The 65,303-nt window shown below is 38.5% G+C and overlaps 3 protein-coding genes across 9 annotated transcripts in view; 1 reads left to right on the forward strand and 2 right to left on the reverse strand.

The window, feature by feature from the left end:
• Window positions 1-2,712, reverse strand: part of LOC123370924 — an 18,932-nt gene extending 16,220 nt beyond the window's left edge. For 5 of the 6 annotated variants that reach the window (XM_045017847.1, XR_006579637.1, XR_006579636.1 and 2 more), the window contains exons 1-2: window positions 1,175-2,712; window positions 1-52 (exon numbers count right to left, since the gene is read on the reverse strand). The exon at window positions 1-52 is cut by the window's left edge and continues 103 nt beyond it. In XM_045017847.1, coding sequence (XP_044873782.1) covers window positions 1-26 — 26 coding nt within the window. In that variant the 5' untranslated portion in view covers window positions 27-52; window positions 1,175-2,712. Of the gene's footprint in view, window positions 53-1,032 lie in introns of all 6 variants that reach the window. The other variant, XR_006579634.1, reaches the window with a different exon arrangement.
• A 2,701-nt stretch (window positions 2,713-5,413) lies between these two features.
• Window positions 5,414-17,321, reverse strand: RWDD4 (RWD domain containing 4). Of its 2 annotated transcripts, none has more exons than XM_045017848.1 (8): window positions 17,145-17,321; window positions 15,963-16,043; window positions 13,831-13,940; window positions 13,582-13,726; window positions 8,837-8,954; window positions 8,334-8,383; window positions 8,179-8,181; window positions 5,414-6,972 (listed from the first exon to the last, which is right to left on the reverse strand). In XM_045017848.1, exons 1-8 carry the CDS (start codon window positions 17,166-17,168, stop codon window positions 6,940-6,942), a joined length of 564 nt encoding a protein of 187 aa, XP_044873783.1. In that variant the 5' UTR covers window positions 17,169-17,321; the 3' UTR covers window positions 5,414-6,939. The 2 variants fall into 2 exon arrangements, with proteins under 2 accessions (XP_044873783.1, XP_044873784.1); XM_045017849.1 differs by lacking the exon at window positions 17,145-17,321 and adding an exon at window positions 16,631-16,862.
• A 210-nt stretch (window positions 17,322-17,531) lies between these two features.
• Window positions 17,532-56,423, forward strand: TRAPPC11 (trafficking protein particle complex subunit 11). Its single transcript, XM_045017845.1, has 30 exons — window positions 17,532-17,628; window positions 18,782-19,005; window positions 19,908-20,077; window positions 20,506-20,576; window positions 22,292-22,406; window positions 23,781-23,880; window positions 24,895-24,968; window positions 26,427-26,523; window positions 27,960-28,093; window positions 28,959-29,106; window positions 33,166-33,259; window positions 34,855-34,934; window positions 35,027-35,105; window positions 35,196-35,250; window positions 37,990-38,135; window positions 39,326-39,387; window positions 39,483-39,615; window positions 40,337-40,467; window positions 41,067-41,222; window positions 41,690-41,877; window positions 42,694-42,842; window positions 44,252-44,373; window positions 46,069-46,188; window positions 46,461-46,526; window positions 46,634-46,790; window positions 51,181-51,292; window positions 51,911-52,002; window positions 52,552-52,685; window positions 53,657-53,824; window positions 55,460-56,423. Exons 2-30 carry the CDS (start codon window positions 18,802-18,804, stop codon window positions 55,502-55,504), a joined length of 3,402 nt encoding a protein of 1,133 aa, XP_044873780.1. The 5' UTR covers window positions 17,532-17,628; window positions 18,782-18,801; the 3' UTR covers window positions 55,505-56,423.
• The last annotated feature ends 8,880 nt before the right edge of the window (window positions 56,424-65,303 follow it).

The following is a 65,303-nucleotide window of genomic DNA, read 5'->3' on the forward strand; positions in this document are numbered from 1 at the left end:
GTATAAATTCTCGGAATAGACTCCATATGCTGAACTGTCCTTCAGCCAGTATCTTTCAATGAGAAGTAAAGAGGTCACATGAATTCATTAACCTATTAGAATCTGTGTCAATATTTACAAAACATGCACATTAATTACAAATATTTAGTCACGTGTTTTGGGATATATGTGACAACTTGCAGTGTGTGTGTTTGTTTGTTGGAAAAATATTTTTTTAAAAGTGCATTTAGTATTTGTAAAATGTGTTAACAGGCTTACTCAATGTGGTACTTGCCCTGAGGAACTACATTCAACCCAATCCTGTAAACAACCTCATTCACTAAATGATCCTAGTTCGTTTGCCTAGCACCATCCATCCCGAGCACTGTATGAGGCAGGAATCCTTGTGGTGGGGAAAAGTATGTGATCATATAGTTAGAGTATCACAGTGTACGTGCACAAGAGGGCAACCTTCATTCTGGCATTTCCTCACTTTTGAGTGATTGACTTTGCAACCTTAGAACTAGATTATAATTTTTTTTTGGTATGTGAGATTATATGGGCTATTATAAGGAAAGCTATAGGATGGGTGGGAAGATGCAAACAAAACCATGGTGTATATCAGTAGTTTAGCTAAAAACTTGTAATACTCGTGACAATATTCATTGGAGGGGAAAAAAAAAGTAAAGCTGATGCTACAACATCTTGAAGCAGCTACAGAGGCCATGTACTTAGCCCATTGATGAAAATCTGATGTGTTATAATAGCAAAGGGGAACACCTTTTCCAGGTCAAGGGACCAACAATCTTCCAATTAGTAGAGATCAAACAGCTCCCTATGCTAGAGATTGTATCTCACTAGATGAAAATGTTTTTTACATTCTTATTTTCCTTACAAGAAATGATAAAATGTATTACTGACACAAAGATACTTATTTCATTTAAACTTGAGTCTACATAAGATGTATCATAGAGTTTGTCTCTCAATGATACCATAAGAGATACTTGGATTATGAGAAAAATATCTATTCTGAATGATACTCTGTAAACTCACCGTGAAAGTAATGTTGAACTCTATTTCTGGTAATTATCAGTGACAGAGGCTGCAGACAATTATGCCCTCAGACACCTGCACAACCCTATTAGTCTCCAATAAAGTGATGCAGTTATAATTTGGCCTGCTGTCTCTGCCATACCTTCTAATGCTGTGACCTTATCGGCTCTCACAACCCAGGCAGCTTGGGATCCAACCCAGATGAGAGAGAGAGAGATCCAAATGTCAGAAATCTGGGGAATGGGACAAATTTATGTATCAAGCACTTGAAATCACACATGCTGCCAACATGCATGTTGATACTATGGTGATGTGCAGCACCAGCATATAACCTCTAAGGTATATGGGGATTGGAGGAAGCCCTTTGAGTTTTACAAAGACCGTCTGAGCCAAACAGTGATTGGATTTAGACTGTCATGTCACCTGTTTTGGGGTCATTCCTCACTCACTCTGGGCACTGGTACACAGTGGATGCAGTCTGTTGTTTCTGTCATCTTCATTAAATCTCTTAACGTGCTTACCAGTGCCTCAGCCAAAATAAATACTCCCTAGAGCTGTTCTTATGGGGCTTATGGAGCATGTTGGTGAGTGTGAGAGACTCAATTTTCAAACTGAAAAACTGACAGCTAGGACAGTCTATTTTGGTGCAGTCAGGGAAGCTAGCACAGGAGCATTTATAATGGTGGGACAAGCAGTGTAAAGAGTCCCTGTGTAGCCATGTAACACCCAGACCTCCCTTCACCACAAATCCTCTCCCATTTCAAAATAAATCTGGACCCATGATATACAGAAAAGGAATATGTTAAAATGATAGGAAACAGTATCTATGCTTCAATCTTTTGTCCCATCCCAACATCATTGAATTTTCAGCTCTGTAGCTGGAGGCCCAGCTTTTAAGATTCTGGAGCAATGCAGATTGATTGTCCTCGTTCCTTCTGAGTTTTGTGCTATATTGTGCATTGGTCTTTTGCTCATTTTCTACTCTAATCTCCTCTCATGCTCCCTTCTTCCATCCCTAATTCTCACCCTTATAATATTTAGTTAACCTTTATACATTACATGCTGTACAAACATTTCCTCCTCCACTCTCTCTGCTGCTCCTATTCTCACACTCATTTGGTTTCAGGCCTGGTCTACACTTGACATTTAGATTGACATAGTTACATGGCTCAGAGGTGTACAAATCTCACACCCCTTAGTGCTGTAGCTATGCCAAACTCACTCCCACTGCAGACACAGCTAGGTTGAGAAAAGAATGGTTCTGTTGACCTAGTGACCATGACTGGGAGGAAGTATCTATGCTATGGTACTGCACTGGTGTAGCTGTGCCCCTGTAGTGCAGTGATAGCCCCAGTCCTTTCCTCAGCAGGCTTCCTATTGTTTCCTCTGTCTCTCCAAATGCTAATGTGAGAAGCCTGGGCACAATCACTGCCTGACCGTGGTGGTGATGCAGCTGAGTTCCTACAGGCTTGCCTCCAACACTACTACTGCCTGAAATCAGAGTAAGTCTCTGTGAATTTGACTACTGGGGGGTGGGAGGGGAGTAGTAACACGTGACAGGTCTTCCGGTGATAGCAATACAGTTTCTGCAAGGCATACATGCACTTAGTCATGCTGCTGTCCGTGTTTTCCCAATTCTGCTTTGTTGCAGCTAGTGCATCCTGGCTATAGAGTTCACAAAAACCCAGGACAAAACATTGCTTGTATAACTGACAAGAACATCCAGGCAGATCCTGACAAAGTGGATGTTCTGGGTTTGTTAAGACACAATCACCCCAAAGCAAAGGATATACATGAGCTGTGTTGCTGCCTGCTGCCATGGAGAGGCTGGGAAGTGCACTACCTAGCAACGTGGCAAGGGATGAAGGGAAAGGAACGTAGCAGAGAAGGGGAAAAAATGTGACCTGATGCTGAGATGTTTTGTTTGTTTTTCTAGATAGAGAATGAAGTAAGTTTTAATGCATACAACTCTGTTCAAATTTTAGTGTGCCTCAGCTAAAATACCTTCACATAGTACTCGGGGATAAATGGAATTATTCTAAAAGTTTACCATGGACAAAGGTGGCTCACCAACAAGCTACTAAAATAGCAATGCATTTTAGTGTTCAGAAAACAATTTGTATTTGAAGTATTTTTTCTCTAACATATAGTACTAAAAAAAACAACAAAAAAAACCCAACCCCAACCCTTCCATCCAAGAGAATGAATCTATCAAATTTCTGCTCTTCAAAGCATTGTAAAATTAAGAGGAGGAATCAGAATTTGGTTTAAGGTGTGGCTGTGGCATTACATATCTTGCCTAAAAGAGTAAAAACAACTATCCTGCATAGTTTCTATTAAGGAAAGAGTACTGGTAAAAGATATGTATGAGGGCCTAAGTAAGTGCTGTTTATAGTCCATACTTTACTAAGTTCTAAAGACTTTTTAATATTGCTTTCCACTGTGCTCCGCTAGAACATCAAGATGTCTGTATGATAAAGAACTACATAAATCCACTCTTTCCTCTTCATTCCATCTGATAAAACCCTCATCTGAGCTTTTGATCATTCTGCACATTGGATATTGCAACTTCTTTTCTCTGGCATTCCTCACTCATCCTCCTCTTTCACTCTACCCAAAAAAAAAAAAAAACACTCCAACTTTACCAGATATTATGGCCCTATACTCAAGAAACCATTACCCCAGCAAATTCACAGGTTGCATGACCACCCTATTCCTAAATGCTTCTGGTTTACCAAATGTCTTAAAGGTACTCTTCCTTCAACACGGTTTTAGTTCAGCTGCCAGTAGCAGAGATCCCTTACGTTCAATGAATGTCTTTCCAGCATGAGGTACTGGAGCTTCTTTTTCAGTTGTAAGAGTTTAGCTCTTGTATAATATCAAATGCATTTTCCTTCCCTCTCCCTCCAAGCCCCATGATAAACCATTTTCTATTAGAACAAATAACATTACTTTTCCAGCTCCCCAAGAAACCAGCAAGTGTACAGGGCTGAATTGTTCCTTATCCAGACTATTGTCTTGGAGACAAGCTTGCTACATCTACTAAATTAGTAGAAAGAGAACAGAGCTGGAAGATAGGTTGTTTTGCAGTCACTGATCTCCTTGGGGTATGAAGTGCCAGGATAACTTCAGAACAGCCCATGCCCTAGAAGCCAGCCCAGGCAGCTGCTGATCAAGCAGTTCAGGAGCCACATGCTGTACTACATTTACTTGCCTTTCTGTGCAGCAATAGGAAAGGAGGAGGCAGGAGGTGGTTCCTGTTTGTTACCCCCCCCACACACACACACTAACAACTGATCTATTCAGATAAATTGTCATGGTTACTAAATTCATACACCAAGGAAAACAATAGAGTGCTCAGGAGCTTTTGAATAGAAATACTAAATCCCTTCTGAACCTGGGAGAGATTAAAGTGTTTTTTTTTCCTCCTCTGAAATAGACCAGCCCACCAAAGGGACTTTCTCCTAAGGTGTTATTGCCTTCCTGGTGTTCTTGATTTCTTATACAAAAGTACTTTTAGTTTAAGAAGCCAACCAATATATTTGCAGCCATAAGTATTTAGTTTGTCAAACATTTGCTTTCTCCAGATGTTAATCTTATCTAGTCTATTTTAATTTTTGATAATTGTGGTTCTAAGCTGAAAAACCACATTTGCTGATGATTAAAATTCCATCAGAACTAATGGGTTGGTGGTTCCTTTATTAAAAGAACCTGCACATTCAAATCCTGTTCACTTTTGGTTTGCACTGACCTATACATCATTCCAATACAAAGTGCAACACCTTAAATCATTATTTGAACAGGGACTTGTCAGATCCCACTGTTTTATAGGTCTCCTGGACCTCTCTTGTTTGTTGGAATTTGCAACTGCATTCATGTTTGCAGTTTCAGCCCTCTAGTGGTATATCAATAACCTATACTGTCCAATAGTCAAACAAGCCTATTGGCTGAAAATGTAAAGTTAATTTACGCTACTGTCTTTGCGGGGGATCTCTCTAGTACTTGGCTGCTCAGAGGCATGACTCAGCCCAAGTCTCCTAGAGGCACTCAGTCTGCATCCTTAACACTAAATGTTGTGATTATTACATGCAACAGGGTGCACTTTTTAAATGAACTGTGGTTGCTGCATGCACACTTTAAGCATGACATGCAGCTCAGCAAATGTGTATCTGATTGCTACACTCCCAAAAGTGTGACAGACTGAGTCCCAAATAAGGGAACTGCAACAATTATCCTAAAAAGTATACAATGCATATACTGAAGAAAAAAGGATTCTCTTGACAACTTTAAGAATCTTTCTTCATAATGGGAGGTATTTGATGCAAACCTAAATATACAAATATATGCACAATAGGCATTATGCAAGAGGCCTCACACCATGGCAGATAAATAGGCATTTATTAAGATCAAAATCTCAAATATTAAATGACATTAAGGCATTTAATATTCAGTTACCGTTTATACAGTAAAGAGGATTGTTTTTGATACAAGACGACAAACCTGTACAAAAAATGTTTTCCAGCATGGGAGAGTGGTTATTTTTTTTTCCAGTGTCCTGTAATTCATACAATAAAATCCTCATGGTAAACCACTGATTATCCAATGGAAAAAGCCACCAAATCATAACATTCAGAAATTCACTATCAGTAGGACAGCTCCACGCAAAAACCCTGACCTCCTCTAAAAATATACATGAGGAGGACTACAACACACACACACTGGGCTGAATTGACAATACATACTGGTATTGTAACCATTTGTTCTTTCACTCTGAATTTGTCTGGACTAGGGTGTGTGGTCCTTTTTGCACTAGCATTTACAAGTGTCACATGTTGCTATTTTCTCTACCCTTATCTAGCTGAAACTTTGAGCTAGTTAGTCAAAATCACAGAGCAAGAAACTTACTCTGATTTCAGGCAATAGTGTTACTGGCAAGCCTATAGAAACTCAGCTGCATCACCACCACAAGCAGGCTGTTTAACTCGAGTTAAAACAGGACCAAAAGCTTCAGGCTTTGTCTACACTAGCACTTCTGCTGGTAAAACTTTTGTTGGTCGGGGTGTGGAAAAACAAACCAACCCCTGACCAGCATAAGTTTCATCAACAAAAGTGCCGGTGTGGACAGCGCTATGTCTGTGGGAGACTCTCCAGCCAACATAGCTATCACTGCTCATTGGGGGTGGTTTAATTATGCCAGCAGGAGAGCTCTCTCCCATCGTCAGAGTGGCTACACTGGAGACCTTACAGCAACATAGCAGCAGTGGTCCAGGTGTCCCGCTGTAAGGTCAGTAGTGTAGACAGAGCTCTCCCCTGGCAACAAAGAGCAGCTACATTGCGCTGTTGTAAGGTGTGCAATGCAGACCTAGCCTAGACCTAGACAAATCATTCGATTATAATTGTGTTGTGTTCCCTTTCTGCATTTGTAGAGGAACAAATCAAGAAAGCTTTGTTTAAAGGGAGTTTATTTTAAAAGAACTATGCTGTCAAGTGATTAATCACTTTTAATATTTTTATTCCATTGGAATGAGAACTTCAGGAAATGGTCACAATATCAGAGGATTCACTAACAATTTTACTATATTCTTTCTACAGAGTAAAACAATATAAATTAACACAGCATATTTCACTATTCTTTTCAGCATTCGACAGTTAGAAACCAAATAGGCTTTCTAAAAGTTCAATATAAAAATGTCACACTTATCTTCCCTTTAAGGCAAATTTTTGTTTGTGAAGAAAAATGTCATACCAGAATAATCTCTGGATAAATGTCTGTGCTCAGGTTTAATAGTTAGGAAATTGTCCTTTTATAAAACGTTCCACTCTGACTAGAGGAAAAAGCTATTAAGAGAAAGATGTTGACCCAATTGCACTGTATTAAAAGGTGAAGTTTCCTTGTATGAAAGTCCATTATTCATCATCTTTAGAACCCGTTTTGCTTAACTATAAAAGACAAAGAAAAAATGTTCAGACATTGCATTTATTAGGAACTATATTTCTATTTTACACTACATACAGGCATATTAGGCTGAGTTTGTACTAACAACTGAACGCATCAAAAATTCAAGACTCAAAACTAATCTTATAGCTTATACATTTGACTCATTGTCCTCTGAATTTAAGACTCTGCTTTCCCATATTTTTATGAACTATTTTACATCCAAAACATATTCTACAGTTAATCTCAGAACCAGTTTAAACTTCGTTAAAAACATTAGCTGAAGTTGTTTCCATTTAATAAGAAAAGGCTGATACCAGTCCACAAACATTTTGGAAAGTCAAACAGATGCAGTTCTTAAAAGTATCCCACACATTTCTGCAACAATTGTCATGAGTGGATTATTTAGAGTTTAAAAACCTTGACAGTACCCATTTGCTGCAGTTTCAACACTATGCTTGGAGGTATGCTGACAACAGGTTATACCAATTTTCAAATATGTTTTGTTATAAAGTAGAACTTGTTAAAAATAGCAATGTTAATTTATATTCCAGTGGCAGAAGTAATGGGGTGGAAATGGCAAATGGAGGAACTAACAGACTAGTATTGTCTGTTTCCTTGTACTCCCCATTCTGTCTGTATCCATCTGTCTCTTGTCTTACAGTTAGTCCCTACCCCAAAGAGCTTACAATCTATCTTTTTATCTTTGGTACATCCCCTCACACAGTGGGATCCTGATCCTAGGTGCTACAGTAGTACAAATCAATAATTAATAGTGGGATGGGGAAAGAGTACTTTGTGGGGAGACTAAGGCAGAGGTGCAGGCATGCAGGAGACAATGTGGGGCTGCTGCTCAGGAGAAACACAATTGAAGTAGCTCCTTGCTTCTACTTATCCAGGGCCCTGTAAATCCTGGCTGCATCCCTATTAGTTGCCCATGTGAAGACAGCATATTGTGGAATTCACAGCTAAATTACATACTGAAAGTTCTCGCCTCAAAACTTCATTTGAAATGCTCAAAAGATACATTCCTCCTTTAAACTCAAGTTTTAAGACAGTTAATGCTTTCACATTGGATATATCTTAATTTCAGAAGAAATGTGTATTTTTAAAGCCTTGTAAGGGATTATCCTTAGGCTCTATAGAGAAATGGGTAACCACAGTCAGATTTTTTTTTTCCAAAATGATTTCCAAAACTTGAAAATACTTACATGCTGGATGTATACAGAAATTAATCAGACCACAGTCAAATCCAAATGTTGTTAGGAAGAAAAGCAAAAAGACAGATTAAATATAATTTATCATTGTTTTTCTGCAGATATAATGTTCTTATGCAATAGTTTCACAGCTGTAACAGTCATGTTACCTTAATTACATCCACCCAGTTCCATCCTCGAGGAAGCTCCCCTTTGTGATCTATAGAAGAAGCAGGGTTTATTTTCAGCTCTCAGACAACAGCAGCTAGACTCTAGCAAGATGTCATATCTTTAAAAGTTGAACTCTCATATTACTGATCTGGCCAACACAATATCCAACAAGCGAATGCATGGAAAGCAAGGAACTCACAGTACTAACTTGAGGCAGGTGTAGTGTGCAACGCTGTACAAACTTCCCCATTCAGGAAATAAGCAGACTTAACTGCCATATCACTGCTATGTCAGTCAGTTTCTGCTTCAGGCTGTTGTCACTGGTGAAAAATTGTTTAGCTTTATGAACAAAGCAAGTGAAGACTGGGATGAGACCCAATTCATTCTCACTCGTGATCCAAGGTGTATCTGAATCTGTCTTTGAAGGTACAAAACTATCCTGAATACACTGCACCATTTTCCTCAAGTGTGGAAAAGGAGGAGTAGACTATATTGCACAAACCTGTTTTGTCTGCTAGCTTTCGTTTCTGGGTTTTGGACAACTGCTCCTTTTTGTCTCTTTTCTTACTTGATGGGACTATTTCATGAGTTCCAATTGAGATGTTATTGCCTACAGATGTCTGAGGAAAAAAAGTATAATTTAAATGTCTCTCCAACAGTGACTGAACTGGCAATTGATATCTAGGTATCACCCTGATGGGTAAACTACAAATAATGTTTGATTATGTCTGATTTCCTATTGAGGCATCCCAAATATTTTAATTACATTAGTACTGAAAGATGCCTGTGTTTTATCACACAACCACCATAATGACAGTTCTCAGCAGTTAGTTTAAAAGCAGTAATAATATTTCTAATGTGCTTGCAACAGGTTAGATCACAGAACTCCCCTTGGGAGCTGCCAACTGATGTGTCAAGACTACCTCTGCCCCTGCTTTCCCTGCCAGCTTGGGACCCCAGCACCCTGTCTTGCTGAGCCAGACATGCCTGTCTGCTCCAACACAGTGTTAGAGGGTGCACAGCTGTTTCCCCCCCCTTCCAGGTATTAATACATACTCTGGGTTAATTAATAAGTAAAAAGTGATTTTATTAAATACAGAAAGTAGGATTTAAGTGGTTCCAAGTAGTAACGGACAGGACAAAGTGAATTACCAAGTAAAATAAAATAAAACACGCAAATCTAAACCTAATACAGTAATACAACTGAATACAGGTAAAAATCTCACCCTTAAAGATGTTTCAATAAGTTTCTTTTCTCAGACTGGACACCTTCCTATACTGGGCACAATCCTTTCCCTCAGTACAGCTCTTGTTCCAGCTCAGGTAGTAGCTAGGGGATTCCTCATGATGGCTGCCCCTTTGTTCTGTTCCACCCACTTATATATCTTTTGCATAAGGTGGGAATCCTTTGTCCCTCTGGGTTCCCACCCCTCCTCACTGGAAAAGCACTAGATTAAAGATGGATTCCAGTTCAGGTGACATGATCACATGTCACTGTAAGACCCCAAGCCTTCATTCCTCCCAGACTGACTCACAGGAAGGCTTGCCTGCAAACAGAGCCATCCACAATCAATTGTCCTGGTTGATGGGAGCCATCAAGATTCCAAGCCACCATTAATTGCCCACCTTTTGCATAATTACAATAGGCCCTTAGAGTTGTATTTCATATTTTTAGTTTTAGATACAAGTGATACATTTATAGAAACAGGATGAACACACTCAGTGGATTATAAGCTTTGTAATGATACCTTACAAGAGACCTTTTGCATGAACCATATTCCAGTTACATTATATTCACTCATTAGCATATTTTTATAAAATCATACAGAGTGCAATGTCCCAGTGCTTACATTGGTAGCTTGAATAATTACTTCCATAACCCCTGCAATTGCATATGTCCTGACTATTGCTTAGTGGGGATAGAAGTGGTTCCCTGTCAGTGTTGCCAGTACAACTAACCAGTTTAAAAGATCAGTGAAATGAGTTGGAAGTGTGGCTCGGACTCCCTACATGCTCATACAATTCTTTATTCACAGCGCAAATATACAATGCCACAAGGACTATTTATAATGCTGCTTGTACAGTAGAGCCAAAATGGAAAGGCTGAGAGAGTCCACAGAAGGAACCTGTGTGATTCTAGCATTGTACAATCATACTGTCTTTCAATCATTTCCACGGAAGGTTTCAGTAATGTGTCTGAGCAAAACACTGTCACTTTAAGCAGAGTTAAAATTCCAGTTTCAAAGTCAAACATTAACCAATTCTGCAAAAAACTAACTTTTTTCAACTAACTTTGTAAATTTATTTTCAAACCAAGGGCAGGTCTACACTTAAACTGCATTGGCACAAAAAAAAAAAAACAGGAGTACTTGTGGCACCTTAAAGACTAACAAATTTATTTTAGCTCACGAAAGCTCATGCTAAAATAAATTTGTTAGTCTTTAAGGTGCCACAAGTACTCCTGTTTTGTTTTGTTTTTTTTTTTTTTGCGGATACAGACTAACACGGCTGCTACTCTGAAACCTGCATTGGCACAGTTACACTGAAGCAGCACTTTAATGAAGATGCTCTATGGTGACAGGAGAGAGCTCTTCCATCTGCATAGTCAATCCACCTTCCCTAGAGGTGATAGCTGTGTTGATGGGAGAAGCTCTTTCTCTGACACAGCACTGTCTACCCGGGAGGTTAGGTCGGTATAACTGTCACTCGGAGTGTGGATTTTTCATACTCTTGAGACTTTTAGTAATACCAATGTAAGGCTTTGTCTACACTGGCATCCTGTTGAGTGACAAAAGTTGTAACAATGAAAAGCACCGGTGTGGACAGCACTTCATCGGTGGGAGCTGCACTCCCGGCAATGAAGCTACCACCTCTCGTTGGAGGTGGTTTTAATTTTGTTGGTGACTAAACAATGCACCTTACAATGCTGCGGCTGCAATGGCACAGCCACGCCGTTGTAAGGTGAGCTCGTCTACACTATCAGCTGGATCGATGGGAAGCGATCAATCCAGCAGGGGTCGATTTATCATGTCTAGTTTAGACGTGATAAATCAACCGTTGATCGCTCTAGCATCGACTCCGGTACTCCACCTCCATGAGAGGCACAAGGGGAATCAATGGGAAGACACCGCATCTAAGTATGTCATCATCAACCAGCAGGGTGGCACAGACGCAGACATTAAAGTAAGGATTGGTAAGGCAAGAGCAGCCTTCTTACAGCTCAAGAACATCTGGAGCTCCAGAGAGCTATCTTTGGCAATAAAAATTCGACTGTTCAACTCCAGCGTGAAATCAGTCCTACTGTATGGAGCTGAAACCTGGAGGATAACCAAAACAACCATCAGGAAGATCCAGACCTTCATTAATAGCTGCCTCAGAAGGATTCTCCAGATCCGCTGGCCAGACACCATCAGTAACATCCACCTCTTGGAGAGGACCCGTCAACTCCCAGCAGAGGAAGAAATCAGAAGGAGAAGGTGGGGCTGGATAGGACATACGCTACGTAAGCAGCCAATTATCACCACCAGACAGGCACTGCGGTGGAACCCCCAAGGCAAGCGGAAAAGAGGCCGTCCAAGAAACACCTGGCGACGTGACCTTCAGGCTGATAGCAAAAAAATGGGTTATACCTGGAACCAGCTAGAGCGAATGGCCCAGGATAGAGGACTCTGGAGATCTGTGGTTGGTGGCCCATACCCCGATTGGGGTGACGGGCATGAGTGAGTGAAGTTGCTTAACTTAGCTCAATCCCCACCCCTGTAGTGTAGACCAGCCCTTAGTCTGTAGTGTAGACTTTAGAGTGTGTGAACTCTGTTAAATTCAAGGCTCTTTTGAGATGCCTGAAAACAAAGGCCCTTTATTTGTTTTCAAAAGAGTACATTTACTGCTCATTAAGAAGGAAACTAACACACAAAAAAACCCTCAGGTACAGTACACCTTTAAGGTCAAAAGCACCATTTAGTTCTCATACCCATTTGATCCTTGGCCTCTTTAGTAAGGTGGATTAAAAGATCTGAATTACTTCCAGAAGGTGGTAGTTGTATTTCCAGTATTGACACTTGTCCTATAGGAACCAGCATGAGATCACCAATTTGCTATCTTCTGGCCACTACTAAAGTATGTGGATTTAAATCTAGTCATCTAATAGCTAAGGTTCAATATTTTATAACCAATACCATTAGCAACTCGTCCCAGTCTCAAATCTTTCCTACCTACATTTGGCTTCTTGCTTTTCCAGGCCCTCTAGAGGGAAAAACTACATCAACAGGGGCCCGAGCCTAGAGGCTTCTCTAATACAAAAGAGAATAATTGCGAGCATGGAAAAATTTGAATAGGAGGCTGGATAATATAAAGATAAAGCTTCAAATTTTCCTGGCTCAAGTGGAAGCTCAGGAGTTCTCAGGAGTCAGAATTATCTTGTCATAAGTGTTCTAACCTAGTTCTGAACAAAATTATAGATGAAGCAGATGAAAATTGGTGCATACGTGCTTTCTAGAAACAGACTGTCAAGTTTCCCACTCCAGGTGAAATACTGCTTTAACAGATCGGGTTAGAAGTGAAGGTCTCCACTCAAGCCAGCTTGATGGAATCACTTTGAGGGAGAGTTAATGTGCTTGGCATGTGCTTCATGTTCTAGACTACTGAGCCATTTAAAGTAGAATCAAGAAGCGTCATCTAACAAAATTTAATATTTTTATTTCCATCAGCTAAATAATTTCTACATTGATTGTAATGGATTGGTTGCTTCTGCTATTCCTTCCCTCACTCTTCTTGTCAAATATTTAACTGTTCAGACCTCCCAGACCACAAGCATAGCTCATCCATTCTAGAGACTTTCTTCACACTGCAAGTCAAAACCCACATTGGCTCTCAATAACTCTGTCTTGCACTAGTTCTGTAGTCACCATTGGATATCAGTTGGCTGTGTTAGATTAGGGAGTGTTCCTAATTACTGCTTCTCTCTCATTTCTCTTCCAGAAACTTTTTGGTAAGGTGGCTGAATACCAAATAAACATCCAGGTTACAACCACAGAGCAGTGCTACACTTCCTTTCATCTGCTTTTTTCTAGCCACTATCTTAGTGACATAGCATAGTGGCTTGCACCTCACAGACATGCAACAGAAGTTTTCTGTAGCAATGTGAGATGTTTAAATGTAGAGTAACTAAACATTCTATTCCTTTTTTTTGTATTAAAAAAAGTTAATTTATAAAACTAAAATAGATCAAAATGCAAGTTATACGCTTACCACAATATGAACAGGTTGATTTTCCATGAACAATTCTTTATTATCTTTGGCATATTCAAAAAGTGTGTATGTCATGGCAGTTCCAAGATTAACTTCAACTTCTTCCATTAATTTATCCAATATACTTTGTTTTATAGCTAAAGATCTAGAAGAGACCATAAAATCCAATTACAGGCACAAAAGAATTCAAGAATATTGTAAGAGAAAGACCACATGTAAAACAAAAGTAGTAGTAACTGAAATACTTACATGGTGTTGTTGAAGAAAGCATTCATGGATATGTTTGGAGCTGTCTGCGGGTATGTTTCTGGCCATGAAATTTCTATTAGGAAGGCTTTGGGATCGCCATTTTCACCTATCTGAAAGGAGATGAAACACTTTAAAATGGGAATCCTCAGTCTGTTATCAAACCTTAGAGACAAGGTAGGTGAGGTAATATTTTTTATTGCACCAACTTCTGTTGATAAGAGAGAAGCTTTCAACTTACACAGAAGCTCTTCCTCTCAGAACTGAGAGCTTCTGTGTAGGTCAAAAACATCTCTGATAACAGTAGCTCATCTTAATTAATTAGCCTCTTGGATTTGGTAGGGGAACTCCCACCTTTTCATGTTGTGTGTTTGTCCTCACTATATGTTCCATTCTATGCATCTGATGAAGCGGGCTGTAGCCCACAAAAGCTTATGCTCAAATAAATTTTAGTCTCTAAGCTGCCACAACTAATCCTGTTCTTTTTGCGGATACAGACTAACACGGCTGCTACTCTAAAACCTGTCATTACTGATACAGTCATTTTAAATTTAGATATACAATAGTATAACCTATACTCAAACTTTTTACAAAACTCAATAGATATGTTTAAAATTTCTATAAAAAGTCTTGTGCAAATGTAAACATTTTCTGTCAGTGTTTGCAATCCAAACATTCTACATCAAACTTGTTTTCTCATCATTGTCTAATCTAAATACAAACCAAGCAGCATAATGCTGGAAAAAAACCCATGTTTTAGTGACCTTTGATGTCATAAGTAATGGGTATGATTTTTAAGACTTATTAAATTGCAGTAATTGTCTCTATGGATGGGAGTCAATAAAGACAAACTAACAAGTCAGCTCATAAAAATTGTTCACCTAAGCCCATCATACCCAGGGAAAGCCTTGTCCACATGAAAAGTTTGCATCTAAAGGTGTCGTCATAAACAGATTTAATTAAATCTGCATAAATCCTTCTGTTGCCACTTATTTTAGTTTCTGTGGTGTATTTCTATACATGCTTCCACAGGGGTTTTCACTGGCCTTACTATATTGATTTTAAAAGCAAGTGTGAAAATTTTCTTTGTGGACAAGACCTATTCTTTGCAGGGCATGCTGCAAGGCTAACTCTGGCTTTGTTGGATCTATGCGGAAGGAGCAAGAGAAGGGAGAGCAAAGATTATGTAAAGAGGATTGTGAGCAGTAGGAACCTAATATACTCAATATTAAATATAGTTTATATTTACATTGACTCAGTTTCCAATTTCTTCATAGAAAGCTTTTCGGGAACAATGTGTGTTGCATGTTGCCACTATTTGAGAAATCTGTCGTGTCTTCTTTTGGTCTTATTTTATAATTGTAATCAATGTGCTGTGCAGTACACTAATTATGTTCAGAAGAATGGCAGACTAATCCTTTCAACTCTATTCCACTGACTTTCTACCTAATGAAAAGTACATATTGCCAGATCTGATGCTGTCATATTATTCTTCCTTTTTACAATGGATTGGTTTTCTTTGCTTTTCAGTAAAGATTCAGCAACATTATTGCATTCGCTTGACACTTTCAGTTTTGAAAGTTACACGATGCTATTCAGATTTGATTTTTTTTTAAAAATATCATGATCTATTTTCAATGTACCTTGTGTGTCTGTGAGGTCCCAAACCTGCAAACACTTAGACATACTTAACTTTACTCTTGTGAGAAAAGTCAGCAGGACTGTTCATGTTAGTAAAATGAAGGAAATCTGTGTTTGCAGGACTGGAGCATAAGTTTTATTTACTTAGTTCCCTACAAGTTCAATTACAGTTGCACATGTTTTTTCATGATAAGTTATACTTTACTTGTTTCTCTATGACTACTGTGATAATTGCATAATTCAAAATAACTTGCCCTGACAAACTTAAATGTAATGAAAGTTACCTTTTTCAAAAAGGTAACTTTCAATTTTCATTACATTTAAGTTTGTCAGGGCAAGTTATTTTGAAATTATGTAAAAGGGCACTTAGTGCCTTTATTGCTAAATAGGTGAATATCCATCTGTTTCAAGAAAATGCTTTGTAATGGAAAATGTGCAGAATAACTTTAAATGAACCTTTAATTAGATATAATATATCGTTCATGTGGTCTTACCCTATACTGAAAGGAAACAGGACTAAGTTCTTTGAAACACTCATCTCCTTCATAAATAGAACGTAATGCTTCTAGCTCCATCTGAAAAGAACAGAGGGAGAATAAGGTTAGCAATTTAAATCAGATACTGAACTTTGTATAAATAGATGAGTGTCAGCATAACATACAGAACTCCACATATTCTGTTTTTTGTTAAAAAATAAACAAATTAAAATTTAGGCAATAATGGGTCTAGATATCTTGTCTAATACATTCCACTAACCAAATATAGGATTAGAGAAGTGAGTTCAACAACCCTGGCATGCTAGTCTGAATTCAATTTACTTTCTACAAACCTATTCCCCATTTTGGCACATTTTACTGAACTCCAGAAGACTTTAAAAAAAAAAAAAACTTTATTCTTAACGTCCCCAAAAAAATACTAAACATCTGTTTCAAAAACGTTTCCATCCTCCCCCTCTTACTTTCTACAAAACTACAAGAAAGGGATTTCATCAGTGAGTAAGGACCAGAGAATCTATTAACCCCCAAGTACCTATCACACAATGACTTCCTACATGGTATTTACAGTTAATAAAATCTAACGCGCCGTTGGTTGAATTAATACAGTCACATATGATGTGTACCCTGTATATGATCAATGAATTAAAATATTTTAAAGAAGTTACCAAGTACAAAGGGAAGCAGCTAGGACTATGGCACCCAGGAACCAAGGTGAGTGACGTAGCATCCCCTTTAAAGCGAAAAGCCGCTGCAGCTGACTGCCGTCGCTGGGACGGTCTCTCCGTAGGAGAGTAAGGACCCAGGGCAGGCCCGGACTCTCTAGGGCAGGTTCCCAGGGCGGGACGCCGCCGGCTGGCTCCCTGTGGCGCTTGTTAGCTAGAACTTCGGGCTCGGACAGGCGCGGTCGCTGCGAACGTTACCGGTTTATTTTTGCATCACCTGCCCCAGTTACGTTCGTTTGGATTTAAAAAAAAAATCCGTGATGGGGGTGGGAGGGGGGAGCGGTCGGCGCCGCGATTGGCCGAGCAGGGCGGGCCGGAGACCCCGGCGCCCGGGATCACGCAGCGAGGCAGCCTCCGCCCCCGGGCCAGGCAGGGCGGGCAGCAGCCCAGAGACCCGCCGAGCGAGGTGCGGCTGAGCGGCAGCCGCCGCCGCGGGGAGGCGGGGTCGGTGTCTCACCTCCTGGTCCTCGTTCGCCGCCATGGCCCCGGGCCGGGAGCCCCGCCTCAGCCCAGGGACTCGCACACAGCGCAGCAACCGCTACCCGAACCCCAAACCTCACGCGAACACAGTGCGCATGCGCAGCCGCCCGTCACCACGACCCTCTTTGGTTCCACTAGCCACGCCAGGGCTGCTGTATTGACGCCTATTTCGAGCTCTGAGCTATGATTGGGCTCGTCTACCATAGCGTCACCAATCCCGCACGACAATTGGCTAAATCTTGTGTCCACGCCTCTTTTCTCTTTCTCTCATTGGTCCCTACGCGGTTCTCGAGACCCAATGGTTGGCTTTGTCGTTGAGCAGGCAACGCTGATTAGTGGAATGTCCCTCTTACCCCCTTGCTCTCGCTTCCGGAGGCGAGTCTCAAGCTCTGTTGCTGCCCGGTGGCCGCTTGCGGGCGGCGCCGTTGGGTAGGGGCCCGCGGGCAGCGCCCTTCCTGGAGGTGGTAGGACGGAGCCGCTGGAAGGCGGGTTGCCGTGGGTCGGGCGGTGGCGGTGGGTCAGAGGCGGGGGCTGGGGCTGGGGCTGTGGGTGGGGGTGGGGGACTAGCTGTAGGGGCTGAGCCGGGGGGTTAACACAGGGTGACTCTCCCGCCGGGAGCTGCTCCTGGTCATCCCGCTCATCACTCGCTCTCTGCGCTTTTGGCACATAATGCTCGTGTTAGAGAAACCCTTTGTCCCCCCCCGCCCCTCCCCGCGTATGTCCGGTACTGGCAGGTTGGGCTATGCCCGTGGTCAAGCTCCACTGACAAATACACACACTTTTCCTTTAGTGAAAACAGAAACGACTTCTTAATATAATTTTATAAATTAAACAACAATCCGCACTGTTGTTCCACCTCTATTTTCCCTATGCACCATGTCTATAGACATCATGCTTTTCAGAGCAGGACCATCTTTGTATAGTGTACTGCATCAAACATGAGCTTGGTGCTAAAAATGACAATGCCATGATGAGGAAGAACATGCTTGTTGCTATATACAGTACCTGGCCGATGCAAACCTTATTTAACCAGACAGCTTCTTACAGTGGTAACAGATATAAGCCCTAGCCGGCAATTGACTGCTTGAGTAGAACCTGGGCTCTGCAAGCTCATAGGTTTGTTTATGCAGATCCAACTGCAGGATTGGGACCATCAGAGTTCTCAAGCCAGCCCCTAACCTGCCTCTTCAACTTCCAGTTGCAGCCCCTTCCACTTCTGGGGTAGGAGGATACTTAATGAGCTTATCTGTATGCCTGTAGTTAGTGGCCCTTTGCTAATAGTGCCAGTGTCTGAGCAATATGAATAAAAACAGAAAAGTTTGATCTTGCCTGAGATACACTGAGTGGTTCTCCCCCCCCTTTTCTGGTTCTTCCCCACCGTCCAAAAAACATTATTGACGGATTCTTATCAGAGTGTTTTTTTGAAAAATCCCTGCATCTTAAAATTGTTTGTATTCCTTACATTTTAAGTTGAGTGAGCAGACTGGATTTAACTTGCATCTTAAGTGAAAAGACTAGTTTAATGCATTTTTCTTAATGAAATATGCAATTTCTGAGTAGATACAAAAGATGTTTGAAAAGGGATTTGAGATATGGGGTATTTTTGTTTTTCAGGCATTCTGTAAAACTTCAAGATGAGCCCAACACAATGGGACTTCCCTGTGGAACTATGTTGTCGGCCTATGGCCTTTGTAACCCTCACTGGCTTGGATGTAGTATATAATGCTGTTCATCGTGCAGTTTGGGATGCCTTTTGTGCAAACAGGAGAGCTGACCGAGTACCAATTTCTTTCAAAGTTCTTCCTGGTGACCATGAGTATCCCAAATGCAGAACAAAGGTATATAGTCTGTGGTGTTTTCTTATAAAGACTTAAAATACATTTAATGTATTATGCAAACTTTTAAAATTACTTACTGTAAAGTGTTTGCTGTTGTGATTATTCTGACTGAAGATTTACACAGAATAAATTAACTATTAGAAAGTTAATTGAAATCTGGAAACATTGCTTGCTAAGGGAGCACTATCACTCTTAAATCAATAATTTGGATACTTTTCATTTCAAATATTCAATTTTTAGATGTTCTGGAAAATTTTTAAAGCAGCTGTTTGGGTGAGACAGAGTAAAATACAGTATGTGCAGTCTACTTGAATTTCTGCAGTGAAACTGAGACAATATCAGCTGGTGTGACACTTGATAAGCAGCATAGTCTAGTGGTTACTTATTACAGTGGAGAGTTGGAAATAAAGAAATCTGGATTCTGTTCCTTAATTTTGCTTTTAATTGTGATTTAGGACAAGTAACTTGCATCTTTGTCAGTTTCCCTCTCTGTAAAATGGGGGTAATACTTACTTCACAACATGCTTTATAAAGTTATCTTTGCATGACAGGTACTATGTAAGTTCAAAGTATTTTATATTTCCTGAAGCTGACTTTTCTTTAGTGTCAGAATCTCGCCTCCTTCCGACACTCCTCTCCTCCCCCCCATGTAAATCTATTTTTGATAATGTTTCAGTGACTTACGTCTGGCTCTTGAGCCAACAATGGGGTGTGATGGTTTTAAAAAAAAAATCCCACCACACCTTCTCCATTAGGAAGCAGACACTTGAGAGCAAGATTGATAGAGGAAAGATCAAGTCCTCAAGACTGATCATGGACACATGGAATTCCCCATGCACGTGCCACAGCAAAAATAAACAGGGTTGATAGCCCATTTTAATAAGTTAAATTAATATTTTCAGAGAACGTCCTATGAGTGGTACATTCCAAAAGGGATATTGAAGACTGGGTGGATGAATAAACATCTGAATCTGGTGCCAGCTCTTGTTGTGGTGTTCTATGAACTGGACTGGGATGAGCCACAGTGGAAAGAAAAACAGTCAGAATGTGCTACTAGAGTTGAAATTGTCAGGTACAGTTGTTTCAGTTGGGTTATAAGTATTAACTTGTATTTGTATTAAGTGTAAGTTGCAAAGTATTTGTACGTACCGTGAAGCAGTTTCATCTTATTTTTAAAAAATATATATAATTTTGTGCTGGGCTGATGGGGCTCTTTATAGATTAATTATTATTGACATTTTGTTTTGAATATTTGATATGTCTTATTTTAGAATGTAAATTGGCAAAGTTGCTTGGGAGCCACCTTTACTTCCTGTTTTCTAAAATCAGATTAAGAATGCCGTTGTTACGATCTAGCTGAGAAAAGGAGAGAGAATATGTATCTCATGGATGGTGCATGTGCCTTTTATATGCAATTTTTTTTAATGACTTTAAAAGTAGACTGAGAGTCATTGTATAAACATGAAATATGAGCTTGTCATTGCAACTCTTCTATTTCAGACAAAGTCTGCAGGGAAGAAACACAAAAGTTGCTGTGGTTTTGATTCAAAAGAAAACACCCTTACCTCCAGGTACTAAAAGGCTAATCAAACTGCAGTTTATGCAAATACGAGGACCACATTTTCAAAGGGACTTTAGACCTGGTCATCATTTGTGCACTTTGCATGCAGTTCTCATGCACAATGATTTGTGTGCACAAAAATTCACTTGCCACTACATGCACATACACAATGGAAAATTTGCTCTGAAAAATTGGCCCTAAAGTCCAGGTGCTTTTTCATTACCTTTTTTAACCGATTTCAGTTCCTCAGTACTATGATTTTTTTTTTAATATCCAGCTTCTGATACTGTATATCAAGCCTAGTGACTGTATGATATGACTGTAACCCAGGTGTTCTCAAACTGGGGGTTGGGACCCCTTGGGGTCACGAGGTTACTACGGGGGGGGGGCGGTCACAAGCTGTCAGCCTCCACCCCAAACCCTGCTTTGCCTCAGCATTTATAATGGTGTTAAATATATTAAAAAGTGTTTTTAATGTATAAGGGGAGGGGGTCACACTCTGAGGCTTTCTGTGTGAAAGGGGTCACCAGTACAAAAGTCTGAGAACCCCTGCTGTAACCTATCCTACAAAGCAGTTGTCACTTAATGCTTACCTCAGATCAGTAAAAAAATAAACTAATTGCAGCTGATTTAAAAGCTGCATTGAAGCATTTGGTAACTACATAAGCATTTTAGTGTAAGACTATTCAATTGTCATTATGAATATTTCCTTATTAAAATGTCAGGTTGGAACAGGCACAATGCTTAAGGTTCTTCATTAAGCCCATGGATTTCACCATTCTCAGTACTTACTTCTGCCCAATCAAACTGTTATGAGAGCCCCATTTTGAATGGAGGTGAGAGGTGTTTGTTATGAAGTGTACACAGTACATTTTTACCCCCCTTGCCAAACTTCGGCAAGGGATAAAATCGTCACTGTCTGTCTGACTGAATGTCAGTCATTCAGAAAAGAAATTTGAAGGGGTTGCATCCTAAATCAATCTATCCCAAGCTGTAACTACATGAAATCATGGACGAAGGAGCTTGTTTGTTTTTACTTGTTACATCTCTAAAAGTCACTGGTGCCGAGCTACAGAAGTTTGTTTTTTCTCTCAGTGGTTGTTTTTTGGATTTTTTAAAATCACATGACTAGTACCATAAATTAATCTGTAAAGTGCTTTGTGAGTACCCTGCTTGTTCCTCAGGTCTTCTGGGGGTTATTCAGCCACAATGATATTCTGCTAATCAAAGCCTCGGTGTTTCAGATGACCTGAGAGAGAGTCTATCTTTTTAGGTACACCTCTACCCTGCTATAACGCGACCCGATATAACACAGGTTCACATATAACGCGGTAGCAGCGGGGCTCCGGTGGCGCTTTAAAGGGTCTGGGGCTCCGGCTGCTACGAGGAGCCCCAGGCCCTTTAAATCACCGTTGGAGCCCTGCCACCACTACCCCTGGGCTGCAGCAGCAGGGCTTGCCGGCGATTTAAAGGCCCGGGCTCCCCACAGCAGCCGGAGCCCTGGGCTCTTTAAATCACTGCTGCAGCCCTGTCACTGCTACCCCGATATAACGGGGTTTCACCTATAACGCAGTTGGGATTTTTGGCTCCCCACGACCGCGTTATATCAGGTAGAGGTGTATATCACCTATTCCATAGCTTGTGATAGTCAATCTTTGAGAAGAGTGCAATTTGACACTGCTCTGCCAATTGATGCTTGTTTGCATGCTCTTTTGATTTCATTAGGGGAAGATGTTATTGCTTCAGAAAGAGCAGCAGCTTTATGTAATGCTTGTGACCTCTCTGGAAAATCCTTGTTTGTGCTGCCACACACTGATCATCTGGTTGGTTACATTATAAGGTAAGTGAATTGGTAAAAGTCTCTTCCTACAATGCATTTTTTCCAGTCTATTAAGAGACATATGATATGCAGATATCAACTCTCCTGTACGTCAGCTGTAGAGCAATTGTAAACTTATGAGTAATGTATTTTATTCCTTTGTTGAAACACTCCACATCATGCTGAGTCCTGATGAATCCAATAAGTTTCTTTTAACCTTTGTCCTTTTTCCATAAGGTTATGTTATGATTGGCACCTTCCCTCTAAGTAGGCCATAAAACCTGCTACTAAATGGACTTCTGGGAGACAGTGTCAGGAAACCCAAAGACTGCCTTTGGTTCACTCTGGGTCTTTTTACACACTTGTATAGTACATCTAGCCCTGTTGGTTAAGGGAGATTGAAGCTACTGCTAGGCAAGTGTTTGCTTTTTCCTTGTCTGCCTTCATTAGGTGTCTTCATTCTTTTTCTGTATATGCCAACTACAATACAAGCTGTTTTATCCGGCATGTTGAGGGAACGGGGGGTTCCGGTAAGTGAAAAATGCTGGTTAACTAATTTAGGTCGACCTACAACCACTGCAGTAAATCAGTTGGCTGTTGTTGGCCAGGAACACTTGCACTGACTGAAGTGGAGCACTGGCAGCTATGCAGCAGGGGCAGCAGGAGCCCCCAACCCACCCAGAATGACAGCCGGAGTTGTGAGCCCAGCCTGGGCTCAGTTTCACAGCAGGCGGAGTACCAGCGGTGAAATTGACATTCTTGTCAGTTCATGGCTTCAGCTGCTGCTCTGAGCCAGAAGCAGCCATGAAACTGACAAGAATGTTAGCCAACTGCTGATGTCAGTAATAGTGTCTAAACAGACACTGTGACTTCCTAACTACACCAACTTAAGTCTCTCATGGAGGTAGAGTTATGTCGGTGTAACAGGCCACTTACTTCGTCAGCAACAGCATTCTAGTGTAGACACTGACATAATTAGGTCGACATAAGGCAGTTTATATCGACCTAACTCTTTGGTGTAAAGCAAGCCTGAGTACCTTTCCCAACCTGAAGAGCTCTGTGTAGCTCAAAAGCAAGTCTCTCTCATCAACAGAAGTTGGTCCAATAAAAGATATTACCTCACCCACCTTGTCTGAAAAATATTCTAGGCACATAATGTAGGTTAAAACAAATATCACAAGAACTTTTTAATTTAGTGCTTTCCTAAATTGGTACCTGTATTGGTACCAGTAACCTAAGTTTTTGTTTTGGGGTTTGTTTGTTTGTTTGCTTGCTTACAGTGATTGTAGAAGGAATAGTGTTAAAAATAGCCTAATTTAAAGTACTTTAGATCCTGTATATACTGAAAGAACTTCTTTATTTGCTTAAAAAGTGATGAGCAATTCTCTCTTACAGATTAGAGAATGCTTTTTATGAGCATGCACAGACCTACTACTATACAGAAATAAGAAGGGTAAAATCTCATAAAGAATTCTTGAATAAAACAACACATCAGGTAATGCTACTCCTTTTTAAATAAGATAATTCCAAAATTGTAGGTGACTTATAATATATCCTGTGTATCATATATAGGATTTTTTTTTAAATATAAGAATGTTAAAACAAAATTATTTTCACGTTTTTTTTTCTTTTTCACTTTTATCCTAGATATGGTCCTTTTTCTTACCTTACATCAACTAAAGTGAAATTCACCTTTTAAAGGTGAACTTCAAATAAAAAATGACAGTGGAATTAAATCCAGAGTTACATACTGAAAACTCCCACTTGTCAGACTTGTGGTAGTAGTGTATTTCAGCATAGAAACAAGTTTTCAACTCACTTTTTGAAAATAAAATTTCTGTGCTGAAATTCTTTTGGTAGCTCAAATCAGCCAGAAATATTCCAGAAAACAACACACCAAATTCCAGGTGTCTTGCTGCAATCTCTGATATTGGGATGTCATGGATCAATGTATTTTGGGATATCCTCTCTGAAACAGGACGTGTCAAGCAGATTTTTAAAACTTTGCAAAAGGGGAGAAATTGTAAGGAAGTTTCATTTTTCTGTGCAGTGCTCTAGCTCAGGCTGTAGAGGGTGCTTACCACAGACTTCTGGGCTTAACTTGGTTCTCATTTGTTTCTTTTCAATTCACCAAATACTGGTTTTGACATAAGAATTAGTGTTGCAACCACCAACTATCCTCTATTTCGGAAAACAGGACAAGATTGCCTTCAGAGCCATGAGATGTAGCCTTAAGGTGTCTATTCAAGGTCACTGATGGACAGTACAAGGCTGTTTCCCTTTCTTTTGGTGTGGGAGCAATACATTAGGTTCAGCAAAAGAGCTGTATGTCATGCTATTAAACAACTACTCATCGTTTTCTGTGATATCTATACACTTTCTTATATTCTGCATACTTCCAACTAAATTATCTGTAATTTCTCTGAGTATTAAATATATTCCAATTTTGTAAATGTTTGTACTCCATTTAGATTATTGGTACCATTAAAATATTGGTTGTGTTTTGCAGCTTTTATTTGTGAGACATCAGTTCAAAATAGCATTCTTCAGTGAGCTGAAACAGGATACACAGAATGCTCTAAAGTAAGTAAGCTTTCTTTTTTCACAGTGACTTCTCTTACTATTTTGATAGCTTCAGGGATAGTGAACTGTAAAACTTAAATTTATATTTGGGCAGTTGTAACAAATCAAGCAATCAATATTTTGAGGTCATTCTACAGTGTAATGAATTATGCGTTTGTTAGTCTATGTTTTGTTCAGAGTAAATGTTGATGCAAAGAATTTTCTGGAGTTTGTGTTCTTCATACTTCAAATATGTTTCTAAATTTACATTGATATAAAATAACTTTTAGAAGTACAAAGGTTAAGGTTCCAACTTCAACACTAACTGATGTGTTGTACATTATGGAGTACATTAAGACCTAAATAGCAATGAATTAAACTCTACCTTTAAGACAAAGGGCATAGAAAATACTCTACATGCATACACATGCACACGCTCCATCCTGCCCCACAACAATTGCTCTTGGAGCCTTCACTGTTGAATTTCCTTGATGTGAAGCTGTGCAACCTTAATGTTGCCTTAAAATGACTTTTGCATCTAATTCCTTGTTTATTTGTTACTTTCTTTAATGAAAATTTGGAGAGGCATGTATTTGCCTATTAATGTCAGCATTTAAATGGTCTCAATTGGGCGTTAAAGGTCACATTTCTATTAAGGTGAATGGAATATAGGAAAGGTAAGCTCAACCTTTACTATCATTATTTGTCAGCATCTTTCTAATAAAAAAAAAATAACAAACCAGTCAACTGGTGGACTACTCCATGTTTAAAGTTGAGTGTGTGCTTAATTGCTTTTGTTGGATAGACGTCATAGTCAGTTGCATGCTTAGAGCTGACCCTCAGGTGGTGTTACTTAGCATATCTTGCTAAGGAAAAGCATTCCATGGATAAGTTCTGCGAAGATTTCTGAATTTCACTTTTGGATATTTTTAGATGCATCTCTGAAACCAAAAGCTGTAACTAAATCCAAACTTCAAAATATTCTAATTTACTATTTTGTTACTTAAAAAAAAAAAAAATAGTCAGCTTCTGACTTCTGTGCTACATCCCTGAATATGTGCTACTATTTATCAAATCTGAAGATTTACTAGTATTTCAGAAATATTTTTAACGTGCTTTTGGGAACATGTAATCGTAGTGTTCTTTTGACTATTGCAGTTTGTGTTCAGTCTGCCTGTTGGTAGAGATTAATGAAGCAAAAAAGCACAAGGTTTGGGTTTGTTTTTTCTTTTCTTTTCTTTTTAAATCACCCCTAAATTGCTGATTGGAAAAAGGCAGGAAAGTTTTGCCATGACCAATAAATAGAAAAGAAAGTTTGCTTGAGGATGTTGTGAATGCAGAGTCAGTTGTATGTGTTACTGTTATCAATGAGCTTTTCACCAGAAAAATTATTTTCATTGAATGCAGATTCTTTCTTTTTGAATAGTTTGTTTTGTTTTGATATGCCAACCCACCTAACTTGTAAACATTCACATTTAGAAATTACAGAACTGCATATAATCTTGTACATGAATTGAGGGCTCATGAAACGAACATGTTGGAAATCAAGACCATGGCAGGATTTATAAACTACAAGGTAACAAATTTGTTATAATCTTTAGCAAACCTGTAAATTTTAAAATATGACGGTATCTGAAGGACTCAGAATCTGTTAAGATTTAATTTTAAAAATACTTCTCCTATATTATTGCTTTTAGAGCATTATCTAGCTCTAAAGTACTACCCAGCTGCAGTCCCCCTAAATTGCAGTTTGTGGACGTTACTTCAAATTCCAAGGAGAAAATACCTCCTCAGTAGAAGTTGGGTTCAGGTGTTTAGAATTATGTTTTGTTTTTTAAAGGTCTAGAGCTTACATGGGGCTCAATCCCATGAACAGTTTAGCACCTCCTCAATTCCCATTTAAAGTCAGTGGGAATAAACAGCACTTTACAGAAACAAGTTCATGTAGCCTATAGATTAATGATCTCCTGTTTTAAAAGGTAGAGAAGGAATAGTAATCCTGAGGAAAGGATGGCTCTTCCTTTGGAGGAACAGACTTTAGAGGACCTTGGGTCAGCAAAGTGTCTTCCTAACTACCAATTAAAAAAAAAAAAAAACATTACTGGAGCTGGTCCTCAGCCAGGCCCTTGAAAGGGATATCCAGCACGTTTGGATTACTGCAGACTTCATAGTTTTTGTGAGGAAGTTCACTGCCTCTAAAGCAGGGGTCCCCAACCCCCGGTCCGCGGCCCGGTACCGGTCCGCGGCCTCTTAGAAACCGGGCCGCGAACCGACCCAGTGGAGCTTCCGCAGGCATGCCTGCGGGAGGTCCAGCTGAGCCGCGGGACGAGCGCTCCCTCCGCAGTCGTGCCTGCGGGAGGTCCGCTGCTCCCGGGGCTCAGCTGGAGCTTCCGCAGGCACGCCTGCGGAAGCTCCACTGGAGCCGGTGGACCTCCCGCAGGCGTGCCTGCGGAAGCTCCAACTGAGCCCCGAGAGCAGCGGACCTCCCGCAGGCACGACTGCGGAGGGAGCGCTCGTCCCGCGGCTCAGCTGGACCTCCCGCAGGCACGCCTGCGGAGGGTCCGGCAAACGAAACTGGTCCCTGGACCTAAAAAGGTTGGGGACCCCTGCTCTAAAGGATATCTGGCACTGTCCATCCCTCCTCTCCCAAGTAGCTCAGCAATTCCATGCTGGATCTGGGAGTGTGTGTGGTGTTCACTCTCTTCTGAGGTGAGTTTGATCTGTGCCTTTTTATTTATTTATTTTTTTCTGGAGAGGACTAATCATTCAGTTCTTGCCATAATTTATATGGAGGGCCATGTGGCTATGTGGCACGGAACCCTGTTTGCTTCATATAAAATGCTATCAGGTGGTGTATCTGACCTTCATTTTTAAATTGTTTTTATTTCTAAATTGTTTGGGATTTTATCTTTTACCTACTACATTTCTAATGTTAGATTTACTTTTAGAAATTTGAACTATGATTAGACTGTTAAAGATTTTAAAGTCTTTCTTTTATTTTGATTCCTGTAGATTTGTCGCCTCTGTTTTCAGCATAACACCCCATTGGATGCAATTGCTCAGTTCAGGAAGCACATTGACTTGTGCAAGAAAAAAATAGGCAGTGCAGAGTTGGCTTTTGAGCATGCTGCCTGGATGTCTAAACAGTATGTTTTTGCTAAGTAATACTTCCATTGTAGCTCATGTATAAGCATTTCACAAAGTTAATTGTTTTATGTCTAGAGAAGCAGTGAAATTCTGAATTTTCCTTCATGAAAGAGTTGCAATAGATATTAAAAGGTACTATACTTAGGCATTTATTAGTTTAATTGTCCTGTGTCAGTGTGCTTTGCATTAATAACTGACTAATTCATAACTGGTGGGACTCAACATGTTGCATACTGTGAGATATAGAGTCTGATTTTACAGTTGTTGTTAGAAGCTTTGTCTAACTGACTTCAGTAGGAATTTAAAATTTTATAATGTATGCCAACCTCACAAAGATATTATCATAACATTATACTGTGTTTTAAACATACAGTAGACAGCAGGCCATAGCTGTAAAGATTGCTGTCCTCTGAGGGAGCGGGCAGGAGGGTTCTGCTTATTGGGATTGCCTCAAGTTAGTGGGGAGGAGTTAGGAAGGCTTTCATTGTCATTGCCCAGTCTTTATTTGTTCTGCATGTAAAGGGAGGACTTCAGTCTCCAGGGCTGTCAGTCAGCATCAGTCATGAGCACTGAATGCATATGGAAATAAAACTCTACAAATTTTACAAAACAGTATAGTTATTTCAAAATAGCTGGGCCCTGACCCTGGCAGTTCTGCACCCACATGAATGCAGTTGTGGGGAATGGGTCATTGAGGTTCAAAAACCTATGAAAGCCTTGGATGAACTTTAATTTAATTTACAATGACACTTTAGTTCAAATCTGTTGTGTATTGTACTTAACCATAGCCACATATATCATACAGTTAAAGCTTAATCTTTCTTTTTATAGTAAATATTCAGGTAAAAAATGTTGTGTTTAAAGATTTCAGGCCTTTGGAGACTTGTTTGATGAGGCTATTAAACTAGGCTTGACAGCAATTCAGACCCAGAATCCAGGTTTCTATTACCAGCAGGCAGCATACTATGCACAGGAACGGAAGCAACTAGCCAACGTACTCTGTAACCATGACGTAAGTTGCCAATCAGCTACCTTTTTGTTCTAAATCTTTATTAAAGCTTCAGTCTAGTATAGATGAAGCTAAATCCAACAATATGCCTTTATTAGCAACCTAGGAGCAGCAATACCTAGTACAGTATTTGGAAGGATTGACTATTAGTGAATAAATTAATCATCACTTTATCCCAAACGACCAGAACTGTAAAAAAAAAAAAAAAAAAAAAAAATTAGTTATGTAGCAGATTTTATGTAAAATATTTTCTAAATGTTTCTAAATTGTTCAGCACTTATCTGGCAGAAAAAGTCGGAAAAAGGAGCCAGTTTGTATTCCGCTATGAACACTTATGTATAATTATACCAAACTATACTTTCACACTGATATGTCAATCATTTAAAATATGCTGAATTCCTACTGATGCTACTTACCTGTCACTGCTGGGTAATCTTGTTAGGAACCAGTTAAAAAAATAAACAAAACTGCCTATAATTGTGCAGACTTTAAAAGGAAAAGTAATTAGTTTACACCAATTACAAGTTATGCTAAAAACAAACAAAAGTAAATAGGCTATAGTATTAGACTGAATTGAGAACATAAGAATGGTCTGACCCATTACAACCAATTGTGCATCTAGCCCAGTATCCTATCTTCTGACAGTGGCTAGTGGCAAATGCTTCAGAGGGAATGAACACAACAGAACAATTCCAACCTATCTTCCAGTACCAGCTTCTGGCAGTCAGAGGCTTAGGTACTCCCAGAATATGTGATTGCATTCCTGACCATATTGGCTAATAGCCATTGATAGACCTATTCTCCATGAACTTATCTAATTCTTTTTTTAACCCATTTATACTTTTCACCTTCACAACATCCCCGGCAATGAGTTCCACAGGTTGACCGTGTATTGTGTGAAGAAGTACTTCTTTATATTTGTTTTAAACCTGCTGCCTATTAATGTCATTGACTGATCCCTTGTTCTTGTATTATGAGAAGGGGTAAAAAACACTTCCTTATTCACTTTCTCCACACCGTTCATGGTTTTATGGTGTCATATCTCTCCCTTAATCATCTCTTTTCTATATTAAACTGTTCCAGTCATTTTAATCTCTCCTCATATAAAAGGTGTTCCATACCAGTCGTCATTTTTGGTTGCCATTCTCTGTACCTTTTCCAATTCTAATATATCTTCTTTGAGATGGAGTGACGAGAACTGCATGCAGCATTCAAGGTGTGTGTGTGTACCATGGATTTATATTTTCTGTCTTATTATCTGTCCTTTTTCTAATGGTTACTACCAATCTGTTAGCTATTTTGATTGCCACTGCACATTGAGCAGATGTTTTCGGAGTACTATCCACAATGACTCCAAGATCTCTCTTGAGTGGTAACAGCTCATTTAGACCCCATTCATGTATATGTATTGCCGGGACTATGTTTTTCAATATGCATTTCTTTACATATACCAACATTGAATTTTATCTGCCATTTTGTTGCCCAGCCACCCAGCTTTGTGAGATCCCTTTGTAACTCTTCACAGTCAGCTTTGGACTTAACTATCTTGAGTAATTTTTTATCTTATCTGCCATCTTTGCCCCTCATTGCTCACCCCTTTTTCCAGATCATTTACGAATATGTTGAACAGAACTGATTCTAGTACAGATCCTTGCAACACCCTGTTATTTACCTCTCTTCTTTGTGAAAACTGACCATTTATTCCTACCCCTTGTTTCCTACCTTTTTAACCGTTACTGATCCATAAGAGGACCTTCCCTTTTATCCCATGACTGCTTAGCTTGCTTAAGATCCTTTCATGAGGAACCTTGTCAAAGACTTTCTGAAAGTCCAGTACACTCTATCAGCTAGATCACCTTTGGCCACCTGCTTGATGACACCCTCAGAGAATTCTAATAGATTGGTGAGGCATAATTTCCCTTTACAAAAGCAGTGTTGACTCTTCTCCAGTGTATTGTGTCCATCTGTGTCTTTGGTAATTCTGTTCTTCACTATGGTTTCAACCAGTTTGCGCGTTACTGAAGTTAGGCTTACTGGCCTGTAACTGTAAAGATAGCCTCTGGAGCCTTTTTTAAAAATTGACATCACATTAGCTATTCTCCTGTCATCTGGCGCAGAGGCTGATTTAAGCAATAGGTTTCATACCACAGTTAATAGTTCTGCAATTTCATATCTGAGTTCCTTCAGAACTCATGGGTGACTACCATCTGCTTCTGGTGACTTATTACTGTTTAAATTATGAATTTGTTCCAAAACCTTCTCAAAACCTCAATCTGAGGCAGTTCCTTAGATTTATCACCTAAAAAGAATGGCACAGGTGCAGGAATCTCCTTCACATCCTTTGCAGTGAAGATCAACGCAAATAATTCATTTAGCTTTTCTGCAACAGCCTTGTCTTCCTTGAGTGCTCCTTTAGCATTTGATTTGTCCACTGATTGTGTGGCAGCCTTCCTGCTTTTGATGTACTGAAAAAAAATTGCTGTTAGTTTTTGTCTTTTACTTGTTGCTCTTCAAATTCTTGTTGTGGCCCACCTAATTATACTTTTACGGTTGACTTGCCAGAGTTTATGCTTGTTTTCCTCAGTGGGATTTGACTTCTTATTTATAAAGATGCCTTTTTGCCTCTAACCATCTCTTTCACTCTGATTAGCCAAAGTGGCATTTTCTTGGTTTTGATCATTACTGTTTTTTTTTAATTTGGAATATACATTTAGTTTGAGCCTCTATTATGATGTTTTAAATAGTTTACATGCTGCTTGCAGGCATTTCATTTCACTCTTGTGACTGTTCCTTTTAATTTCTGTTTAACTAGCTTCCTCATTTTTGTGTCATTCCCACCACAGCAGCATTTAAAAAGGGGTTTCTTTGGTATTTTCCTCTCTACAAGGATATTAAATTTAATTACATTATGGTTGCTATTACTTAATGCTTCAGCTATATTCACCTCTTCGTCCAGATCCTGTGCGCAACTTAGGACTAAATCAAGAATTGCCTCTCCCCTTGTGAGCTCCAGGACTAGCTGCTCCAAGAAGCAGTCATTAATCGTGTCTAGAAATTTTATCTCTGCATCCCATCGTGAGGTGACATGTAGCCAGTTATTATGGGGGTAGTTGAAATCCTCCATTATTATTGGGTTTTCTCTGTTTTTGTAGCCTCTCTGAGCATTTCACTGTGGTCAGTAATATATTCCTACTGCTACACTCATTATTCAAGCATGGAATTTCTATCCATAGAGATTCTGTGGTTGTTTGAGTCATTTAAGATTTTTACTATATTTAACTCTATACTTACTTTCATATATAGTGCCGTTCCCCCACCAGCACGATCTACTGTCATTTCTATATATTTTGCACCGTGATATTACCATAGTCTATTGATTATCATTGTTGTACCAAGTTTCTGTGATGCCTACTATATCAGTATCCTCATTTAATACCAGACTCTCAAGTTCACACATCATAGTATTTAGCCTTCTAGCATTTGAATACAACCACTTAAATAAATGTCTGCCTTCATGTGATGTAATTGAATGGGACTTTTTCATTTGAAAAAAACAACAAGGAGTCCTTGTGGCATCTTAGAGACTAACAAATTTATTTGGGCATAAGCTTTTGTTGTTTTTGCTGCTACAGACTAACACAGCTACCCCTCTGAAACCTTTTTCATTTGACTGTTTCTCTTTAGTTTCTACCTGTACTTTATCAACTTCTATCATCTTCTGTTTGCTAGGATACAGAGAAACCCCTTTAATAAATCCTCCCAGAGGGATGTCTCTATTCAAACTATGTGCAACTCCGCACCTGTCAGCTTTCCCCTACCCCTTACTTTAAAAATTCCTCTATGATCATTTCAATTGTATATGCCAGTATTACACTTTTCAATTGCTTATCTGGTTTCCTAGTAAGTAGTAATTTACACAAATGGTTGAAAAAGTTAAATACATTAAGAACTTGATATTACTCTTTTTGCTCTTTAAATGTGTATGTTTTTGCTTATTTACTTCAACACTGTTATCTTTGAAATATGAACCCTTTTAAAAGGCTATATTTGCTGCATTTACAGTCTTGTGTCAGCTATCCCAATCCGGATCCACTGGAAACTCAAACTGGAGTGCTTGACTTTTATGGACAGAGATCATGGCGTCAGGGAATACTAAGTAAATAATTTTTCTGTTTTTAATTCCTACAGAGGTCAGACAAAGGGATTGAGGTCCTGATCCTGTAATTAGCTCTGGATTGGCAGATTCCCTGCACCTCTTTACAGCCAACTGACTTCAGTGAGACTGAATAGGTGCAGTGGTCTGCCCTGCAGAACCAATTACAGGACTAAGTCCTTAATTTGTCCTTTGACTTGGCAGTGTAAATCTGAACTGTAATTCAGGAAAGTGTACATCTAGAATCTTATTTCTGTAAGTTTTCTCCTATGTAGATGAATATATCTTGTACCTAACTAGAGAGGTGTTTAAACTAGTTACTGGTGTAATATAAAATAAGTGGTACACAAAATAGTGATAGTTCTACGGATCATTTTATTCTCCTGGTTGTGGTTATGCATATGTGTTGATGTTTTTTGTTTTTGTTTTTTTGTTTTGTTTTGTTGTTAATGTCTTTTCTAAAACCGTGGCAAATATAATGGTCCTAGCTAGATGTGAGAGAGTGAAGTCCCCATATAATATCCCCAGAAATGCTCTTGGACTAAAAGTAAGAATCAATAAGAAGAGAAACAAGAGAGTAAGAACCATAAACTGGGGGCAGAGAGAGACACACAAGAAAGACAGAGGGGCCAGAGTGTCATAAGGAGGCCTTAATGTAAACAAATCAGGCCTGCAAACTCATCCCATTGTAAATAGCACCTCACTGTGGCAGACAAGAACTGCCACTTCCGGCAACACCTTTTCAGGTATCAAAATAGATTTAAAGGGAAAAGCTGAATCACTAGCTGTAAAGTTGGGAAGCCCATATATTATATTTTCACCATCCGTGGAACATTGAGTTTATGCACTTAGAAATGCTCACACTGTCGAATTCAACATTTTTCTCTCATTGATCACCTGGATGCACCTTTAGGCATAGCAACTTTTGATGTCTTTAAAACAGATTCCTTCTGGTGTTACCAGTCATAATACAGTGATATCATTTTGAGAATATAATTGGTTGGTTAACTGTGTGATTTAAAATATTGAGTCTTGAATCAAAATTATAAATATCAGTGGAGTTTAAAAGTGAATAAAACTTTTTGTTTCCTACTAAAATGTGCATTCAGGGTTCTGTCTTCCTGCAACAGTTGACAGCCTCATAAATGCATAAAATAAACAGGGAGCAGCATTCCTTACATTGCTTTAAGTGTAGATGTTGTCAACTATTGGTAGAGAAACACAACTGTGAAGTCATTACTTAGAAGCCAGCAAATAGTTTGTCTTATATATTTGTAAAATTTTAGTATTCTATCCAATGATCTAGGCATCTTTGAGAAGTCTGTTTTTTAAAACATCTAAGTTCACTTTTAAATTATTAATAAAGTGCTGGTTTCAAAGAACGTTTGTTCCAAAATTATCTTTATAGAACAGAGAATACAGCAGAGTTCTCCAAACATAAACATTCTTTCGCCTAAGAGATGGCAATGTGAAGAATCTAAATATGCCTGAGTTAGAACTCGCTTTATGTACACTTTTATCTTGTTGTGAAAAAACAGCAATTTCTTTTGGGACTGGACAAAATTCCAATTCAATGGACTTTTCATTATCATTTGCAGGCTTTGATCTTTCTGATCCAGAAAAAGAGAAGGTGGGAATTCTAGCCCTGCAACTAAAAGAGAAAAATGTTCCTCACTCTGTAAGTTTATCTTAGAAGTAATTTCTATATTTTTCTAACACTTTTTTGAAGTATAAATATTGCTATATCACTACTGCTAATTTATCTATTAGGAGCTAATAATTACGTTGCTGAGTAATGCTGTAGCACAGTTCAAGAAATACAAATGTCCGAGGATGAAGAGTCACTTAAGTAAGTATCAATTACCGAACAAATCTTTGAAAATCTTTGCAACAATATTTTAAGTATTGCATTGTAGACATATGACTTTGTTCTTTTCAGTGGTTCAGATGGGCGAAGAATATTATTATGCTAAAGATTACACCAAAGCTCTGAAGTAAGTATTATTTATGAATGATTCCTTTAGTGCATTATTTTTCTCATCTGGAACATAGACCTTATCAATTGTGAGATGGTGTTGGAAATTCATTTAAGAGACTTCAGTTACCTTGATGTGATGCCCATGGAGTTCTGGGAGTGAATTTGAGATTACTAATTCCCGCTTACATACCCATTGTATGGTCTACTTCAGAAGTTACCCCTGAAAGAGAGAGTAATTCTCAGCCAATGGTCCACAAATAAAAGATCACCCAGTGGGACAAATAAGAGCAGCCTAAAATTTGGAATATACTGTGTGATAGTTGCAAAGAGAATTTAATTACTCATACTCCTTTCAGATTTCTTTAGCATTCAAGACATAAGAAAAAAAAATAGTTAAATCTAAAGCTTAAAAGAAAATTTTCAGAATGTTTTGTCTATACTTAATTAAATAATTAGGGAAGGTAGTTATAGCTATTTAATAGGGCTGTCAAGCAATTAAAAAAATTAATCACAATTAATCACATTAATTAAACAATAATAGACCATTTAAATATTTTTGGATGTTTTCTACATTTTCAAATATATTGATTTCAGTTACAACACAGAATACAAAGTATACAGTGTTCACTTTATTATTTTTTATTACAAATATTTGCACTGTAAAAAACAAAAGAAATAGTATCCTTCAGTTCACCAATACAAGTATTATTGTGCAATCTCTTTATCAACTTACAAATGTAGAGTTATGTACAAAAAAACCTGCGTTAAATAAATAAACGAATAAAAATAAAATGATGTAAAACTTTAGAGCCTAGAAGTCCACTCACTCCTACTTCAGCCAATTGCTCAAATAAGTTTGGTTACAATTTGCAGGAGGTAATGCTGCCTGCTTTTTCTTTACAATGTCACCTGAAAGTGAAAACAAGCGTTTGCATGGCACTGATGTTTAAGTGCCGTATGCGCTAAAGATTAGTATATACCCTCATGCTTCAACCACCATTCCAGAGGACATGCATCCATGCTGATGGCGGGTTCTGCTTGATAACGATCCAAAGCAGAGCAGACTAACGCATGTTCATTTTCCTCATCTGAGTCAAATCCCACCAGCAGAAGGTTGATTTTTCTCTTTTGGTGGTTCAGGTTCTGTAGTTTCAGCATCTGAGTGTTGTTCTCTTTTTTTTTTTTTAAGTCTTAAAAGTGTCATCAGCATGGAAGCATGTACTCTGGAATGGTGATGGAAGCATGAAGGAGCATACGAATGTTTAGCACATCCGGCATGTAAATACCTTGCAGTGCCAGCTACAAAAGTGCCATGCAAATGCCTGTTCTCCCTTTCTAGTGACATTGTAAATAATAAGCGAGCAGCATGGTCTCATGTAAATGTAAACAAACTTTTTCTTAGTGATTGGCTGAACAAGAAGTAGGCTCTGAAGTTTTACATTGTTTTGTTTTTGAGTGCAGTTATGTAACAAAAAATCTACATTTGTAAGTGCACTACAGTACTTGTATGAGGTGAATTGAAAAATACTGTTTCTTTTGTTGTTTTTACAGTGCAAATATTTGTAATAAAAATAAAGTGAGTACTGTACACTTTGTATTCTGTGTTGTAATAGAAATCAATATATTTGAAAAAGTAGAAAAACATTTAAAATATTTAATAAATTTCAATTGGTATAATATTGTTTAACAGTGCGATTAATTCGCGATTAATTTTTTTGAGTTAATCATGTGAGTTAACTGCGATTAATCGACAGCCCCACTATTTAATATTAAAAAGTAAAAAACGCAGTTTTTTATTTATTAAAAATAAAACCTGTTAATGCAACGTTTAAGGTTACACAGGTAACAATTTAAAATCCAGGAAACACAAAAGCCGTTGGAAGTTTAGAAGTTCTGGGTGTATTAAAGTTATAAATTTAACTTTTAATCTTGTATGAAATCAGTGTTGTGCATTCAGCTTCTTAATTTTGTTTCTAAGTGCGAGGGGCTAATGCCTGTGCTACTTAATGTTAATCATTTTAATACTCCCAGTTAAAGTTGTCAATACAACAGAATGTGATCTTCCAAGAGAGTGTGGGTTGGGTGGGAGTGAGTTTGTCCTATCTTTGCTGCTGCTGCTTGGCTGGAAACCATTTTCTGGAAGGCCTTGTCTACACAAGAAAGTTTTTACAAGTTATATTGGTACAATTAATTTCTTTCCAGCTGTTGTTTTTAATTCTGTACTTAATGTTAAGGAAGGCAATTTGAGAACTTTTACTGTTGGTTGGTTTCCTTCCTGATAACTGAGATTGGAGAATCTCTTGTTTGAAGTGTGTGCTTCATTCTAGCAAGACAGTACATATTTCTCTATTGGTTTAAGTTTGTGCAGTAAGTGCCATTTAAAAAACCAAAACAATACTAACTGCAGCTATTACATTTAACATAACATTTACCATTTTGTGTCTATACAAAGGTAAATACAGTGAAATAAACATCCTTTTTTTAAAATGGTGCTCACTGTCCAATGGAGATGATGCATCTATTTTACAGAAGGTTCTTGATCAGCTATAAATAATAATAAAAAAAGGGTGGGGAAGCTTTGTCTGAGTCTCTATTGGTAAATCTGTAATTGATTAAGCTTTTTCGGGGGAGGGAGTTTTGGAGACAAAGGTGGGTTTGAGTTGGCTTCAGTATTGTTCACAATATAAGGATATCAAGTACATAACCCATAACTTTACTTAATTATACACTTGTCCCACTTTTTTTCCTCTTCCAGGCTGTTGGATTATGTCATGTGTGAATACCGTAGTGAAGGATGGTGGACTCTCCTTACTTCCATATTGACCACAGCTCTCAAATGTTCTTACCTCATGGCACACTTAAAAGATTACATTACTTACTCTCTAGAGCTGTTGGGTAGAGGTATCCTTTAAAGAAGTGTATCTCATGCCTATTAGTTATTATAGTATTTGAGTCTTCAACCTTGGCACAAATCATTGTGCCAATCATATACCTTACATTAGATCAAATGCATGCCAGTGTAAGGGGTGCAATTCCATCGACTTTGGAGTTGAACCATCTTATGCCAGAGCTGAATTTGGTCCCTTATTTCTAACATAGAACTTGCTCATCTTGCTCTTCAGTTTAATGCAGTGTAAAGCTTAGGAGTGAACTGGAGCACACTGTAAAGTTTAAGAGTGAATTGGGGTTAGAGAAGAAGTAATGCATATAACATTTTTAAAATGAGTCCAAAAACTGCATAACTAGAATAGTGTATAGAATACAATATCACAAAGATGTTAACCAGTTGAAAATAAACTTAGTAAAACATAACCATAGAGAGAGGCTTATTCCCTTTGTGATAGCCTACCTAAGACTATTTACCTGGCTCACTCTGACCGCACAAAAACAAGACAGCACAACCTCCTCCAGGAGGCGTAAGTGAGGGCTTTAATATTTTAAATAAAGAGTATCGATGACAAAATATATAAATGTCACTTTTTAACTCCTAGCCAACTACTGCATAGTGGCTACACTGGAATAATCCAAACTCTGTTGTGTAGTTTTAGTCTCTTGAATTCACATTAACTTGATCTCATTAACTGTCTTTTCCTCTACTTCAAGGGACAATGTCCTTCTGCTGTCAATACACTTGTTTTATATCTCTTCTCAGCTGCCATTTGCAGTCTTATCAGAGCCTGTTGTGTCCACTACTCCAAAGCATTCTGCTTGTACTTATAAGCAGAAACTACATGAGACCATTGGCAATGCTTGGAGAGGAAATTGCTCCCTTCATAGACTATTACGTTATTCTCTTTGGAATTTTTCCATCTTGTAAGCTATAAAGTACTTCACGTAGCCAGAGTTTGGAAACAGAAGTTTATTTTGCCACAATTGAGTGTCTTTCTATTGGCTGAGGTGAGAATAAGAGGAAAGACTTAAAATGGATAGAAAATATTAAATTCTCATGGAAAGTGTTGCATGAAAGTGGTAGATTTCTGAAGATGAATGCTTTAGGTGTCTTAGTTCAGGGACTAACTTTCTGTTAATACTGATGAAAGATTGTGATTCTCCTGGTTTTGTAGTTTGCTTTCCTTAATTCTGTTCATTAGCATCGACTTTAAAAGAAGAACAGAAGTCTCGGATAGAAAAGAACCTGATTAAAGTTCTCATGGTAAGCAAGTAGAATTTAGCTTGCTTGAAATGTGTTCAAAAGATTTGTCAATATCGGATTAAATCTTTATTTTATAACCTTCTATCTGGGTATAGAATGAGAGCCCAGATCCAGAACCTGATTGTGATGCTTCTGCTGTGAAAGCTTCACAGAAGCTGTGGACTGACCGCGTTTCCCTAGCAGGCAGCAATATTTTTACAATAGAAGTTCAAGATTTTGTACCATTTGGTAAGTCACAAAGCTTTTAAATTATTTTAAATTATACTTTGGTGTTGTAAATTGCACTCATTTGCTGTAAATGCCACTGAGGAGGAATAAATATGCAAAACATGTTCTAACTACCAGCGTTTAGAGCTTATGGCAACAAATCCATTTCTTCTTTATCTACATCACTGGGGTGGGAGGATGGTGAGAAAATCCAAATTACATTTTTTCCCTTTCTCCTTCTCCCAGATGTGATGTGGATAAATATAGTTGGTACAAAAACAGTTTGAGAGCCCTGTCTCAGGAAAAATCCTCTGAGCTGCAACTGGCCCACTGAAGGCCTAACATACAGTGGAAGAAAGAGAAAGTTCTGCTGAGAGAGGATGCTGTACCTCTGAAACAGAACTCCCCAGGGATGGAAACAAGGATATGTACTAGCTTAAACCCCACAAATACAAGGGGGGGGGGCATTAGCAGCTGCATAATTGCAGTGAAAGTGTTCTGCTGAACTTCTGTCCCCTTGTGTCTCCCAAAGCCCTGTGTAGGTCCCCAGTATTACCTAGCTTCATGTAGGAAGGCAGCATTTTAACCTTGGTATATTTATGAATAGGTGGAACTAAAAGATTGTTCTGTGTGGATGTCATGTACAAGGTATATCCAGGAAGTGGGAGTTTATGGTGGAGTTCAGTTTTCCAGCTTCACAGTCTTATCAACTTAACAAAGACCTTTTTGTTTTAAATTCTAGTGCAATGCAAAGCAAAGTTTCTTGCTCCAAGTTTTCATGTTGATATTCCTGTTGAGTTCGATATTTACTTGAAAGCTGATTGTCCTCATCCAATCAGGTTTTCTAAACTATGTGTCGGCTTCAATAACCAGGTAACTATGTTTTATATGTGTGATCATCTGTTAGGGGAAGGTTAATTTCTCATAATGGGTCTTACGATAACCTTGCAGCTTCATTATACTTTTCCAGTTTATTGAAAAAGGGACACTTTTACCTTTTATTTTTCTGTTAAAGTGTTTTCTTCTCTGTCACTCTTCTACTGAGGACTATACTGATCTAATAAAAACATTACTGATTTAGTAGAGACAACAATACAGCTTTTTGTCTCCTTGTGGTACTCCTAAAACAACACTTCTGAAATTAAACATATTTAAAATAATCTAGAATTACAAATATGACTTTCTATATGTTACATTAACTAGGATAATTGCACTTTAATTACTGCAAAGTGCAATTATGCAGTACTATTGAGACTACTTGTTAGAGGAAACTTTTTATCCTAAATAAACTTGTATCAGTTGCCTAAATACATTAGGTTTATGATCCATAACACTAATTGTTCACTGGTATGACAAGCAGAGAGCTCTAACAGGATTTCAACTTTAGTCTAGTAACACAGATTGTCAACATTCATTATATAGATAATATATTCTCAGCAATAGGCTAACTTAGTTTTTCTCACTTGCTATAGGAATACAATCAATACTGTGTGGTAGAAGAAGCATATCAGAAAAGTGACATTCTGGAATATTCATCCCAGGGACCAGTGTGCCTAGTCCCGGGTAAAACAAGGAAGTTCACTTTCAAATTTGTTGCAAAAAGTGAAGATGTGGGAAAGAAGATTGAGGTTAGTTATCTAGATTCACAGGTTTGGCTCGTCAAGCTCAAAATTGCAAGGTTGACTGCAGTTCTTTACTAGTTAGTAATGTCACCATATTGTGTATATTTAAATATAATTTGTTTTGTAAATAGCATTACAAGATTGGCACCCACTTCAAAAAACTGAGTAGAAAAAGGGACAGGAGGGAGTGAAAAATACCAAGAGCTTCATATTAAAGGAGTGTGTGTGTGTGTGTGTGTGTGTGTGTGTACACACAGAAATATATGTCTGCACACATGCATCCCCATAGTGCCACAGTTGCTTAAGTGAAACTGCCTGGACCATAGAGCCAGTGTGTTGAGATTTTAATCTGTGCTGCAAGCAGTTTTAGGGGTATGTATGTATGTTGTATCTAAAGTGTGTGTGTGTGTGTGTACTGCAAAATGACTGGAGGAGGGGGGAAAAAAAGTTGTATTTGAATAAACATGTTTCAGATCACCTCTGTGGATTTAATCCTGGGCACCGAAACTGGCAGATGCGTGATTCTGAATTGGCGTGGAGGAGGAGGAGATGCTGCTTCATCTCAAGAAGCGTTGCAGGCAGCTCGCTCCTTCAAACGGCAACCTAAACTTCCAGATAATGAGGTTCATTGGGACAGCCTGACTATTCAGGCAAACACTATGTAGGTAAAAGTTTAAAATGCATAATGGTGAATATCAAAAATATCCCCCATGTGTATTGGATCTTTGTAAAATAAATAAAAACTAAAAGGTACATTTTTGAACAAAAATAAGTAGCTCTTAAGGATTTATTTTCTGACTTACCTACTGTCCACCCCCTAGTCAGTAATCCTCTTTGTTCTTTAAAAAAAAAAAAAAAAGAAAGAAAAAAAAGGATTTATTTTCTGACTTACCTACTGTCCACCCCCTAGTCAGTAATCCTCTTTGTTCTTTAAAAAAAAAAAAAAAAAGAGAAAAAAAAAAAAAAGCTAGAGCTTACGGAAGAGGTTGATCTCAGTATCTCATTGGTCTATCTTTGGGCCATGACAAAACAGGCTTTAGCCCCCTTTTATTCATCCTGTCCAATTGTTTTTCCAGGTAAAACAAACAAGGAAGAGTTATTTACAGCAGTATATAAATACACAAAGAGGCCTGAAAATGCTATACAAGGAAATAATTTTTAATCTATTTACTAACTTTAATACTAACTGGACATTTTCAGAAGAATTAAATCCTCACTTTCACAACATTTGCTGTTTAATGTGGGATTCTGTATCTCTGGTTACAGAAATGTGAGCTCCCAACTCTTTAATAGGATCTGTGCCAGTGTTCCATGCCACTGATTTTCAGGCATTTCAGAGACTAGTGAAACAGGATATATCTCCCCTGGAGTTCTCATTTGAGCAATAGGCAACTTTAATCCTAACTAAAATGGACTAAATATTGAGCCATCCAAGAAATGTGGAGTAACTAACCAGTTTTTTCTTTTTTGATTAAAGGATCATTTCTAGAGTGCCAAATATTTCTGTCCAACTCCAACATGAACCTCCTGCCCTGACTAATGAAATGTATTGTTTGATTGTGACAGTCCAGTCACATGAGAAGACAGTTGCCAAAGATGTAAAGCTCACGGCAGGTTTAAAACCAGGTATTTATTTCTGTCATGGTAGCATCTTAAGGGTCCTGTTGTCCTAGTTATTGTACAAAGAGTTAACACAGAGCCACAGAGAGCACACAGTCTAAATCTAGGATTTACACAAATCATAATAGGTCAATTAACTAACAGTTACACAGGATGGGGTTTAAGAGGTGGACAGCACAATAGTGGAGACAGAGGTGTATGAACAAATGAGTGGTAACAAAGGTCTCATTCGCAGGTATTGCCAGCTTAACCAATACTAAACAGTAGTGTTTTGTGGGCATCAACAAAAAAGTCAGGTTTTAAGGAGGGATTTAAAAGAGAATTTTCTCATGATCTAACAATACTGTAAAGTTACTTTTGACAACACACAGATGGTAGTTTTTTTTTTTATTTAGCTGAGCTGCTAGCAAGTTTGTTACAGAATTAGATTAAAAGTAATGTTTCAAATACACTTGTATTTTTCTGGTGGACAACATGGGACCAATCTTGTCCCATTTGAAATTATGGGACAGGGTAAAAGTTACATTCCAGGTAGCTTCACATAGTTGCATGCTGTTAGTTTGGCTTTTGAATTCTTGATGTTATACCTATTGATGACAGTAGTGGTTGAGAAATACACTTTGCTTTGTATGGATAACTGCTAAAATGCATTTGTCTGTATATTATAATACAAGATCATGCAGAGTCTAATCCAAAGGCCATAGAAATGGGAGCCTTCCCACTGATCAACTTCATTGAAGTTTTTCGATCAGATTCATAATGGAGTATCTGACACCATATCTGTGTTCCCCCTTACTCAGCGTCTGAAAATTTTATACACAAGGTCATTATGGGCTTGCTGACTACTTAAAAAGAACTATCAACATTTAACACTTCTGTTATAGGAAAGATTGTTTTCCATGTGACAAGGCATCCAAGACGTGTGACAGGATGTGACTTCTGAGATTTTTTCATAACAAGTCATGGTCTTTGTAAACCCAGTCAACCCATAACTGAGCAAGATTCCTATGAATTTTTACAAATTGGGTCTTATATATGTTCAGTGTTTTAAAGTATGGAAGACCTTGTTCATTTAAAATATTGCATTGCAAAATAAAGGATATCTTGTTCACTATTTGACCCCTATGACTATGAATTGTACATTTCCCACCAACCCCCTTCACCAATTGGCATAGGTTGCTGAAAGGCCATCAATCTGTGTACACAAAAAAAAATAAAATTCTTCTGTGATGCATTCATGTTGTAGTTTTGTGTCTTGCTGCTGTTGCTCATTTGGTTGAGGCATATGTCTGGTAGCAGTGGTGATTGTTTTTTGTGATGCATACTTTAATATGCATAAATAGTGCCCACTTGCCACGGTGATAAATTAACAGGATAATTATGTGGGTATAAAAAACAGTATATTTGTATTCTAGGGCAAGATGCCAATCTGACTCAGAAAACTCATGTGACCCTTAATGGAACAGAAATCTGTGATGATTCTTATCCTGCATTACTTCCTGATATCCCTGTAGGAGATTTACAGCCAGGAGAAAAGGTGAACTTAATTACTGCCCCCACTCCAATTAGGAAAATGTTTAATAGCTAAACTGAAAATGAACATTGCCTAGTAAAAATACTTTCATACAGATATCAGAAGGACCAGAATTTAGTTTCAGATGTGATGATGCCTAGTATCTGGGCTTCTATCTTAATGCAGCAGTTGTTTTATTCAAGGGATGAGCCTTTGACTTCCTTACATTTTAGTTCTATGGGCTAGTTTGATGGAATGGGGTTGAGGGCTGTGTGTGATACTAAGAGTGAAGAGATCTAATTAATATAATCCAAGGAGGCTGATCTGAACTGTGAATCCTTTAACACAAAGTTATCTCAACTGTGTATTTGACAGAAAGAAGATTTTGTTTTTATTACTGCCTTAGTGTTAAGTTTAAGTACCTGAGCATGCTGAAGAGTCTCTCAGAATTGTCAAGGTGGTTGGCACAGAGTGGACATTAGAGGGATTTCATATTGTGATATAAAGCTAAAGAGAAGGAAGGGGATAAAGGAAATGCTCAGTTTTCATTCACCACTTTGAAAGAGGAGAATGAATTCAGGATGCACTAGTTCTTCTGGTTGTGGGTTGACTTTGATGTGCTACATATCATTTAGGAGATGGCAAATATTAAAGAATCACACTATCTTCTGTAAGTGCACACTGGAAGCTTTGTAGGCTGTACTAATAATTTAACAGCCTGAGTGCTAAATCTTATAAGGATGCAGAGTTGAGTGACACATACTGACTTTTTATTTTTCAATTTTTTTTTATGGTGGTGATTGTAGGAAGGGAGAAGGATTGGGTTCATGAAATGGACAGCAGTTAATGTCTGCTACAAACAGTAATTGTCTTCCTACATCTTCTCCACAGAGCAATACTGTAAAACTCATGTGGTTTGAACTAGGACTGTCAAGTGGTTTAAAAAAAAATTAATTGCATTTAATTGAGTGATTAAACAAATAATAGCATATCATTTATTTAAATATTTTTGGATGTTTTTGACATTTTCAAATATATTGATTTCAATTACAACACAGAATACAAAGTGTACAGTGCTCACTTTTTATTTATTTTTTATTACAAGTATTTGCACTATTAAAAAAAAAAAGAAATAGTATTTTTCAATTCACCTAATACAAGTACTGTAGTGCAATCTCTTTATCATGAAAGTGCAACTTACAAATGTAGAATTTTTTTTGTTACGTAACTGCACTCAAAAACAAAACAGTGTAAAACTTCAGAGCCTACAAGTTCACTCAGTCCTCCTTCTTGTCCAATCGCTCAGACAAACAAGTTTGTTTACATTTGCAGGAGATAATGCTGCCTGCTTATTATTTACAATGTCTCTAGAACGTGAGAACAGGCATTTGCATGGCACTTTTGTAGCCAGCACTGCAAGATATTTATATGCCAGATGTGCTAAACATTGTTACGGCAAATGACACCTAGTAATGGCTCCAGCCTACTAGTGTAAATAGCAGGAGAACATCTAGTGGAATGGCCGGAGCTGTGCTATTCTTGTATTGGTGTCACACTTTATGCTGCCAGTAGCCAGTGCTGAAGACAAGCAATTGTTGTCCATTATGGTTCCCCTAGTCTGTGTTAACTGAGATACACTAAATGATTGAAAGGGCAGCTCTGGACTTGCTGGTTGCATTTTGAGTACTATTTAACTAATTTTATCTTTATATTTTACAGCTGGAAAAAGCAGTATACATTCGTTGTGGAACAGTTGGTACCAGGATGTTTCTGGTCTATGTTTCCTATTTAATCAGTGCTACTGTTGAGGACAAAGAGATAAACTGCAAGTGTCACAGGGTATGATCTGTTGAGTTCAGCAGTTTGGAATGACTCTTCATTTCATGTTAGTTCGTATATGAAATGATTAAGGGATTTGGATTACTTGTGTGTGATTTTAAGAACGAGCCTAATTTCAGTGGTGCCCACAGTCTTCCCATCCTGCAGGGGAGGGCCAAAGCAGATGATGCCCTGGAGAGGGCTGGGGCAGGTGGTGATGAATTTAGTCGCCTGTAATCTGATGTCAATATCTAGATTTGAAATTTAATACAATCTTTCCCCCCTCCATGCAGGATGAAACTGTAACTATAGAAACTGTATTTCCCTTTGATGTTGCTGTTAAATTTGTTTCTTCAAAGGTATGTGTTTTGAAAGTTGATTGACATATCTTAGAATCATAAAAATCTGAGTAAACCAAATGTGACCAGTAAAATATTGATGCATTCTTTGTCTCTTCTCTTGGTAGTTTGAACATTTAGACAGAGTCTTTGCAGACATACCCTTTTTACTGATGACAGACATTCTGAGTGCTTCACCTTGGGCTCTCACTATTATAAATAGCCAGCTACAACTTTCAGCTTCCATGGTACCAGTAGACCAACTGGAATCTTATGTGGAGAATGGTGAGAATTTAGATGATGATTGCTTCTTAAATAAGATATTTTGAGGACAATGGAGTGGGAATTGGGAAGAAATACATTTTAATACCTTATTGACAAATTCATTTGGAGTTTCTCTAAATTATTTGAAGTAATGTTAGCACTTTGAGCTGAACTCACAAGGGGAAAAAATTAAAGGTGAAACTTAGTTTGTACCCTGTTCAGCTGTTCCTAGTTATTTGACATGGAGAAGCATGGAAAAATCTAATTTAGACAATTGCAGATCTGAATTGGAATAGAGACCAATACAGAGTGTGAGTTAGGTAGAATTTTGCTTAGCACAGCTTTCTGAAAGTGGTTGTGGTGACTGAATTCTCACTACTATATAAATTCTAAAATTTTATATGAAAGTTTCTAAAATTGCTGGCAATTTCTTAATCTTCTAAAAACCTTATTTGTTGAAAGGTAAAGATGAGTATTGCTATATGGAACCACCCTCAAGTTTTGTACAGCTGTCATTCTCGTTACATGAGCCAAAAGAATTGACTGTGACCAACGCTCTTTTTGTGTTCAGGAGCTATTTACAAAGAGAAAGAAAGAACTGTCTCTGGTTCTGTTGAATATCTCAGGCACCAAATAGGGCATGAACTAAATAGGCTTGTTTTAAAATGAGCTAAAAATATCTACCAAAAAAATCCAAATAAACTTCTTTCCCCTCTCTAAATTTTAGTAAAATGGAAATAAAAGGTCAGTAGCCAAAATCTTAAAAATCAGATCTCAAGTGAAGCACCAGAGAGCACAGCCTCTTAATCAGCCATTCATGAGAAAAAGCATTTGACAATTTTTGGCTTTCATGTACTACATACGGCTTTTTTGAAATGTGCATACTGTGCCTCTATAGAATGAAATTTAAACAAGTCCATACATAGGATTACACACACAGGCATGAAATAGTGTGTGAATCTATTCTGACTAGCCTAGGAAGAACATGCAAGAAGTTTCTCCATCCTGTATTGAATACTGCCTTATTAGTTAGAATATCTTGTAGTTAAACAATAATGTTCTCCATCCTTCTGAGACAGATAGATAAATTGAGGACTGTACAGTAGTCAAAAACTTTGACTGCAGTTTTTGTTGGAAATCGTTGATTTTATGGAATCGATGTGTTCCACAAGAACGTGCCAGTTCTGTTGAAACTTTCACCAGAAACCAGGCTGGCATGCCAGCCCACCTGCCAACTAGTTTCCCAGGCTCCCTGCGCAGCCCACTTGGCTGGCTGCTGGAGAGCAGTGGCTTCCATGGTTCACAGCTCAGCCAGGACTCCCTGTCTGGCTCCCTTTCCTGGGCTCTCTGGCTCCCAAAGTAGTTCAGGGAGCCAGCTTCCCTGGAAGCTTGGCAGCCCTGGCTCCTGTGGCTTTTTATTTTATTTTAAAATTATATACTCTAAGTAGCTGCGGTTTTTAGTACCCTGAATGATGTCGGTCTTTGAACAAGAAGATACAATAAGCGCTCTAAATAACAGCAGCTGTTAATAATTTAAAAAATAAAACTGAACTAAATTTTTAAAAACAGTTTAAAAATAAAGTAGCCCTTTTTTTTTTTAATTTTGGTTAGAAACTTCCAAAACAAACTGATTTGATTATTTTTATTTTTTTTTTTCAAAACAATTTACTTTCTGCAGCAAATGTCAAAATTTCTACTTTAGGTTCTGAAACCGAACAAAAACAGTTCAAATTTTGGGAATTTACAACAGAAAGGAACTCCTGAGTCTGAATCAGCTGTACTGTGCAGTTTACTCTTTTGAGTGTGACTTGGAGATTCTGTCTGCTCTGTGTGGATATTAGATATTCCATGGTTCTGTTCAGAAGGTTCTCTATCATCTGTCAAATCATCATATTCCTATGGTCCTGTCATAGGGCAGGGCTTCTCCCCAGCTTACAAGCACATACTGCCATGCCCGGTCTCCTTTAAGATAGTTTATTTTCTTAAAACAAACAAAACAGTCTTTTTACTCACTCCTTTGCTTCAAACTTCAGGGTCACTCGTCCCAGGGACTTCTGGTACTCCTGGCAGCTTCCCAGTCTTAGGCCATGTCTGTTCTACAAACTTATGTTGACACAAGTTACGTTGGTATAAAGCTGCTGCAGTTAGTGTGTTGCTTGTGTGTATGTTTGCTTGGCTTGTTGTGTCAGTGGTGCGCGTACTCACCAGGTGTTCTTGTATCAATGCACAGTGTGGTGCATCATGGATAAGTATCCCAGTATGCAACCTGCAACTGTCTAGCACGCAGTCTTTTGGGAAGTCTTCTCAATGCATGGTGGGGCTGAAAGGAGTTGCGCTGGGGTGACTGGGAGCATGGGGTCAAATTCCCAGTTTTCAACTGTCTCCATATCCCTATTGTCATCTGTATCCCATAATTTTCATGGTTTTTTTTTTCCAAAATCTGACTAACCCGTGGGGCCCTCCTCGCTCTCTGCTATCGCCAACAGAAGCATGGAGCTTGCACAGCTCTGCACTGTTGTCATGAGCATTGAAACACAGGGCACATGATCCTGCAGTATTTGCAGAGCTGCAAGAAGAACCAAATCAGTGGGGAACATAATGATTTCTTGTAGAACAGATTGCTGTAGAATTTAGCAAGAACCAACTCAAGATTGTTGGTGGCATTCACAGAGAAGCTGCAGATGATGAAACACCACTTCTGAGCCTCAGAAACAAGCACTGAGTAGTGAGATTGCATCGTTATGCAGGTTTGGGATGACAAGCAATGGCTGCAGAACTTTCGGATGCTTATGGCAACATTCCTGGATCTATGGGCTGAGCTTGCCCTAGCCCTCCAGTGCAGGGACTGAAAACATGAACTGTGCTGACAGTGGAGAAGCAAGTGGTGATTTTGCACTGTTGAAACTTGAAACACCAGACTGATTCTAGACTGACCAGTAGCAATTTGGAGTCAGGAAATCCACCCTGGGTGCCACTGTCATGCAAGTGTGCAGGGCCAGTAATCGCCTCCTACATGGGACTGTGATCCTCAGCAATGTAAAGGACATAGTGGATAGATTGGCAGCAGTTGGGTTCACGAGCTGCGGTGGAGCAATAGATGGCATGCATATCCCTATTTTGGCACAAAATTAGCTTGCCACAGAATATATCGATATAAAGGGCTACTTTTCTATGGTTATGCAAGCATTGGTGGCTCTCCAGAGATACTTCACCAACGTCTGTGTGGGCTGGGCTGGGAAGGTACATGAGGCTCACATCTTTAAAAACACAGGACTGTTCAGAAAGCTGCAAGGAGGAACATTTTCTCAACTGACAGATTACTGTTGGGAATGTTGAAATGCCAGGATCACTATTGGCATTTCAACATTCCCAGCAGTAATCTGCACCCTACCTGTTGCTCACCACCAGCCACCTTGACAGCACAAAGGAACAATTCAACTACCAGCTCAGCAGGTGCAGAATGACAGTTGAATGTTCTTTTGGACGACTGATGGGACGCTGGCATTGTTTATGCACAAGATTGGACCTCAGTGAGAAAAATATCCCAATGGGAATAGCCGCCTGCTGTGTCCTGCATAATATTTGTGAAGCCAAGGGGGAAACCTTTCGACGGGTTGGAGGTCTATGTGATTCTTGGGCAGTAGAGTTCACAATGGTGACAAAGCAGTCAGCGTGGGGCATGGTGGGAAAGCTGCTGGAGGACTGTTAGGGTTGACATAGGTAATGCAGTGTCTGTGTGCTGTGTTGACCTCCGTACATTAACCTTAGTGCAGTGCTGCTCTGGGAGGTTGTGTTACTATGTCGGCATAAGAGGCCACTTACCTCAGTGGGAGACAAATTTAAGTGTAGACACATTCACAACTAGGTTGATGCAAGGCAGCTTACCTCACCCTAACTTTGTAGAATAGACCAGGCTTTAGTTATTTCTGCTCCCTTCCTGGAGCTTCCCAGAGCACCTGGCCTTTTGTACCAGGGACCCACCACCAGAGTTACCTCCACTCCACTGTGGCTTCCCTTCTCCAGGCACAGCCTGTTTCTGTCATTCTTTCCTACCTCTCTCATTTCCTGCCCTTTATAGGTCCAGGTGTAGCCCAGCCCCTTTTAATTGGCTGGATTGGACTTACTTGCTCTGTGCAGGGGAACTGGGCCCAGCTCTACTCACAGGGACCAGGGACCACATGACAGGCCCCATCACTGTGCTGACTGAGCACCTCATTATCTCTAATGTTTTCGTGTACAGTTTGTGAATTAATTGGGGATCCCTCAAACTGTATATATACAACACCTTTATTCTTAAAATGTATATATAATCTGTATGTATTACTAACTTTAGTTTTTCAGCTCTGGATCATTTCTGTGCTAATATTCAGTGTGTCTTTTACTTTAAAATTAAGCAGAATATTGCTGATAGTTGTTTTGCAGACAGGCGAGAGTGCTAGTGAATGCTTTTCCCTACGGTGTCCATCAGTTACGAATGTTCAAGGTGGAGTGGCTACCGGACGTTATATAATCTCCTGGAAGAGGTAGGAATTCCTTGTCTGGTTTTTCTAAAGCAGTTCATGACTTTTTTTTAGGGTGCGGGTGGTCGGGAGGATATATTTTTGCTTTTTCTTCTTCCCTTACTAATCCTCACAGTGAAATCGTCTTGGGTGAAAGCAGTAGGAACCATTTTTTTAAAATGTGCATGCTGCTGAAATTGCATCTAAATGGTGATATTTATTATTAAGTTTTCAACTGTGTGATCTCCTACACTAATTCTTAAGTTTTCTAAAGCCAAGGAGCACTTCACATGTGGGGAAGGGAGGAAGAAAGACAAGTTAAAGAACACTTCAGCTGTATAAAAAGTACTGTTTTAAAAAAATTAATGAACCTAATATTTTTTCCACCTCAATCACAGGTTTCTGTATGTGGGTTTGTTTTTAGAGCTGTCATTATAAGATATATCTGTCTTCTCTAGATTTTAAGATTTTAGATGTTTTTACAAGATTATTATAATAAAAACATTCAGGTAAGACTTTTCTCCTTTTTGAACTGTTGGGATTGCTGTAAATATTGCTTGTTAGTTTGCTGCTTGATCCCAATATTTTTTTGGCTTAGTCAGGAATATAAATGCAGTCTACATGTGTTGTTTTCTTTGATAGGAGTTCAGCTGTGGAAAGTGTACCCGTTGTTTGTACTGTGATCACTCTACCACATGTGATTGTAGAAAGCATCCCACTCCATGTTAATGCAGGTAATATTAACATGCATGGAATATTTAGCCCTGGGCTGCATGCATGGAGTGTTCACTCAAGGCTGTGAAACCCCATAATTACGTCTCGCAGAATTTGGTCCATAGGCACACATTTATCCTTACTGCCACAGACTTGAGATGACCATATTTCTCCTGTAAGAACAGGGCTGGAGGAAAAAGCCTTGCCCATGCAGTACCTGCCTGTTCTCTAGTCATTCTAATCCATGCTTGTACTGCTTCTTCGCCCCCTCAGTTAGTGCAGATTAGTGATATTGTGATACATAGAACTAGTCTTGTAACAGTAATTTCTGATATCTTTCAATGCTTTCTAATTAGAGTTGATTGTTATATTTGAAAACTTATAACATATTTTCATGATTCGTTCCTGAAACATCTGATCAGCTGTACTATAGATACTGAGTTTTGTGCCAGCTTTTGCAAACCTTTCTACTTTCATTGAGTCAGACTTGGTTTTTGTATGTGAAACCAAGACATTTATTTACATATCAGGTTATGTAACCTTTATATTCATTCCCTTTGTCTCCAAAGATCTGCCATCATTTGGTCGAGTAAGAGAATCCTTACCTGTCAGATATCACCTGCAAAACAAGACCAGTTTAGTCCAGGATGTGGAAATATCTGTGGAGCCAAGCGATGCCTTCATGTTTTCTGGTCTTAAACAGGTACAGATTGTCCTCTTTGTCACTACTGCATGATGATACTTTTCACACCACTGTTAAACTATTCTAATAGACTTCAACATACTCTTTAGATCAGTGGTTTTCAACCTTTTTTCATTTGTGGACCCCTAAAAAAAAAATTTCTAATGGAGGTGTGGATCCCTTTGGAAATCTTAGACATAGTCATTGGACCCAAGTTTTGGAAACCACTTTTCAATGGTAACAACAACCTTTTGCAGACCCCTTAGATATAGTCTGCAGATCCCCCACAGTCCACGGACCACAGGTTGAAAACCACTGCTTTAGATTATATAAATTGTATTTAAAAATTAAATGTTTTTAATGTAACTTTATGTAAAACAGGAAAAGAAATATTAAAAACAAATAAATTGTAACTATATTCAGAACAAATCTGTCTCCCAGCTCAGTTAAATTTCTGTCTACCAAAACAAGGCTTGGGAAATTTACATCTTTTTTTCTCTCACTTTGAATCAAGTGATGTAGAGAGAAACACTGTAACAAATATGGGCTACCTTAAGTGAATGGTAGACTCTCAAATGTTACCTTGTGATAGCCTATGATCTTACTATCAACTCTGCTATAGTCCGATCAAATTACCCTAGAGTTATTTAGTAAATACTCGTCCTTAAGACATGGTGAACTGAAGAATGAGCAATATATCTGGAGGAACATGTACGTCCAAAGCTGCTTTTTTTTTTTAATCTTAAAATGACTTATTTTCAGTCCTAGGAGTGTCTAGTTATGTCTTTCTGGATAGGCTAAGGAAATTCATGTTGATCATATGATGCAGTGTGTGCAGTTGGGTAGAAAAGAAAGAGTTGTAATATTTTGAATAACGTTTTTTAGTCAAACTGATTAAAGAGAATATTTAAGAGAATTATTTTTAACTTTGGAGTGTGCAAATGTTTAATGTATGTAAACAGCTTTCTTTCCTGAAATTATTTGATTTTTAGATGCGATTGCGAATCCTTCCTGGCACACAGCAGGACATGTTATATAACTTCTACCCTCTCATGGCTGGATATCAGCAGTTACCATCTCTTAATATCATCTTGCTGCGAATTCCAAACTTCACTAATCAGTTGCTCAGACGATTCATACCAACGCACATTTTTGTAAAGGTAAGGTTCCAATGGAGTCTTTTGGCCTCTTTATAACAAATGAATTCTTTGAGAATTTACTTGGAATTTATTTTGCTTTTGAGAACTGCAACCCCAGCTCTACTCTTAGCAGACTAACTGAATGGACCGTTAACTAGAGAGCAGGCTTGTCTGCTTTAAGACGCACAGGCACAATGCTGTGTGTACATGGAGACCGTGGACTTTGCTGCACCCACACAGAGCCCCAGTGATCTGCTCAGACACTACACAATGCTGGACTGGGCTCTATGTGAGCAACAGTCACTTTGCTCTTAAAACCATCCAGAATTACTTTACTGAATTACTGTTATCCTCCTGGTCACAGGATATTATCCATTTTGCAGAACATTTGGATAATATCTTGTGACTAGAAGGATAATAGTCATTCAATTTAAAGCGTCAGTTAAAATTCTGTCTGCATTTGAGTATTGGTGGAACTGCATTTGGTTAGAATATTTCCAAGTTTTCATTTATTATCTGCCACCCCATCTTATATTTATATTACTCAGGTGAGAATTGATTGCAGAAAGTGAAGTGCGGGTGTTCATCATGAGATGGGTTTTGTGGGGTTCCAGAATATTTCTGAATCTGTTACTATTAGAGAGAGAAGTTCTAAGCGCACATGAAATGTATTATACTAGACTTTTTCAACTACTCAGCTACTCAGATATTATGAAAACCTTATGATTGAAAATTGCATTTCATCCCATCATGCCAAACAGGCTTCATGCAATTTTCTGGCCCTTTCCCACTTATTTTAAAGCCTTTTACCCAAAACAGTGCTAGCTAGCTAGCCTTGTGTCTGTCCTTTACAGAATCTTGTGTTAACCTTTCCTATTGGAGCATAAGCAGTGAGTGAGAGGCCTGAAGTGTTCCTTTGTGTCTTTGAGAAAGGCTTGTTCGAACATTTATAATCCTCTCTCTGTTTCCTGCAAACAGTCTTTGCATTCCTCCAATTTTACTGCAGCTAAGAGGGCTGAGTGGAATTTATTATTTTTACACACTGTCAATCAATGTCTCTCCTAGATCAGTCATCAAGACTTGCTGTTAGGTCAAGACAAAGGTCTGCTCCCCCCAGGGAAAGGAGTTCTGAGCATTTACAAGAGAACTTCCCTAGGTTTTTAATTCCTTTCTTCTCTTCTTTGAGGTCATCAGAATCCCAATATTCTTTCTTGTATGCTCCTGTGCACATCCATGCTTTTCCTCTTAAAATATTCATTTTCCCAAGGGACCCCACTTCAAACTTATCCTAGAACCTTCTGGGGCTGTTCCTGCTTCATGCATTTATTTATCATCAGCATCATTATCAATAGAACATTTGTATTGCAGTAGTACCCAGAGAGTCCAATCAGGGTCAGGCCCTATGCTAGGTGCTATACAAACATATATAAAGAGATGGCTCCTGCCCTGAAGAGCTTATGGAGGTGGTTGGGAGAGTTAGAAGACTTGAATGTAGATAACATCACAATATTTTGTGCTGCCATTAGAAATACTTTGAAGCTAGGAAAAGTACTGCCCTGATTAGACATTGTAACATCCTGGTCATTTATGATGTTGCTAGATGAATTTCATAACTATATATAATCTTTATACTGACTCTCTTCTTTTTCTTTAAAGCCACAAGGTCGACAAGCTGATGATACTTCTATCGCAGCTGCGTAACTGCAGACATGGACTTATGCACTAGAAGGAAATGGGATGTTGCACAGAATGTATAAAATTTTGCTCTTTGAACCATAGCTTTGATCAAACTTTATGAATTAAACTTTTATTTTTAAATTACAATTATGACAGCTATCAGCAGAACTAATGTTTAAAAATTTAGTTTTTCATAAACTTTCACTAATGAATAAATATATGGAATAAGTTGGTGCTCTGTTTAACATGAACATTCTTTCTCTTGAAGTTAATTTCATGAATCTTAAATGCTTTTAAGAAGTAGTAGTATGTGGAATGTCTTGAGAATGAAGATGAAGAAAACCAGGTTCACTTGCCCAAAAAAGAGAAGTGCCACTTTCTTCATTAATGATGGTTTGAGGTGCAATGTCTGTACTTTTTGTCATCAGGATTTACAGCATTGAAAGTGATCGGATCTGGTAGAAACTTATTTTTTTTGCTATTTATATTCAGAGGGTAGAACAGTATGCAGCAGCCTGGACTCTCAGATCTATAAATGACTTACTACTACAAATGGATCTGTTGGCATTGAGTGGCTTCCAAATGCTTTAAGCAGAGTCATTAATTTAAAAGGCTCTCTTTGTACCAGGTGAGCTGTACTTCAAAATGTTTCACTCAGCAGTGACTAGTCAGTAAAATATGGAGTCTTTGTGAGTAGCTTCATTAATTACAGTTGTACCATCCAACATTAACCTGAAATGGTTTGAATTGTTAAAAATGCACTACTTCCAGGGCAAAAACATTTTGACAGTATTCTGGTATGTCAGTTTAGAGGTACATCCTTGTGTAGCTTCACAAGCTGGTATTTAAAATATTCACAGTAAATCATGTAAATAAAAATTGTGTTGTGAAATCTTCCATTGTTTAACTTTCTAAATAGTTAAATTAAACAACTGAATTTTGATCTCCTGGAAATTAAGGTATTTATTGTCCAAGTGAAGTTATATTAAATGACTTATTGTAACTGAATATTTGTGAAACTGAGCTGAATGTGTTCATTTCCCAATTATATTGATTTGTATGTACTGGATAACTGTCCAGTGTGGTCCAGTGGCTTAGTGGATAAGATTCTGGACTTGATTCTCTTTTATGTCTGCCTTCAGCATCCTTTAGGGCAGAGGTTCCCAAACTTTTCCTATTGCATACCTCCTCCAGATCTATGAGCTGCCCGCATAGCCCTACCCTTTTCATCACTGATATCGTGTGTTCTACTTAACACTATCTGTCCATATTTCACTGTTATGTACAGATATAGTTATAGTGTGACCTATACAACTGGGTTGGGGGGAACTCTGACAGAGTTCTGAGTTCAATTAGGCTTGACAGTTGCTGGGCAACTGAACCCGGACTGTACAATGATTGGAGGTGAAGGCTCTGTACGTCAATGCTCTGTGTATCAGTGTTCTCATTGCTATGTCTTGAAGTAAAATTAACTACCGTATTTTAGAGAACAAGTTCCCTCACAGCTGTAAAGCTCATTTGAGTAGACTATTATGAAAATGCAACACAGAAAGTAAGTAATAAATAAAAGTCACCAATACACAATTTCTCCCGCATACCACCCCTCCCTCCAAGATGTCTCGCATACCCCCAGGGGTACGAGTACCAGTTTGGGAACCCCTGCATTAGTGAAGCCAGTAAAAGTTTTTACTTGTAAGGACTTCAGGGTCTAGCCCTAGATGGCTGATTTTAGAGTGGCAGTCAGCTCTTGAAGGAAGTTGTATACCACCCACTTCTCAGAGCTGATATAACATTTCTGTGGCACATGCAGCTGAAGGGAGGTTGTTGGTTATTGGCACGAAGGAAAAGAGGGCTGCAAACCCTATTGCTCTTTCATTCTTCTCTCCCTGATGATTTCAGTTGCGTTTTATCCTGTAGTCAAATAGGGAGAGTTAAAACGCCTATTCGGGTGGCTGGTATCCAGCATTTGCCCCCAGAAGTGCACCTTTCAACATTTTTTAAAATAGAAGTTAAACACATTTTCCCCTCTTGGCTTGTCCTAGGCTTCCAACAAAAATTTTTGTTCAAACTGCAGTTCAGGTTGAAAGAAATTTTGCTGAGGTTTCTATGCTATGCGACTTTTTCTGAAAGTGTTTATACAGCTATAAAATAGAGAACGGAGATAGAATGTTACATGGGAACATGGGTAATAGTAAATTATGATGACTTGTATCCTTTTGAAAGTATACAGGGTATTTAAACACCTCTCAATTCCAACAACTTGAAACATGGTAATTTGCACTGTTCCTAAACATCTCTTATAAAATCAAATAAATAAGGAAGGGTGTATTGAAGATTAAAAGTACAATTTATAATGAACATTCTATAGTTAACAGTAATAAACTAACCAGAAATGTGAACTTGTAATATACACTGTGTAGGAAAAACTACCCAAGAATTGTATTTCCCTACCCATTATTCATATTTTTTATTCTCTTTTCTCTCTGCCTCATCTTCCTCTTCCCTTCCCCTCCCCAAAGTTATCACTTTGGTTTCAGCTTGATTCTGTTCAGACTAAACACCACAGAGCAGGGCTCTTGTTTATTTGCTACAGAAATAAGAGCAAACAAAATTATTCAGCATGGGAGAACAGCCACAGTAAGGATACCTAAATGATTAAAGGTGACAGATACTGAGTCATGGGACTCTACAATGCTGAAGGCTGGGGTGGGAGGTAGGGGGACTATATACACCCACACCCCATAGGAGCCTTTGAGAATTATTGTATACACAAGGTGCCATTGTCATAGATTCCAAGGCCGGAAGGGACCATTGTCATCATCCCGTCTGATCTCCTATATAACACAGGCCCTAACATTTCCCCAAAATAATTCCTACAGCAGCTCTTGTAGAAAACCATCCAATTTTGATTTAAAAATGGTCAGTGATGGAGAATCTACCACAACCCTTGGTAAATTGTTCCAATGGTTAATTACTCTGTTAAAAATTTACCTTATTTCCAGTCTGAATTTGTCTTGCTTCAGCTTCCAGCTATTGGATTGTGTTAATCTTTCTCTGTAAGATTAAAAAACCCATTATTAAATATCTGTTCCCTATAGTGTATATAGTGACTTATAGACTGTAATAAAGTCACCCCTTATCCTTTGTTATGCTACATCAATTAAGGTCTTTCAGATTTTTCACTGTAAGGGCAGGCTTTCTAATCTTTTAAGCCTTCTCATGGCTCTTCTCTGCACCCTCTCCAAGGTACCAGCATCCTCCTTGCATTGCGTACACTAGAACTGGACACAGTATTCCAGCAGTGGTCACACCAGTGCCATATATAGAGATGTAAAATAACCTCTCTACTGCTACTCAAGATTCCCCTATTTATGAATCCCAGGGTCACATTAGTTCTTTTGGCCACAGCATCACACTGGGAGCTTATGTTCAGATGACTATCCATGACCCTGAAATCCTTTTTCAGTGTCACTGCTTCCCAGGATAGAGTCCTCCACCTGTAAGTATTTCCTATATTCTTTTGTTCCTAGATATATACATTTACCCATATTAAAACGCATATTGTTTGTTTGCCCAGTTTACCAAAGTCAGCTTTTATGATTTCTTCTGGAATGAAGCCTGAATATATATAAAAAAGATATATATCCACTGAATATATCTTTTAAATTGGAACCTGCTATAAGTTACATGTAACATCAAAGGGAAATAAGCTACTTTTAAAGAGCATTTTTATCAATGTAATTTGCCACATGCAGTCATAAGCATAAAATTGTGTAAGTTTATACAGGGTCTAGTTTGGCTACATGTTAAAACTCCCACTTTATGCAGATCAAAGTTGATATCAATTTAGGAGATGAATTGCATGTTTTAGTGGTGGTTACTGCTTTCAAGTGGAGTTGCTTCCCGGTCACTTAGCTGTCCTCTCCTTGCTTTGGCACAAGATGAGATTGCATTGGCCAAAAGAGGTGGATTCAGCTAGTTGCAAGAGTAGAAAAGGGGGAATTCAAAAATCGGAGAGCAGGCCGTGCTTACAGGTGTTGCCTCCTGTTATGGGAGATGTGATGTTCCAATAATTCATCAGTTTCATGCTGTGGCCTAGATAGACAAGTGGGGCCAAATTAAAGGGAAGGCAGGAGGCTAGAAAAACACCATTTCTTTATAGAAATTTTCCAAAGAGGGAAAAAATTAATTGTGTTCACTTTCCTACTTCCACAGAAACAATGAAACCCAACTACTTCAGTGCAGTACATTTTTCCTAAAAGGTACAAGGTGGATATGAGTGCCTGCAGCACAGCATTTATCAATAACCCTACTGCACCTGATGTGTACATAATGGATAGAAAAACATTGGGTAACTCAACACTTCAATTACAGGCTTCCAAGTGTATTTTTATGCAATGCCCATTGCCATGGCATCTGCCTGCTGTCACAGTAGCTTAGACGATGTGGAAGTAATCTCAGTGGCAGACCTCGACCAGTCTGGGTTTAGGTCTGTGATAATCATTACCCAAAGGCCTTTTAAAATAGACATCCTATGCATTGTGCCCTAAACTCTCCAGAGACTCCTTCCTGCTTCTCCACTTGACCCAGGGCAGTTAACAAGGAATGAGTTCCAATTGGTGCCTTTAAGCAGTGAATGACTTTACTAAATGATGAAACACCTTAAATACCCAAACAATACTTTTAAAAAGTCCATTTCTTCCTCTTGTTTCCATTTCTTAAGTAGGCATTTTAATCCAGCCACATATCAAGATTTACATAGAAACCCTAGCTTTCTGTTTAGATCCTGCCAGTGTTGGAGCTGTTATCTTTTTTTTTTTAAATGCTAATAAAGTCAAGTTAGACTGCATTAGTGTTATAGTGAATGTTCTGTTACATACTGTATGCTGCTAAATATTGGATATTTCAATACTTCATAAAAAGAGGGAAAAGACTGATGTTTCTGTATGTCCTATAACCTCTGCACATGGTTCTGTCATCAGAGTTTTCCTGATTTGCAGAGTAGTAGGAAGCTTGAAATTTCATCATTTTGTGTCCTACAGTAAAATAAAAACAGATTAACTCCATTTCCTTTCACTAGAAAGGTTGGGCAAGATAACATAAGCCCTCTTCAGTGACCTGCAAATAGATATGTAGCCCAAAATAAATATTTGGGACACTGCGAAGCAGCTGGAGGAAAAAAATTTAGAATCTCAACTTTAATTATAGCTTCATTATCAATCATACTGTAATACATACATCTGTGTAAAAGGCACAATATTATATTTAAATAATGACATGGTGGTAGAGGAAGTGATTAATCCAGGGAGGGTTATAGATGATCATAAAAAAGCTAATGGCTTTGGTGGCTTTACCTATACATGGGAAGAAATTATTTCTTCCCCTCCAATTTTACATAATGAATGGACTGATTTCTAATTAAATTTTAGAATATTAGTACTGGATATTGTTAAACATCATAGAATAGCTGGGGTAAGAGACTGGAATTAACACCTGCTGTGCCATCAACACCTTTGCCACTTTTCAATCACTGTTTCAAAAATATTGCTGTTTGGTTAGATTGCATAACACCACATTGTTATATTCAAAGGGTAATTAAACTTTTGTTATGATGAGTCCTGAAGAAGGCTGGTTTGGTGGATGTCAGCTGTGCTGATAGGAGTGTGTTAGCCTTTAGGGAAATTAATTCAAGAAACCCTTTAGCTAACTGCTTCTAAATGTTGACCATTTTTCATGCTATGGGGATGCAGGGCAATAGACAGGACCCTATGAAATTCACGGCCATGAAAAACACGTCACGGATTGTGAAAGCTGGTCTCCCCCTGTGAAATCTGTTCTTCTGTGTGCTTTTTACCCTATGCTATACAGATTTCAGGGGGAACACCAGCATTTCTCAAATTGGGGGTTCTGCCCAAAAGGGAGTTGCAGAGGGGATCACAAGGTTATTTTAGGGGGTTGTGGTATTGCCACCTTTACTTCTGCGCTTCTGCCTTCAGAGTTGGGTGGCCAGAGAGCAGCGGCTGCTGACTGAGGGCCTAGCTCTGCAGGCAGCAGCACAAAAGTAAGGGTGGTAATACCATACCAGGCCATCCTTACTTCTGTGCTGCTGCTGGCGGTGACTCTGCCTTCATAGCTGGGCTCCTGGCCATCAGCTGCTACTCTTCAGCTGCCCAGCTCTGAAGATGGCACCACTGCCAGCATCAGCACAGAAGTGAGGGTAGCCGTACCGCAACACCCCCTGTGCTCTGTGCCCAGCACCCCTTAGGAATATGTGTTTTTGCAATATCAGCCCTGTGCTTGCCAAATTCTATGAGCAGGGCCTGCCTCTTGCTCACAACCTGAATTTGCTTCATATCTGCAAAGTTTTGGCCACTACTTTAGTTCAGGCCTCAACACCCAAGCCATTCTTTTTAGGTGACAAAGGTGAGGAACTGTCATAGACTGAGGTGTCGATAGAGGAGGTGTGAGAATAAATTGATAAATTAAACAGTAATAAGCCATTAGGACCAGATAGTGTTCACCCAAGAATTCTGAAGGAACTCAGATATGAAATTGCAGAACTACTAACTGTGGTATGTTACCTATTGCTTAAATCAGCCTCTGTACCAGCTGACTGGAGGATACCTATTGTAACACTGATTTAAAAAAAAAAGGTTCCAGAGGCAATCCTAGCAATTACAGGCTCATAAGCCTAACTTCAGTACCAGGCAAATTGATTGAAATTACAATAAAGACCAAAATTATCAGATACCTAGATGAATACAATTTGTTGGGGAAAAGTCAACACAGCTTTTATAAAGGGAAATCATGCCTCACTAGTCTATTAGAATGTTTTGAAGGGGTTAACAAGCACGTGGACAAGGGAGATACAGTTGATATGCTATACTTGGACTTTCAGAAAGCCTTTAACAAGCTCCCTCACCAAAGGCTCTTAAGCAAACTAAGCAGCTATGGGATAAGAGGGAAGGTACTCTTGTAGCTGGTTAAAAGATAGGAAACAAAGGGTAGGAATAAATGGTCAGTTTTCATAATGGAAATAGTAGGATCCTTCAATGTATTCACAAATGATCTGGAAAAAGGGGTGAACGATGAGGGGCAAAGTTTGCAGACAATACAAAATTACTCAAGATAGTGAAGTCCAAAGCTGACCTTGAAGAATAACAAAGGGATCTCACAAAATGGGGTGACTGGGCACCAGACTGGCAGATAAAATTCAATATTGGTATATGCAAAGAAATGCATATTGGAAAACATAATCCCAGCTATTTATACAAAATGAGGGGGTCTGAATTAGCTGTTACCACTCATTGAGGATAGTTCTCTGAAAATATCTGCTCAATGTGCAGTGACAGTCAAAAAAGCTAACAATGTCAGGAACCATTAGTAAAGGGATAGATAATAAGACAGAAAATATAATTCCACTATATAAATCCATGGTACACCCACACCTTGAATACTGCATGTAGTTCTGGTCACCCCATCTCAAAAAAGATATTAAAATTGGAAAAGATACAGAGAAGAGCAACAAAAATGATGAAGGGTATGGAACAGCTAACATCTGAGGATAGATGTAAATGACTAGGACTGTTCAGTTTAAAAAAATATGACTAAATGGAGATATGATAGAGGTCTTTAATATCATGCATATTATGGAGAAAGTAAATAGGTGTTATTTACCCTTTCACATAGCACAAGGACCAGGTGTCACCCAATGAAAATAATAGCAGTACATTATAAATGAAGATAAGGAAGTATGCCACACAATGCACAGTCAAGCTGTGAAACTTGTTGCCAGGGGATGTTTTGAAGGTCAAAAGTATTATGGAGGTCAAAAAAAGAATTAAATAATATAATAAGTCCATGCTCAAAGTGTCCCTAAACCTCTGACTGCCAGCAGCTGGGGTTGGATGACAGGCTGGATCACTCAATTATTGCCTTGTTCAGTTCATTTCCTCTGAAGCATCTGGTACAGACCACTGTCAACAGGATACTGAGCTAGATGGACCATTGATCTGACCAAGCATGGCCATTCTTATGTTCTAGAGCAGTGATACTCAAAAGCATCCTGATTGGTTAATAATGAAATCACAGTTTTTAAATTAGGGCTGTCAAGCAATTAAAAAAATTAATTGTGATTAATCGCACAATTAATCACGCTTTTAAACAACCATAGAATACCATTTATTTAAATATTTTGGGATGTTTTCTACATTTTCAAATATATTGATTTCAATTACAACACAGAATACAAAGTGTGCAGTGCATACTTTATATTTATTTTTATTTATATTTATTTATATAAATTTATTTATATATATATATATATATAAATATAATAAATATATATATTTATTTATATTTATTTATTTTATATTTATTTATATTTATTTTTATTTAGACTATTTGCACTGTAATAAAATAAATAGTATTTTTCAATTAACCTAATACAAGTACTGTAGTGCAATCTCTTTATCATGAAAGTTGAACTTACAAATATAGAATTATGTACAAAAAACCCCTGCATTCAAAAATAAAACAATGTAAAACTTTAGAGTGTACAAGTCCACTCAGTCCTAATTCTTGTTCAGCCAATTGCTCAGCCAAAGTTTGTTTACATTTGGAGAAGATACTGCTGCCTGCTTCTTGTTTACAATGTCACCTGAAAGTGAGAACAGGCATTTGCATGGCACTATTGTAGCCAGTGTTGCAAGACATTTATATGTCAGATGTGCTAAAGATTCATACATCCCTTGATGCTTGAACCACCATTCCAGAGGACTTGTGTCCATGCTGCTGGTTCTGCTCGGTAACAATCCAAAGTAGTGCAGACTGACACATGTTCATTTTCATTATCTGAGTCAGATGCCACAAACAGAAGATTGATTTTTCTTTTTTGGTGGTTTGGGTTCTGTAGTTTCCACATTGGAGTGTTGCTCTTTTAAGATTTCTGAAAGCATGCTCCTCACCTCATCCCTGTCAGATTTTGGAAGGCACTTCAGATTCTTAAATCTTGGGTTGAGTGCTGTAGCTATCTTTAGAAATTTCACATTGATACCTTCTTTGTGTTTTGTCAAATCTGCTATGAAAGTGTTCTTGAAACGAACAACATGTGCTGGGTCATCATCCGAGACTGTTATAACATGAAATATATGGCAGAATGCGGGTAAAACAGAACTGGAGACATACAGTTTTCCCCCAAGGAGTTTAGTCACAAATTTAATTAATGCATCATTTTTTTAACAAGCGTCATCAGCATGGAAGCATGTCCTCTGTAACAATGGCCGAATCATGAAGAGGCATATGAATCTTTAGCACATCTGGCATGTAACTATCTTGTGATGCCAGCTACAACAGTGCCATGTGAACGCACTTACTTTCAGGTGACATTGTAATTAAGAAGTGGGCAGCATTATTTTCTGCAAATGTAAACAAACATGTTTTTCTTAGTGATTGGCTGAACAAGAAGTAGGACTGAGTGGACTTGTAGGCGCTAACGTTTTACATTGTTTTGTTTTGGAGTTCAGTTATGTAACAAAAAAATTACATTGTAAGTTGCACTTTTATGATAAAGAGATTGCACTATGGCACTAAGAGAGGTGAATTGAAAAATACTGTTTCTTTTGTTAATTTGTGCAAATATCTTTTGTTTATTTGTAAAAAAAATAATATAAAATGATTACTGTACATTTTGTATTCTGTGTTATAATTTAAATCAATATATTTGAAAATGTAGAAAAACATCCAAAATTATTTAATAAATTTCAATTGGTATTCTATTGTTTAACAGTGCAATTAATCATGACTAATTGTTTTGAGTTAATCA

This window comes from Mauremys mutica, chromosome 5 (assembly GCF_020497125.1).
Source record: "Mauremys mutica isolate MM-2020 ecotype Southern chromosome 5, ASM2049712v1, whole genome shotgun sequence".
Lineage (NCBI taxonomy): Eukaryota > Metazoa > Chordata > Testudines > Geoemydidae > Mauremys > Mauremys mutica.

Coding starts and splice junctions, on each gene's coding strand:
- RWDD4 (XM_045017848.1), bottom strand. CDS start 17,168: ATGGCGGCGAACGAGGACCAGGAG. Junction 16,044..17,144: donor CGGCGAACGAGGACCAGGAG/GTGAGACACCGA, acceptor TGTTCTTTTCAG/ATGGAGCTAGAAGCATTACG. Junction 8,384..8,836: donor AAAGCTAGCAGACAAAACAG/GTTTGTGCAATA, acceptor CTTCTTCTATAG/ATCACAAAGGGGAGCTTCCT.
- TRAPPC11 (XM_045017845.1), top strand. CDS start 18,802: ATGAGCCCAACACAATGGGACTTCCCTGTGGAACTATGTTGTCGGCCT. Junction 24,969..26,426: donor GATACACAGAATGCTCTAAA/GTAAGTAAGCTT, acceptor ATTCACATTTAG/AAATTACAGAACTGCATATA. Junction 46,791..51,180: donor GGAATCTTATGTGGAGAATG/GTGAGAATTTAG, acceptor TATTGCTGATAG/TTGTTTTGCAGACAGGCGAG.